The 65,705-nt window shown below is 40.0% G+C and overlaps 2 protein-coding genes across 2 annotated transcripts; one reads left to right on the forward strand and one right to left on the reverse strand.

Annotated features, from left to right (window-relative positions):
* Positions 1–2,393: 2,393 nt before the first annotated feature.
* On the reverse strand, positions 2,394–29,352 carry LOC135492483 (uncharacterized). Its single transcript, XM_064778990.1, has 5 exons — positions 28,837–29,352; positions 15,162–15,308; positions 10,951–11,083; positions 9,725–10,003; positions 2,394–8,532 (listed from the first exon to the last, which is right to left on the reverse strand). The coding sequence occupies exons 1-5, from the start codon at positions 29,331–29,333 to the stop codon at positions 8,317–8,319; spliced, it is 1,272 nt and encodes a 423-aa protein (XP_064635060.1). The 5' UTR covers positions 29,334–29,352; the 3' UTR covers positions 2,394–8,316.
* Positions 29,353–35,798: 6,446 nt separating this feature from the next.
* On the forward strand, positions 35,799–41,807 carry LOC135492633 (uncharacterized). Its single transcript, XM_064779192.1, has one exon. The coding sequence runs from the start codon at positions 35,799–35,801 to the stop codon at positions 41,805–41,807; it is 6,009 nt and encodes a 2,002-aa protein (XP_064635262.1).
* The last annotated feature ends 23,898 nt before the right edge of the window (positions 41,808–65,705 follow it).

Consider the following 65,705-nt stretch of genomic DNA (forward strand, 5'->3'; position numbering starts at 1 on the left):
GAGATCACCTGACTAAGGGGTAAATGTGTACCAAATTTGGTATCAATAGTCATTGCAGTTTAGAAACGTGCCATCGTTACATCCTAACGGCCAATTTACACCATTTGACCTCTGTGACCTTGAAAAGGAGGTCAAATCAAAAACCCGGAGGATATATGATGCACCTTTGCTAGAAGAACCTACCATATTTTTTTCAAAATTTCCCGACTACTATTAAGGGAGATATTGCATATTTTCACTTTTAACGTTTGGCCCCCTGGTGGCCAAACCATGAAACGAATCGGACCGAAACTTGGTCTCCCAGGTGTCATTACATAAGGGTACATGTGTACCAAGTTTCAACTCAATAGCTCTAACAGTTACGAAACGTGCCCTGCTAACGGACGACGGACGACGACGGACGACGACGACGACGACGACGACGACGACGACGACGACGACGACGACGACGACGACGGACGACGGACGCCACGGTATGGGATAAGCTCACCTCTGCTAAGAGGTGAGCTAAAAATCCCTAGCGGCCACATGTGGAACTAATCTAAAGTTGTGTGTGGTGGGAAATTCAAATAGTTTAAAATTGAAAATTGAAATAACTAAATAATGACTTTATTATTAGAATTTTTTTAATGTCTGGGATCTTGTTTTTTTAACCCTCAACATATTTCATGAGTATCAAGCATGTTTTCAAACCTTGATATATGGCCTTTAACCTCGATAAAAAATTGTTGATATATATCAGGTGTCTCAAAAAAGTGAAAAGCTTTTTGAAAAGTAGTACCGGTAGGTCTAATTCATTGAAAATGTACACAAAGCATAACCTTACAGCAAAGAAGGTGATTTAATAACACGCCTGCAAAATAGCTATTCATGATGTCAAACCCAAATTATGCGAGGAGGCGTTTTGTAAAATTCAAAACAATATGCCTTGTTTCAAAATGCAATAATAGAGCTGGGCTATCATGTTCATGCCAACTGCCAGTGCCAAGTATTGGCACGCGTTATGAAACAGCTTCGTTGTATGGGCTGTCCTAATCCCCACAACTGCATGGGAAGAGGTCGACAATAGTCAGGACAAATTTCGTTTTAGTTCCCCTTAACGACGTGCTAAAGGTTAGTGCAAGTCTGTAATTAAAAACAGCTGTCAGGATGTCAAGTTTGTTGAATGGCTTTAGCTCCGGTTCTTCTGCCAATCTTCACAAAGACATCCTTGCAATCTCGCAAAGTAATATGCTTTGTGGGTCCCAAGTTATCCTCCTTGTGGGGTAGATATTGATAAGACTCCTTAGCCCTGGATCGGAGGGCAGTTGATCATCTCATGGAGGTATTATAAAGATAATACCTCCATGATCATCTAGAGAAAACGGATACGTGGTTCTTGCACAGCCAAAGTACTGTCATGTTCTGCAATTGATTGATTGATTGGTTTTCCTCCTGTACATGTATGACCTCTACACGGTCTTTGTTCTCCTCCAAATATGAGGTTTGGTTCCTCCATTTCCAATTTTTCCATGCTTCTAACTCTGTAGTTCGTATTTTAGGGATAAGTCTATAGTTACAACGACATGCTCTACCATCGCCTGGAAATTCGTTTACGATCAGACTCTTGATTGACAGATGCTACAGCTGGTAGCTGGTAGCAGGCTGGCAAGAACATGATGGAAGTCACTTTGCGCTGCTCTGAAATTGCCGTTTGATAATGCTGGTTTGAACTTGAAAGTACTCGCTACTAGTATTCGACCGATCACTTAGATATTTTGCAGAACTGGGCTGGGTTGCTCAAAACCACGTGAACTTTAACAGTGTCGTTAAGTCTTAACGTGAAAATTTTAATGTGATTAGCTGAAAGCGATAAAGGCCTTTAGGTGACTTAACGTAACCAGGGATAACGTGATAAAATAGAAGGTCACTCTGTGTAGATTTTCAGTGAATTTTATTAATCTAGCACTATACTTGTTGAAAGGCAGTTCACTTTTCTGGGATCCCGAGTTAAGAAACCTTTCAATAATGGAGAATCCAAGACAATCATCCGAGCCACTCTATCATTGGCTATAGCCACGTATTACTAGTATTCAGCTTAGAAAGCAATAACCAGATGGGCAGGTGATGGACTTGTTAACTGATTGTTATTACAACCAGGATGTGTGACATGAAACGGACAGCCACCAAACAGCGACCAGGTCATGAGGTTGTCTTGCGTATTCTAATTCACCTAATTTTCCTGAAGACATGGTTGTGAATAAGATCATCACCAAAAACAGGTAGTTTGCAACTCTCCGACTCGTGCAAGCATGGCACAGCCAGAGTCTTATACTAGTATAGTATTCTTTCAGTCATTAACCAAGGCAATTTAAGCCAGCATGGCCAGGGGACAAGGTTTTAGCCAATAAGCTGACAGCCTGTAGAAATGCAGACTCAGCCATAAATAAAAAATAACAAACACTTGGATGGGTACCATAATTAGTTATTAATATTATTTGTCAATATTTACAACGGACTGATAATTTTAGAGCACAAGAGGATATTTTTTTATTCTTCCCACTTACATGCATTCAGAAGACCAATTAGAATTGACATGCCTGATAGGCAGATCCAATGCATAATGCATCAAATTAGGCTAAACAAGAGGCCCAAGGGCCTGGCGCTCAGCTGAGTTAATATCATTAATATCTTCCCGGTGTTTAGTTCATTATGCATGAAAATGGCATGCTCCATGGTATTTGATATCCTTTTGCGTTCACTACGGTACCAATGTTTTTGGTTGACATAATTATGCCACTGTTCATTCCTCAATCCTGACCATAATTCGGGTGAAATCATCGCATGAAAGTATTTACCGAAACATGAAGTTTATGCCATGAATGAGGATACTCATTGTCATAGCCTCGTTTACAAGTACGAAGTATTTTCCCGCGAATATTCAAAACTGCTTGGCTCCTTGCCTGTTAAATAACATGTGACTATACAAAAAAATAGAAAACTTTGATGGAAATTGTAAATCATTTTTTTATCTATCAGGGGAAACAAGCTGATGATGATCAAATAAATCATTCATGAGAAATCGTTTTGTTGCTGAAGCTTGCATGACGAAGTTAATGCTAAACCTTTTCTAGTGCTCTACTGCGCCACCGTAGTTTTCTATTTAGACCAGCGATGACGTCATTTCTGGTGATTCCCTACGTTGTCCAATGAGCGCTTTTTAAAATGTGCCATTTGGTATTGTACAGTATGCAATGTATTTTTTCAGCGCTGCCAGTTGCCGAAGAGAATGCCGTAGCTCCCTCAATTTCCAATCAATTTTTATGGGAGTGACATTATTGTATTGCTTAGAATGTCTACTTTTTACTCATGAAAGAATCGTAGAACTAAAACATAATAGGCGAACAGAATCATGCCGATTCACTGCACATACTGTGGGAATTCTCCACTTCAAAATACATCGGCGATGTCATCGCGAACAGAGCATGCACTTCCGATATCGTTTTCACAGAAATGTCGCCAAATATTCAAGAACTAATTTCTGAATTTAGTCCCTAAAGACCTTACGACTACCACTGAAACGAACTAGTGATAATATCGCCTACCAGACTACTTTTTAAGCAGAAAATTGGGTACTTGAGTGTCATTGAGCTCCAAGATTATTGCACATATCGTAAACAACATGCCGCCATTTTGTCTCCGCTTCGGTATTTCGTACGCCGCTTATAATGCACCTTCTCAATTAAAACCAACATAATAAGGCCTTACATCGTTGATTGAATAGGAACACCACACAAAACACAATAAAGTGGGGGTACAATCGATTACGAAGCTGAAGTGAACAGTGATTTATTCCTGGAGCTACTGCTTTTGTTGTGTAGCTGCCATGTTTTGAGAACTGGCAAATAGGAGACTTCATTGATGGCTGACGTCATCGGGCGGGAATTTGAATCGGCAGAAATAATTAAAAGGCAGGTAGCGCCCTCTCCTGTTAAAATTTTGAACTTTTTCTCAATAAAATAGATTTTCAAGAATTTTATCTTAATATTAGAGCATATTTCGACTAATTCTGCTGCTCCTAGGCCGATATAGGCCAGTTTCCTTCATGCACTCTCGCTCGCAGGAAGTAGGTCGAATGGCGACAAATTTTGTTTTGAAAGTAGAGTTTGACCAGAAGTATCCAGAAATGCAAAATTGAAGTCTCTAGGTCTTACGGTTACAAAATGTGCACCATGGGTTTAACGGACGGATGGATGGATGGATGGATGGATGGATGGACAGACGGACGCCACTGAACAACTTATTTGACAAGCTCGTCTGACTTAGTCAGCTGAGCTAAAAATACATCATTGTGGTCAGATATCATGCAGGGCCGTATTCAACTTTTGGTCCTGGATGGAGCAGCTGGCTCTCTGAGTGGATTGGGGAACACCGCTTTTCGCCCCGAAAATGCTGCAATCTGTATGAGAAACACAATTTTCGAGGTCGTCTTTGGAGAAAGTTGTGCTCTTTAAGAAAGTTGCCTCCCACCAATGCTTTATGCGGCCCTGGATCGAACCATGGTACTAGTGCACAATTGGTGGCACTGGCAAAACAAAAATTTGCAATATTCGCAAATGCCAATACCAGGAACTTCCATTAGATTCCCAGAAGTACAAATGTTTTTATGATGTACAGAACTTAAGCCCATTTTTTTCCTGCTTCTGACCCCTAAACGAAGGGTACGGTAGCAGCTTTCATTGCTTTTTTAGACGTTTACAGAATAACAATATAATGCAATGCAATATAATACAATACAAAACAAAACAAGACAAGACAATGAATAATGTGTTAAGCTCTTAAATTACATAACAGTAAATACATGTAGATTCTTAGGTGCTTACTAACCAGAGCGCTACCTCAGAAAATAGTCTAAGAAGTGCATGCTAGGTGATGATGCTACCAGCTGTGCTACCCTTAGTTGGAAGTTAAACGAAATATATGCTGTAGATTGGCCTATTAAAAGTCTAGTCTCTAAAAATATATTACATGTCAAGACAATCCTAATAATAACCATAGTAAAATTTCATCGCTTGTGTCAGATTCGCACCGGTCAGAAAGATGCATAGATTTGACCTGATAAGAAAGAAGAAATTCCTTAGAGTGAAGAAATTTGTATTTAACATCATGGATACCGCATTGCTGCACAACTTTCACCTTAAAAACCCACACACACATAGTATTACATGACACAACATATAAAGCATGACAAAATTTAAAGAACCTATACATGAATGATAATAGATAGAATATATAGAAAATACTAACTAAGCCCCCAAAACCAACCCCTTCTAATATTTTTAGTTCATTTTTCACAACTTTAAAGCTGACATGCATGCATAAAAAACCCAAGCGGCCGAGTCCGAAAACACAAACGCCAAAACACTTCAGTTGAAACATGATAGACACCCAGTGACAGGTCTCACTTCACTGCACAAACGACAAGTCCATTGACCAGACAGGTCACAGAGGCGATCAGGTGAAAAGAAAAAAGAAAAATATTATTCCTCGAGCGGGTTCGAACTCAAGACTTTCTGCCCTTGACCGCCACTACATACTGTCTTACCTACTGTGCCATGAAGCCGTTGTGGAATGAGGACATATATTTTTAGGCTTTGTTTTCGCGTGAAGGCTTGACAGACGGATGTTGTTTTGCCATCTGTTTTTCAGTTTCAAAATGGCCTTGGAAATTGCCCATTGACAAAGTAAAACAATAAGATTCATAAACGGAACATTATAAGACAAGCTGCTATGATTATAGGAGCATGCACCTGTTTATTTCAAGTTTTTAAGATGCAAAACACTTTCCCTCTTTGCTAATATCAAAACCATGCGTGTTTTGAGGTCCTGTATGATGACAAGGCATTTGACTTATTACAACTGTCGCGTGAGGTCGCTAGGGTAAAATATAGTAATAATGTGAAATGATGCTCATTTCGATGCTCCACATCCAGCGCTCTGTTAGTGAATACGGTAGCGCCACTGCGGCCTGCTGGTAGTCTATCGTATCTGAGGGCGTTTAAAACATGGCGGACGGTCGTTAGTGTTTTCTTACTTGCTCGCTAAGGTTTTTATGCATGCATGTCAGCTTTAAGATTGAAAGTTAAGTGTCTGTCACTGAGAGCATTTCACAGCCCGATAGAATATTTATAAAGAACATGTACATAGTTCTACAAGTCGTCACCATTTGTTCTGGCGATCAACGAATTGACAAGATGACGATAAGAACTATGCCAGAGGTTAATTACTTTATGAAGAGGACTGTATATTTATATGGTACAAGCTATCATAAGATACCTACAATTCACTACAGCTGTAAATGCTTCAGCCTAGAGCCAGCGGCTCCGTACTAGTTTTACACACGATTGCGGTGTCTCTTCTCCGGCATCTACAACAGGCTATCCTCCGTCTCGTGTTTGATTGCAGACTTCGGTCTTCCAGCCCGGAACGTCAGTAGAAGGGCGTAGTAGATTATATATATATATATCAAATTATCTTCCCGCCAAGGGGAATATATCAATACAAGTTTTTTCCGCTAAGGGATATATACTAAAATGCTTCTCACAACTCAAAGCGTGCTACAACACAAACAGTCTGTAACATTGACTCGGGCTGACTGAAGCAACCTGACCGCTAGCTAGGACTATATAAATGACTTCGACTCAACCGGTTCTGCCCAGATGGCAACAGACTAGTCCTAACTAGCCGGCAGGTCGTAACAATAAACTAGCCAGTAAATTAAGAATACTATACCGCCACGGGTATTCTATAAACGGGGAGGGACGTCAACAGCAAGGCCTCGTCCTTCTCGATCTCTGCAGGGCGGATTCGTCCAAATCGTCAACACGGCTTCTGGCGTAAGCGGAGAGACAGTGATGGAATCACACCCACTGGCTTCTAACAATATAACTATCAAACAGTCACCTGAAGTCAACATACACAGATTAAAACCGTGGGTTAACACAACATCTTTTTAGTCCCAAAATACAACTGGGTTTTATATAATGGTTTTCCAGAAATCCGTTCGCACGGTCTATAATTTTTAAAGTCTATATAACAGGTTCGAGTATGTCCAATAACACCAATGGACTAAAATACTAAACGATAACGATTCATTCTAACCGAGAATCAACAACATTACAGCCCATTCATCGAAAATAGGCCTAAAAGAGTGGAGTGGAAAGTTGCTCAGGTCGACCTGATCTACGCGAGCCTATTCGAAGCACCTGGTCCGCAAAGACCAGAATGCACCTTCAAACATTAATACACCCCCCTTTTAGACCCCTTCTCAAACTATAGAAAACCATGTCAATTAAATGCACAGATAGCTATACATTAGCGAGAGGAAGACACAAACTGGTGATACGTTTACAAACACAGCACGATACACACGGTCAGTGCATCGGCCGTATACAAATGTACGTAAAGCGTGAAAGGCTTCACACCGGTAAAATTATGGCATTTTCCATTCTATCGGTAAAGTACGGCGTGAATCAATCATAAAAACGTTACCACCATTTCAACGCTGCTTCAACCATTTCAACCATCTCGCTACGAACTTCTGGGCGTTGTCATCTATAGAATAGTACAGAACCGGCGGCGATCCTCACTCAATCGCGGACGGAGTCGAAGTGCTGTCTTGAACACACATGCCCATGGGTGTTACCTAAGTCTCGCCAACATCTCGCAAAATCTCAGTAAACAATTTTTTGGCGCGGAAATAATAATACAATAACGGGGTCAAACCGGGTCAAGGGAGAAGTCAGCTGATCGCAATAACAAACGATCACTGATCGTCACAACACCATTCACTGACTGTGGTGTTCTTGTTAATACTGGATAGTTTATCAGTAACTGCAATACTTTTACAAACTGATATTCAAAGAGGACAACTAGATTTTTTTGCTACTGGTAAATCCCCAACACAAATTCCTATCTACCCACCTAATCTGATCAAGATGTATTGGATCTGATCTTCATACTGACTTGAATCGAGGGAAAACTTTCAAAAACTTTACAATGGAAAGAGAAAAAGGGCCGTTGTCAGTTCCTAGCTGACTTGACCTCTCAGTTAAGGACCGCACACACTGATCAGTCACAAAGCTGTCCTTCATGATGTTCTATGGAATAATTTCATCATTACAGTGTCAAATGTCCTTTTTGCAAAATGGTTTTCATAGCCAAGGTCAGAGATACACAACTTTTTCCAATAACTTCTAAAAAAATTATAAGCATAGCAAAAAAAGGAAATTCCATTTCATCTGGCCGGTTATGGCGCACCTTCCAAAGACCCTTTATCTATGGCATTCTGGGCCAAAATGTTGCAGCAGAGTCATTTGATAGTAATAATAAGTACCGCAAGATGGATATCAATTCCTTTCGATCATCCTTCTTTAACATGTCATAAGCTCTTGTATAACTTATAGCACCAACATGAGATGGATTGTCTTCGGGTAGCTTCTCCTGCATCTGCTTAAATTTACTCATGTCTATATCCAAACAAGTAAGTCTTATCTGCAAAAAAGAAGGCAACACATAAATTGGGGGCATACACTTTACCAGGCATGCCACGCAGCAGTTCGAGAGCTTTAAAATATGAAAGCAAATCCTCTTTTGCGAGCAATAATGTGCAACTTTATGATTGGCCACTAGTGCAGTTTCTTTTTTAATTATCATATAAGCTTACAACTGCATTTATCAATTAGACCAGCTTAGTTATGATGAAAAACATCATTCAACATTTGCCGCACAAGTACATGCAAAGGCAGGTCTCCTGGAAACTTTCCAAAATGGAAATTTGCTGGGTTACCAAGATTAAGTGAAAATGAACCAGCTAAGGTATCATTTAGGAGGCGAGACAAGAAATGGGTGTAAGGATATTAGTGATATCCAGGCTGGTGCCCCGTTACTTAGTATTAAAAACTATTTCATGGGACCACATCACTGTGCTGTAAGAGACTACGTAGCTCAGTTCCAACTGTGGAAATGCCAGGATGAAGATATCAAAGCTAGCAAGATGTTATGTCTTTGATGGTGAGATTGAGTGGGGACATGTGGCACAAGACAGCTATCCAGGGTGCGAATCTGTAGGGTCTGGCTGGCAATAGTAGCACTAGAGTTTTGGGAGAGAAAGGAAACTTTTCCTTTTTAGTTTAAAGGAGTGGTCAGTTTTTACTTCAGTATTATTTCTTCTTGGTCTATTTTATATATATACTATTTTTCTAAAGCGCTTTTCCAAATTTGTTTCACCTCTCAAATAGTAAACATTTTAATGCAAACGATCCTCAAAAAAAGTAGTCACTGAATTCAAATATATTCAAAACTGAGTACCCTGGTTTTTAAAACTTAACTTTAAAACTAAAGTGTGGGTCCCCCGCAGTATTTTGAAAGAATTAACCCTGTGAAATCAGAATGTACGCACTACGAGGACATTGTTAGTAGCCGAGGCTGGATTTGCACTAAAGACATGAAAAGGGTGGTTGACTACTACTTTCAAAAGTGGGAGATACTTAGGGAGATTGCAGCCGATTCCACAGGGTTATGAGTGTAGTTAGCATTTTGCCGACATACATAAACACACAAAAAAATAGCATGGCATTCTCAGCACATAATCCACAGGATAATTGCCAAACCCTAAATGAAGGGGTTAAGAAGTCCTCTCACAAAAATAGTGTCACTCGGAAAACTGATATTTTCAAATACATACCAGTGTTACCTCAACTGTCAAGCCAAGGATCATACGTCTGTTATTCACCTCCTTCAAACAGGAACGACCAACATCAGCCAAGAGTTCTATCCCTAGCTGTCCACGTAACTTACTGCTGAAGTGAACATCATCACCATCATCATCCTCACCATCTCTAACATCAGCAGCAGCAGCAACAGCAGTATTGCCAACATCAAGCCTTCCCTCAGTTTTAGACATCTTTGATGCGCGCAATATTCTTCCAGAAGGTGAACGTTTTCTTACTGCTGTTTTCTTTACCTGATTGAAGTAAGAAAAGAAACCTACATATTGTATGGCAAAGTGACAAAACTTTCAGAAAATATACTTGCCACATTACTACTACTAGCTCAAATTTGCATTTTAATAAAAGAACTCTCATGAATTGCCAATTTCATGATATTGTTGCAGTAACATTGTTTTATCGTACACCCTCCAGCTCATTTTGATACAACTTGCAAACTAATGGACAAGATTCAGCATATTATCAGACTTTTTGTTTGCTTTCTAAACATTCATTGAACAGGAGAATGATTGCAGAGGTTTTTTTATTTTGATCAGTCATTAAAAGACCCTTACATTCAAATCAAATACTTTTTTTCGGACTTAGTCCGAAATTGTTTGTTTTTTTATGATAAAACCAAGTTCATTAGATCCTCAAACCATATGATAGTTCTAGATGATGGAAATTTTAAGAGAGCACACTTAATACCCGATAGATCAAAACCCTAGGCAAAAATGAATGTGTTCTACATGTGTTGTTGAAATGGCAAACCACTGTGTTGTTTACACCGTGCATCTCATGATAAGAAAATGTTGACATGTCGGAAATAACTTTATAAAATCTAAGGAAAGAATGAAGTGAGTACAGAAAAATCAAGTTGCCTTGTCTGGGATTCAAACCATATCTTTGGATTGCCGGCCCGAGGCTCTACCAATTGAGCTATTGCGGTCTCCTGAATTTCTGAACTGTTTGACACAATTTTTTAGAGCCAACCGTTTTTTTCGATGATATAAAACCTTGTTTTTCCATTAAACCCTGACTTACTATAAAAGATTTTTCCCATCATCACTGATAGATTTTCACTGATTCCATGTCCACAATTATGAGCTTCAACTCTCTGTCTCTCTCAACAATTTGAGGCCCAACAGAGCTATCACTGAAAACTTGTTTCTAATGAGCCATATCTTGTTTTTGGTGTACATACCTCTGCAACAGTGACCACTACAGTAGGGAGTTCAACACTGCCATACAGATGGTCATCATAATCATAACGGAGACCATTCACAGACACCACATCCATTCCTCCCATTTTAAAATTCCGTTTTATTCCAGCAGACCTGAAATTGCATTCAAACATCAGTGATAAGCATCATACACTTTACGACGTTACATACATAATTGATGAAGCCTATGATAAAAATTATAAACCAAAATACACATTTTGTTTACCTACCACTTCTAAAACTAAAGGTAACTTTTGTATAATATAACTCTCATCTGACAGATGTTTCAAAATTAACCAGACATTTTGCATCCAAATTCTCTTGTATTCCAGCTCAGAAACAACAAGTACTAGACAAAGGTATTAAAATTGTTGGTCTGTCTCTTACTACATAGAATCAGATGCACAATGACAGTTTTTCAGGCCATTATCACCAGTGGTCGATCCCGCTCAATGCCAAATGCCTTCAATTTGTACACCTACACATGCTTTATTCTACACCATGCCCATGAAGTCAACGTTGGACAGTTTACTACGACTACAGAATAAAATAATGTAACATTTACAGAAACTTGAGTGACAGACAGGCTATTATGATACTTGAAACCTAAAAGTTTCTTGAAGTTTAATGTGTTAACCGGTCAAGAAACATAAAGAAACCTCCTTCTTGAAACTTTATGAAACAAGGAGAAACATGAAACAATTTACGAACATGCTCGTAAATTTTAGTCGAGTTTTTGCAAGTTTCTACAAGTATCGATTACATTTGGAGTCCGTGGCCAATCATAATGCGTTTAAAAGTCATGTGGTTTTTACTCCATGTTCAAAATGGCTGAAGGTGACAAATCAGATCAGAGTTTGAGTGGATCATTTTTCTAAGAGTACCCTTATGGCCAATCTTGAAAAACATGTCTGTCACTGTATAACATGTATGATACAAAAGACGAGCTGTACAAGTCACGAGTGAGGCAACATTTTGAAAGAGTTCTTTAAAAGTTGTAGCACTCCGACAGAGGACATGGTGCAGAGGAAGCTCCAGAACTCCGAATTATCGGCTTCAAGAGCTAGTACTTAGAAATTATAATATGCCCCTGATTTCTGCCTCCTGGCATGCCTGGGGATCTACTGTCTTACCAACAGCCTCAGCTTTATTTTACTTCTCTTTTCAGTTTTTTTCCCCCCAGTGAATAACTGTTTTCCCCTTACTGTCATGACCGTGCCAAGTTACAGTGACAGTGCCCATGTTTTCTTCAGGTCACTGTGAGTATTTGAAAAACAATACATGTACCGGTACATTGTCTCATCATACTAATTTACTTGTTTAAGAGCCAGTTTTTCTAAGAATGAGACAATTTCTAACAGGGGATGATACATCACCCTCTCAGAATCCAGCCAAATTTTCTGTGGGGGTAGATATATTGTCAAAACTGACAGAAATCACGCTTTTTATCTCTGGAACCCTTTGGGAAAAAAATTGCGACCCTTTTAAGGGAAGGGGTCTTGAGGGCCAAAATTGCGAAAAACTCAAAGTCTGGTTTTTGACCTAAACTCTCTCCATGCACCCTCATTCAGCCTTCATGATTTCATGATATATGAATATATAGGGTAGAGTCTTTCATAAAACGCCAACATTTTCATTGCTGAACGAGGGCGCCACCTAGTGGCGGCACCTCAAATCACTATTTTTCACTTTTTGAGCAATATTGAAGGGCCTCCCAGAGCTTGCTTGCGCCCTGATTAAGCCTGGCTTATCCTTGCATATGCTGACATGTTGGGTCCTATTATTTCTGAATATGCATAAATGGTGACGGCTTAGTTTGGGCGCATTTGTGTAGGGGGCGCTTTTTGCGGCAAAAACACCGTTTTGGCCTATTTTCTACGGGCCAAAACTCAGAGCGCCCTCCATGGATTTCAATGAAAGTGGTTTTATTATGTTGCTCTCTATCTCTACTCTCAATGAAATTAATATCATAAAGGCTTTTTGACTAATGAAACCATTACATCACAATGTATGGAGTAATCAACTAATGCAACACCATTGCCATCTCTGTCAGCAGAGCCATCTGTAGGCCAGTTGAAGAACTATTCTTCTGTCTAGTCAATTACCTTGCACCAAAACTGCAAATGTTTTAGCACATATTGGGTAAATGAAGCAGAAAGCCTCCATACCATTATAATCAAAGAGAGTACAGATACAAAGGAACATGATAAAACTAGTTTTACTGAAGTTCATAGAGGGCGCTCTGAGTTATAATCTGTTGCAAAGAGGCAAAGAGAAAAGCGCCCCGTACACAAATGCGCCCAAACTAAGCCGTCACCATTCATGCATATTCAGAAATAATAGGACCCAACATGTCAGCATATGCAAGGATAAGCCAGGCTTAATCAGGGCGCAAGCTCTGGGAGGCCCTTCAATGTAGCTCAAAAAGTGAAAAATAGCGATTTGAGGTGCCGCCACTAGGTGGCGCCCTCATTCAGCCGTGAAGATTTTGATGTCTTTTGAAAGACTCTACCCCATACATTCAAATATCATAAAATCATGAAGGCCTAACAAGGGCGCACAGAGATAATTGAAGTCAAAAACCAGATTTTTGTGTTTTTGCAATTATGGTCCTCTGGAGCCCTACCCTAAAAACAGCCACAAATTTTTTTCTGGCAGGTTCTCGAGATAAAAAACGTGATTTCTGTTGGTTTTGACAATATATCTAACCCCACAAAAAATTGGGCTGAATTCTGAGAGGGTGATGTATCACACACTGTCTCATTCTTATAATGAAATGGCCAGGGCCATTGTGCTCACCTCATGTGGAGGAAAGATGGATAAAGAGCATGGTATTGTGTCATGTAGCGTTAGGTTTGATGTAGGTCCAAGCAATTACAATTTCCCCAAAATGGCCAATTTACATAACATTCGACCTCTGTGACCTTGAAAAGTAGGTCAAATCAAAGAAGACCCGGGTGACACATTGAATGGTTGTTAGAATTAGATGTACCTATGATATAAAATTGGTGCCAATCGGGCAAGTCGTTACTAGGAATAATGGCATTTTGAAGAATTTAGGATTTGGCCCCCTCCCTGGAGGCCAAACGGCAAATCAGATCGCACCAAACTTCGGTACCTGAGATCACCTGACCAAGGGGTACATGTGTACCTAATTTTTGATCGATAGTCATTGCAGTTAAGAAACGTGCCATAGTTACGGCCTGACGGCGAATTTACGCCATTTGACCTTTGTGACCTTGACAAGAAGGTCAAATTAAAAACCTGTGTGACATATACTGTATGGTGGTTTGATGTACCCATGATATCAAATTGGTGGCAATCGGGCAAGAAGTTAAGGAATAATCACATTTTTAAGGTTTTTGGATTTTGCCCCCTGGTGGTCAAGTGGTGAATCATATTGGACCAAACTTCGGTCCCTGAGATCACCTGACTAATGGGTAAATGTGTACCAAATTTGGTATCAATAGTCATTGCAGTTTAGAAACGTGCCATCGTTACATCCTAACGGCCAATTTACACCATTTGACCTCTGTGACCTTGAAAAGGAGGTCAAATCAAAAACCCGGAGGATATATGATGCACATTTGCTAGAAGTACCTACCATATTTTTTTCAAAATTTCCCGACTACTATTAAGGGAGATATTGCATATTTTCACTTTTAACGTTTGGCCCCCTGGTGGCCAAACCATGAAACGAATCGGACCGAAACTTGGTCTCCAAGGTGTCATTACATAAGGGTAAATGTGTACCAAGTTTCAACTCAATAGCTCTAACAGTTACGAAACGTGCCCTGCTAATGGACGACGGACGACGACGACGACGACGACGACGACGACGACGACGACGACGACGGACGACGGACGCCACGGTATGGGATAAGCTCACCTCTGCTAAGAGGTGAGCTAAAAATTGGCTCTTAAATCTAAATTAGACTTCGTATTAAAATTTATATGTGTTACAAGTTAGTTCATACTCATATACAGCAGCTCTTGTGATTTATAAAGGTACAGGAGAAATGCTGTACAAATCAAATTTGCCACATGAACTAAAGATATTAGTACCGGAATTCAGTGTGCAAAATGCTTAGCCATCATTCGACCAAGGAGTAGGCTGACAGGTTGTGTGCCTCAAACAAGAGCCAAAAACAAAAAACTCAAACAATCCAATGCAGCAGAGCACTATGCTTACTTGAATTGAACAAGGAAAATCCTAGCAAAGTCCTGGAAGAGATCAACAAATGTTCCCTCATTTATTTCAATATCAAGGGATGATGCCTTTCTTAGGATGGACTGCAGTGTCGTCAGGAAGGTGTTGATACGTTCAAAGATCGGGAGCCTGAAAGTAAAATACAGAGGTTATTACACCAGTTGAAACTGGAAATGAGATGGGATTTTCTTCTTTCTAACTTGAAAAATGTGTTGCCTTTGGACTGGTTTCACCATACATGTATTACATGTATTAAATTTGAAGAAAAAAACTGAAAATATCATCTTTCTCTTGCAGATGAACCCTTCTAAATTGGTCACAGGCAAAAAGGGCATAAGGCCAGCTCAGACTAGAGAGCCATCATAGATCTACATCCACATTGTACGAATCACATTTAACCAGGCTGACACTTGGCCTCGGAATGAGCATAATCAACAAATGTGACTTTTTTGGTGGATTATTTACATGTACATATTGTACCCTACAGCATTATCATCAAAACCTTACCCACAGTTCTCAAAAGGTACCACGGCCCATCCGGTACCTGCTAAACTAGTGCAGGGCGTGCTGGGTTTTTTTTCGGTAAATAAAGCCTGGTGTAAGAAATTTGTAGTACATTATGGTCACAACTTCACACCAGGCAAGGTAGTCACTGACACTAACAGATACAAACAAAGGAACGCATCATGGTTGCACACCATTGCCATTGTTTGTTGACCTTTAGCCAGGATTTTGAACCCCGGAGTGAGAGTAAAGTCGCTATGGGAGTTAGACCGGAAATGAAGTTGTATTGCGCATGCTCAAATATACTGCCGTATCTTTACTGAAAAGTTTTTCGGGTACGGCTGCCGTCTCTTTAGTCAGTACGGTGTTTAAAATACTTGGAGTTATTAACACTAACTTGGACACTAGTGTTAACTCAGACATTTGACCTTGTACCCAAGTGAAACCAATAACATTCTTATGCGCTGTTGACATCGTCACGTCTCACTATCTTCTTATGGGGATAGAGATGCGCAGGCATTATATCTTAAATTTGGTAAACAAAGGTATCCAACTTTCTTTAGGTTTTTGTTGTGGCTACAGTGACTCACACTACCTGGTGTGACGTTTCATACCACCTGGTGTGAAGTAACCTTTACCGTCATGATGAAATGAAGTTCCTTGATCTTCCCCAAAAGTCCAGTGTACATTAACATTATGCACCTGTAGGCCCTACTTAGTACTACAATCTGGATAAAGTGGCCTACCGGTACATTTGGAGATAACCCAAAAGTCTTTGCTGTGAATAATTTTAACAATCTGCCAATGAAAAAGCCGCATTGTGGGGTTCGTTGATGCATGATTCGTAGTTGAGCGCAATACAGTCAGAAAGACAAAGATTCATAATAAATATGGTTATTAAAAAATCATGAAAGCAGTACGGGCGAGCCTTCCAAAAAGACTTATGGGTAATCTCAGAATGTACCGCCAGCTCCCCCGGTACTGTACATCCAAATTGTAATATTATGCACGCTACATACAGTTTGCATGCATTGACACACACAGCCTAGCAAGTCAAAGGGTTAGTATGCCATGTATATGTACACTAGCATTGTACCCGTGGCGCAGGCAGGTTCAAATGGGCTATACCTTGAATAGATTGAATTGCAATGAATGCAATATCAAAGGAGCAATATCGAATAGACAAATTAAACCAACCATTTGTCCACAGACTCGGACCCTGTGGCGTGCTGTATGCGTGCATATAAAAGTAAATCAATTGGTCCGAATGAGATGATGAGGCAATGTGAATATACCTCGTTCCTTAGTCAGCAATATGCCCCTTTTTATACGGAGATGAAGGAGAACCCAGATAGGCCTTCACATGTCGGCCTCCAAATGGCTCGGACCAATTGCACTATCACTACTAAAACTTTAAAATGCGTGCTCCTCCTACATGTAGCATGATCTCGGGCAAGGCACTTAGTCGACAGGCAAGCTAGAAGTTCAGCACCGTGAGCAGCTCCTTGATAAGGCCATGCCAAGTTCAGAGTGCCTCTTCAGATACATCAAGTTTTGAAAGCTGTGGTGAGCACATTAACATACCATTGTAACCTTTAATTTGAAAATCCCTTCATAATCAAGGGCTAGCTCTGGCTAATACAGTACCAATATACGATAGACCATCAATTTGACCCCAGCTCCTTACTGCGGGAAAACCCAAGTCCAGCAACCAAAAGTATCAAAATACATTTTTGTTTACATTTGAACTGCACACATGCGTTTGTTTACAATTTCTTTCCCGCGAAATCTCGAAGATCAGGTGACCTACAATCGTGGATTGAAAATAACATTAACCTTGGTTCAGCAGGTCAACACGTGTACAGGCTGTTCCAATCATCCCCCTACAGCCAGCCGTTCAACAGGTAGTGTTAGTCACCCCACAGGGAGTGCAGGTGATTCATTAATCCCCTGCATAACTGAACAGCAATGGCTTGGCTTCTGTGAGTGATAAGGAGAATTGACCGTGTCCGATTAAAAATCCCTCATTACTGCTCCGCTGAAGTAAATTTCCGAAAATAAACATGACGTTGCATCAGGATAACATATCACCTGCAAACGTGCAAAATTTCGAGACGAAACACGACCCCCAAATGGCACTTTAGCGAGCCGCCTTATAGTATTATGATATAGATATGGTCATGGGCAAACTTTCTGTTGCCGTGCAACGTTTTACACTGTCACGTAATGAATTTGCCCACTAAAGACAGAAAAACGTAACACAATAGTCATCTATTCTGATTATTTATATCGTATCATATTCCTTATGAATGAAGTGCTGAAAATACCATCTATGAACGTCTGTGAGACAAGACCACAATTGATTTTTTAAGCCTTTTAGCAGTTAAATTGTCAATGTTTGACCGCGACGCATCAAAGAACGTGTGGTGTTGTGAATCTGAAATTTAGATTATGTTATTCCGGACAGTCGGGCAAGTAAATGGTGAAAAATAAAATGGTGATTGACCACGGAAATTTTTTGATAATCGACAAATTAGACAGACTTTGATATTTCCACTCTTTTCAGCCAACTGGCAGAAAAAACTCAAAACACGCCCCCTATTACCCAATTAGCAAAATTCGAAATTAATTTTTTCATCAAATAATTTCTTTATATCTGTAGACTTGCCACAACAAATATTTTTTCAATACCTCCCCAAATATGTACTTGAGTGTTAAAAACATGCACTCGTCTAATTGATAGGCCTCGACATTTCAGGGGTTAACAATAACATTTTGAGAATTTTTTCAAACTAATGTAAATGACATCCCACAACTCTCCAACAAAGGAAAGTCATATCTGGACATTTTTGGAGAAATGAGAGACATTTCAAAGAGTGGTACAACTGTGCCAAAGCGACGAAAGAGGACAAAATCGACAAAAAGCCATGATTTTGCAGCCAACAGCACCAAATTCAAAGACCTGAACTGGCCAGAATAAGCAAGCTATGGAGCTGAAAATTTAGGATGTGATTTAGGAATATCTTTGCTGCTTAGGGCACAACTTTCAGAATCAAGGCCTAAGTAGTTTCAAAGAAATTACAAAATGAATGGCAACACAACAAGACTTGTAAAAATGAAACCGAACTTAGACCGGGGTTAGGTTGACTCTTATTTGGGTCAAATTAAGTTTTTTTCTCATTATTTTAGCTTGTTTTGACCTTAAATCATCAGCAATACAATATTCTAAATGAATTAGAGTGATTTGAGCACATTCAAATTTTTCACTATATTGACCCAAAATGTAGTGTAAATGAAGGTACATTTCAGGGGTTAACATTTTAAGAATTTTTTTAAACTAATGTAGATGACATCCCACAACTCTCCAACAAAGGAAAGTCATTTCTGGACATTTTCGGAGAAATGAGACTGAGAGACATTTCAAAGAGTGGTACAACTGTGCCAAAGCGACGAAAGAGGACAAAATCGACAAAAAGTCATGATTTTGCAGCCAACAGCACCAAATTCAAAGACCTGAACTGGCCAGAATAAGCAAGCTATGGAGCTGAAAATTTAGGATGTGATTTAGGAATATCTTTGCTGCTTAGGGCACAACTTTCAGAATCAAGGCCTAAGTAGTTTCAAAGAAATTACAAAATGAATGGCAACACAACAAGACTTGTAAAAATGAAACCGAACTTAGACCGGGGTTAGGTTGACTCTTATTTGGGTCAAATTAAGTTTTTTTCTCATTATTTTAGCTTGTTTTGACCTTAAATCATCAGCAATACAATATTCTAAATGAATTAGAGTGATTTGAGCACATTCAAATTTTTCACTAAATTGACCCAAAATGCAGTGTAAATGAAGGTACATTTCAGGGGTTGACATTTTGAGAATTTTTTCAAACTAATGTAGATGACATCCCACAACTCTCCAACAAAGGAAAGTCATATCTGGACATTTTTGGAGAAATGAGAGACATTTCAAAGAGTGGTACAACTGTGCCAAAGCGACGAAAGAGGACAAAATCGACAAAAAGTCATGATTTTGCAGCCAACAGCACCAAATTCAAAGACCTGCCCTGGCCAGAATAAGCAAGCTATGGAGCTGAAAATTTAGGATGTGATTTAGGAATATCTTTGCTGCTTAGGGCACAACTTTCAGAATCAAGGCCTAAGTAGTTTCAAAGAAATTACAAAATGAATGGCAACACAACAAGACTTGTAAAAATGAAACCGAACTTAGACCGAGGTTAGGTTGACTCTTATTTGGGTCAAATTAAGTTTTTTTCTCATTATTTTAGCTTGTTTTGACCTTAAATCATCAGCAATACAATATTCTAAATGAATTAAGAGTGATTTGAGCACATTCAAATTTTTCACTATATTGACCCAAAATGTAGTGTAAATGAAGGTACATTTCAGGGGTTAACATTTTGAGAATTTTTTCAAACTAATGTAGATGACATCCCACAACTCTCCAACAAAGGAAAGTCATATCTGGACATTTTTGGAGAAATGAGAGACATTTCAAAGAGTGGTACAACTGTGCCAAAGCGACGAAAGAGGACAAAATCGACAAAAGTCATGATTTTGCAGCCAACAGCACTAAATTCAAAGACCTGCCCTGGCCAGAATAAGCAAGCTATGGAGCTGAAAATTTAGGATGTGATTTAGGAATATCTTTGCTGCTTAGGGCACAACTTTCAGAATCAAGGCCTAAGTAGTTTCAAAGAAATTACAAAATGAATGGCAACACAACAAGACTTGTAAAAATGAAACCGAACTTAGACCGGGGTTAGGTTGACTCTATTTGGGTCAAATTAAGTTTTTTTCTCATCATTTTAGCTTGTTTTGACCTTAAATCATCAGCAATACAATATTCTAAATGAATTAGAGTGATTTGAGCACATTCAAATTTTTCACTAAATTGACCCAAAATGTAGTGTAAATGAAGGTACATTTCAGGGGTTAACATTTTGAGAATTTTTTCAAACTAATGTAGATGACATCCCACAACTCTCCAACAAAGGAAAGTCATATCTGGACATTTTTGGAGAAATGAGAGACATTTCAAAGACCAGTACAACTGTGCCAAAGCGACGAAAGAGGACAAAATCGACAAAAAGTCATGATTTTGCAGCCAACAGCGCCAAATTCAAAGACCTGCCCTGGCCAGAATAAGCAAGCTATGGAGCTGAAAATTTAGGATGTGATTTAGGAATATCTTTGCTGCTTAGGGCACAACTTTCAGAATCAAGGCCTATGTAGTTTCAAAGAAATTACAAAATGAATGGCAACACAACAAGACTTGTAATGAAACGGCCAGGGGCCATTGTGCTCACCGTATACATCTTTTAGTAGGCAGGATCATGCTTAGTTTAGAGGTGAATATGGTGAACACAATCAGGCATGAAGACTTTTTTTAGATGTGTATTGATTTTTAGATGTGTATTGATGTCAAGTAATAAGACAGGGCAGTATATATAAGTTTATGATCCAACCAATAATTGTCTATGACATCAACAAGATCAATATCGTGTGATTGCTAAGAGTCCCTGCAATAAAAAATTCATCGAAAAAAAGTCATTAATAAGCAAGATATTGCACGTCCTACTTTTTCAGTTTTGACCCCCTGGTGGCCAAATCAAGAATCAGATGAGGCCAAAATTCAGTGTCAGAGATTATCTGATGTAGGGGGTTACATGTACCAACTTTCAAGTTCATAGCTTCAGCAGTTAAGAAACGTGCCATAGTTACACTCTAATGGCCAATTTACGCCATTTGACCTCTGTGACCTAGAAAAGGAGGTCAAATCCAAAAATCGTAGGACATGTGGTGTATCCTTGCTAGAAGTCCCTGCCATAAAAATTTTATCGAAAACAATTCACTCAAATAAGCAAGATATTGCACTTCTTCCTTTTTCCATTATGGCCCCCTGGTGGCCGAATAAAGAATCAGATCAGGCCAAAATTCGGCATCAAAGGTTATCTGATGTAGGGGGTTATATGCACCAAGTTTCAAGTTCATAGCTTTACTGGTTAAGAAACGTGCCATAGTTTACACTCCAACGGCCAATTTACGCCATATGACCTCTGTGACCTTGAAAAGTAGGTCAAATTGAAAACCCGTAAGACATGTGATGTATTCTTCCTAAGAGTACCTACCATAAAAATTTTATCGAAAACAAGTCACTTAATATAAGCGAGATATCACACTTTTTAGATATCCACTTTTGGCCCCCTGGTGGCAAAGTTGAGAATCAGGTCAAACTGAAATTCAGCACCAGAGGCTATGTGATATAGGGGGTTATATGTACCAAGTTTCAAGTTCATATCTTTAGTGGTTAAGAAACGTGCCATAGTTTACACTCTAACGGCCAATTTAAGCCATATGACCTCTGTGAACTTGAAAAGTAGGTCAAATTAAAAACCCGTATGATATAAGATGTATATTTGCTATGAGTACCTACAACACAAGTTTCATCGAAAACAAGTCACTAATAAGCGAGATATCACACTTTTTAGATATCGACATTTGGCCCCCTGGTGGCCAAGTTGAGAATCAGATCGGACCGAAATTCAGTGTCAGAGGTCACCTGACCTAGGGGGTGCTGTGTACAAAGTTTTAAGTTCATAGCCCTAGCGGTTAAGAAACGTGCCACTGTTTTTTAAATAGGATACGACGACGGACGACGGACGACGACGACGGACGACGGACACTGCGGTATTACATAAGACTCCCCTACGGTGAGCCAAAAATCAAGAAAATGTAAGATACAAGTCAGAAAAGACAAAAGGGAAAAGATAAAAAATAATAAAATAAAAAAATATTTTTGGCCGTCCCTGACCGGGGTTTGAACTCACGACCTTTGGATTGCCACAACACGAAAAACACAAAACATGCAATTTCGGCCATATCTGTGTCTGCGTTGTGACCTCTGTGACCTCGACAAGTAGGTCAAATTAAAAACCCATATGATATATGATGTATCCTTGCTATGAGTACCTACCACAAAAGTTTTATCGAAAACAAGTCATCAATAAGCGAATTATCACACTTTTTAGATATCCACATTCGGCCCCCTGGTGGCCAAGTTGAGAATCAGATCAGACCGAAATTCAGCACCAGAGGTTATCTGGTATAGGGGGTTATATGTACTAAGTTTCAAGTTCATAGCTGTGGAGGTTGAAAAACGTGCCATAGTTACACTGAAACAGCCAATTTACGCCATTTGACCTCTGTGACCTTGAAAAGTAGGTCAAATTAAAAACCCGTATGATATATGATGTATCCTTGCTATGAGTACCTACCACAAAAATTTCATTCCAAACAAGTCATTAATAAGCGAGATATCACACTTTTTAGATATCTACATTCAGCCCCCTGGTGGCCAAATTAAGAATCAGATCGGACCGAAATTTAGTGTCACAGGTCATCTGACCAAGGGAGTCCTGTGTACAAAGTTACAAGTTCATAGGCTTAGCGGTTAAGAAACGTGCCACTGTTTTTGAAACAGGATACGACGACGACGACGGACGACGACGACGACAGACGACGACGGACGACGGACACTGCGGTATTGTAAAGACTCCCCTACGGTGAGCCAAAAATGAAACCGAACTTAGACCGGGGTTAGGTTGACTCTTATTTGGGTCAAATTAAGTTTTTTTCTAATTATTTTAGCTTGTTTTGACCTTAAATCATCAGCAATACAATATTCTAAATGAATTAGAGTGATTTGAGCACATTCAAATTTTTCAATAATGTAGATGACATCCCACAACTCTCCAACAAAGGAAAGTCATATCTGGACATTTTTGGAGAAATGAGAGACATTTCAAAGAGTGGTACAACTGTGCCAAAGCGACGAAAGAGGACAAAATCGACAAAAAGTCATGATTTTGCAGCCAACAGCACCAAATTCAAAGACCTGAACTGGCCAGAATAAGCAAGCTATGGAGCTGAAAATTTAGGATGTGATTTAGGAATATCTTTGCTGCTTAGGGCACAACTTTCAGAATCCAGAAGTATTAAGGTAGCAGGAAGGGTTGGGCGTTTGTGGTTTCTGAGTCTGAGGGGGTTGGTGTCTGTTGACTGTGCTTTAAGAGAGACTAGGCATGGCGCCAGTCTCTCTTAAAGCACAGTCAACAGGCATTTGGTCTCAGTATTTGGGTTTTGATTGCCATGACTGTACCCCTGTAAAAGTCCGAGGAGGAGAAGTTTGGAATGATGAAAGCATTGAAGAAGAAGAAATGTTATTATTGAGGAAAGCAAAATTTATTATGAGACTAGAAGGCAGTGTCCTGACTTGATTATTTTGAAAATGGCGGTCTGAACACATTAAAAGGTGGAACATGGCATTTTATCGACTTTGAAGTGTTCCGCAGTTAAAGGGAGACTATAGGCAGCAGCTAGGTAGGCAAGATAAAGTCATACAAATTTGCCAATAGGGGTCAGTCATATCTCTAGGCATGGCGCCAGTCTCTCTTAAAGCACAGTCAACAGGCGTTTGGTCTTAGTATTTGGGTAAGTACAGAATCAAGGCAGCTCAGAGAGCAATGATTGAACGATGCTGTGGACAAGTCCAAGGATACTGCATCAGTCACGACCAACTTCTCATCAGAAAGCGTCACCACCAGCATATTCAATGTTCAATTCCAACCAGTACCAGTCCAATGCACGCCTGTCATGGTCAGCAGTGGTCAGCTTAGCGCGATATGGAACATTCTTTCGAAACTCAAGCGAGGGAAGTCTGCTCATTAGCCTATCTCGCGCACTGCTCCTTCTTGTCAAACATCGTAGTGAAATCGTGGTACAGTGGGGCGTCCTCGAGGATTGCAGCTGGTCGGACAGACGTGAGGTGGAATGTGGGCGGCTGCACTTCTTCGTTGATGTGCGATGGCAGATAGCACAGTTGTTGCGTTGCATGACAGCTGAAAGTGAATGTGATATCATAGAACTGAGGCGTTTGCCATGAGACTATAGGTGAAGTAGAAGGAAGGAGTGAAATGGGCCATCTTCCAGTGACTAATATACAGAGTAAGGGCACTGGGTGTTGTTAGATTCAGCATTGAATGTATTCCTCGTACAAGCGTGAATAGTGTGGACATACAGTGAGAGGTGAGAGACCCCTATTGACTACTTCTTGTAACTTTATCTTGGATAGTGCCCCTTTATCAAGACTGAAACCCACTGTGCGGGGCTAAGAAATTACCTTTATAATCCTAGTTGGATAACCACTGTGTAGATGATTTGAAGAGTGCTCTGTGGATGTGTGCCTGTAATGTCAATGAAAGTATGATGAGGTGATGACGATAGTGGAATGACGAAATATTGGAAAGAGATCTATTCCTAGAAGAACGTATGTCCTGTTTTGACTAGGTGGCGCATTTTAGAATCAGCAGTGAGCACTGTGTGTAACATGGTGGAGGCAGCGGAGATAATAACTGTGTCGAAAGTATTGTTATAGGGCCTTCCCTAGGCCCATGGGGTTAAATTTACAATCCACGATTGAAAAGACGTAGTTTGATCGCATTCAACTATAAATACATTGAACAGTTGTGTTCCTTTAGTCAACCGATGACCTTTTGTTGGGCCATGATCGGGGATTGTAAACTGTAAATGTATTATGGACTGGGAGACGGGGGAAACACAAGTGAAACTGAAATAGACCAAAACAAGTGATTTTGGGGCTTTGGTTTAGACGCATGCCCCACATGCGCCATGCAGGATTATACGGTTCATGTGAACTTGTTGACATCTACATGATCTAGTGCTGTTATTGGTCATGGTACATGGTAGGCCTAATCATCATGGCTATATGTTTCAGGAAAAGCTCGGAGTAAAATGAACTGCCGATGAATAATGATGTTGTTCATGTTTACCATGTTTGCTAGTACATATCCATAGGGTATGCACTGGCCAGTGCACTTTCTGCACGTCGTCATGGTCATGTACGTGATACCTTGCATATTTTGTTTTTTGAATGCGCATGCTTTTTGGGCAAAATCACTTGTACCAACACTAATGAATAATGTCTTCTTATCCCTATGACTCCATACACAGTGAGGGCATTGTCCCATTCCCATCAAATGGTAACTTATTGTACCGTATTAGGGTGGAAGTTGGGGAGCAGATACCTACCGTTGCACGCCTGTCATAATCAGTAGTGATGAGCTTCGCGCGATATGGAACATTCTTCAGAAACTCAAGCGAGGGAAGTCTGCTCATTAGCATATCTCGCGCACTGCTCCTTCTTGTCAAACATCGTAGTGAAATCGTAATGGAAAACGTCTGGCTTTGCGCCAGACGTTGAGACTAATAAGTGAAGAACTAACAGGTAAAGAACTTCTACTTGCGCGAGACTGCTCTGATAAAATTATCATTGCAGAGACTACGGTGACGTACACATATATTTTTTACAATCAAAAATGCCCTCAAAAGACGAAATGGAATGATTATTTTATTGATATTTCCTACTATATACCTTCCAATTATCACTTTATACAAATAGATCGGCGTTAGGTCGCATGCTTTTCTTTCCTGGTGACACTATAAAGCAAAATAGTTGCAACCCCGTAAATGCGCTATAAGTCCATAAATAAGTGACGGTGACCCGTTATAAATGTTTCGCCAGCTTCGCTTTTTTGCCGCTACGCGGCGCGTTGGGCCCTTGCGTCAAGGCCTAAGTAGTTTCAAAGAAATTACAAAATGAATGGCAACACAACAAGACTTGTAAAAATGAAACCGAACTTAGACCGGGGTTAGGTTGACTCTTATTGGGTCAAATTAAGTTTTTTTCTCATTATTTTAGCTTGTTTTGACCTTAAATCATCAGCAATACAATATTCTAAATGAATTAGAGTGATTTGAGCACATTCAAATTTTTCACGAAATTGACCCAAAATGTAGTGTAAATGGAGACAAGACCACAATTGATTTTTTAAGCCTTTTAGCAGTTAAATTGTCAATGTTTGACCGCGACGCATCAAAGAACGCGTGGTGTTGTGAATCTGAAATTTAGATTATGTTATTCCGGACAGTCAGGCAAGTAAATGGTGAAAAATAAAATGGTGATTGACCACGGAAATTTTTTGATAATCGACAAATTAGACAGACTTTGATATTTCCACTCTTTTCAGCCAACTGGCAGAAAAAACTCAAAAACACGCCCCCTATTACCCAATTAGCAAAATTCGAAATTAATTTTTTCATCAAATAATTTCTTTATTATCTGTAGACTTGCCACAACAAATATTTTTTCAATACCTCCCCAAATATGTACTTGAGTGTTAAAAACATGCACTCGTCTAATTGACAGGCCTCGACCTATGAATATTCATTAGTGGTCTTGTCTCCTGTTGATGCTGTGCCATGGGCGCCGCCATGTTAGAAGTACCCGGATGTTCGAAACTCGGCGAATTGAAGGTGACTGACAATCGGGCATGGCGATTTAGCGGATCCTGCGGATTCTGCGGAATCTGGGCGGAATCAGCATAAAAACAGCTCGAGGATATCGATATTATGATAAATTATCCTTATAATAAATATTTGTAATATTCCATAACTGTTAAATTGTCTAAACCGCCAAGATTATCAAGCATTTCGGAAAAACCCCAACATGCATGAAAAAAATGTCTGCATTCTATTATCGGACAATTTCCACATTGGTCTCGTTAGGGAGTTTTTCCCAAATGTACGCGATGATGACGTGCCCCATTAACAGGACGTAACATCTATTTTAAAATGCGTTTCCAAAGTGAATGCATGAGGACAACCCATTTGTGTCGTATATCACTGGAAAAGCCCGATGCCCCTGATTCTGCAGGATGATAAATCGGGTATTTTATTTCTTTAAATAAATCATAAGCGTCACATTTGCTCCTAGCTCTGTTCACCATCCCAAATGGCAATATTGCCAATTGGGCCGGACAATCACGAAAAACCCCAAATTATATTATACATTTTTTCCTGAATAATTCTTACAGTGACCATTCTCCCATGAAAGACAGTTGCTTACGCTACACAAAAATCAAAAAAAAATCGAGGGTCAACCATTGAACTTTTGAGATATGTTGAATTTTGCATAAATCAGCGAAAAACGCACCAACTGGCACTGGACGGCATTTCAAGATGGGGCCGACGCACATCCCAAGTTCAGTGTACACATACGTCGGCAACAACAGTATAAATGCGTAGTTTCTTGTTAGCCGCCTGTTGAGTAGCGCTCTAGGTTTCAGAAACTCAAAAAAAACATGTCTTTGCCAAAACAACTGCTGAATCAACACTGACATACTGTAAGGACCGAGAAATCAATGATTTTAGGAACTACGGGGGCGCGCAAAAAAAAAAAAAAACTCCCTAATGAGAACATTGACCGTGATCTATAACCCAGGCCGAGTTGGTAATAGGCCGAGTCACACGTCATTTTCGCTCCTTCGTTAATTTGTTAATATCGTGCAGAATACAATAGGGATGATGGACACTTTTTCTAGGGGACATTTTAAACTTCTACACTGGCCTGGTTGACACGTCTCTCTTTATTTTACAACATCGCAAAATTGTGCACGAGCAACAATACATACGATTGCCTTGATGATCCATCATATATTCAAGTCACATGATGACTGATGATGTCCAGGACTCCCAGATGACAAATCAGTTTAAACAGAGAATTTCCCACTCTCATGATAATAAATAAAAGATTTTTCTAAAACGTCCACCGGAGTCAATCATCCCACTCTTGATGACCAAACAGCCAGCAAGATCATGCGATGACAGGTGACAAGCCCGAGATCCTGGCAACGATCCTTAAAACACCCAAGTCCCAGGAGGCGAAACGACTAATTTTAGGGTAGAGCGACTCTCAGACACTCTCTTGATTTTAGCTTGATTACATTACATCACGGCAGCGGCCACCTTCAGTGCCACCACGTGGGGCCTAATGGTATTAGGCTAAGTTTGGGGGCGAAAATGATGGGGGCGAAAACGTCAGGGAGCGAAACGACCGGATACCAATCCGCTGCATACCAGATTCCGCAGAATCCGCAGGATCCGCTAAATCGCCATGCCCCTGACAATCTCGCATCAGTTATGTATGCCCTATTTTGTATGGCTTTGTATAGGCCTTTGAATGGTTATCAGAACATTGATTGGCTTAGGTTACTTACCATTCTACTCTAGAAGTATCTAATTGCGCGAGGCACCTTTTATTCTGCAAGTTCGTCTTCACACTATCAATCCTTGAAAAAATATATCCACCAATCGTGCGACTTTCCTTGTCCAAATTCCTCTTCAGTGAAAGTTCAACGATGTTAATAAGATCAAACGAATCGATATCAAAATCCAAAATCTCGTCGAAGACAGTCTGTGTCATAGTTATGTGCCGACTATCCGTATCGAATACAAGGGGAATGCTGATATTCCTTGAAATGTGCGGTTGGATCATCTCGAAGATTTTCCGTGGTGCCGATACTTTCAAATCGTATTTGATACCGAATTTATTCAGGTCGTCTCCTGTCCATTGACTTCCATGGCTAAGTTCTTTTCTCAGAGGTGAGCTCTGGAAGGTAGGGCATGGTATTGAGCCTTGAGAACTTTGATTTGGCGAAGAATTACCGTCTTCATCGCCAGCAGCCACAGACGCAGTGATCAATATCGACGCCATGTTTCATTGTGATGGGTAGTTGTAAAACAAGAAACACAGAAACGAAACAGAAACACAGAAACGCAGAAACGAAACGCAGAAACGAAAATCAAACGGGTTTTCATAACTCACACAACGTAGTGAGTGTAATGGTTACGTGTATGTATAAAGTGTAAACAAAATTCATATATCCATCATGTCCATCGAATCTGAAAAAATTTGTGCAGACCCATGACAGTTCCGGTTCCGGTACAGTTTGTTGCATTCCATACGGGCCGCGCTGGCCGATCCTGCTTTCACGACGCACCGCAACCACAGTTACCATGATTCCCGTTGTTGACGCAATTATTTCATGACGTCATGAGCCATTGACCAATCACGCAAGTAGATTTATTCACACCGGCGCCACTGTCTTGAAGTGTATCTGAAAATCGTCTGCTGGAACATACAGGACAACAACGTCGGCGGAGACAGTTGTGACATTTCATTGCAGACGAAGTAAACGTCCTCTTCTTCTCGATTTACGTACTTTACTTCAAAAAGTCAGTTTTAACACTACTGCACAAATATAGAGTGGTCTTAAAGTTACATTTGGATAGAGATTTGACGGACTGATTTGGAAATTCATTCCAACCATGCAACTGTTTCAGAAATGAGAAAAAGCTCCTGGGTGTCATGACATGCATGGTGTGTCTTGCCTCTGCATTTTTGTACTCAGACATGTCAAAGGGTTTTCAACTTTCATATCATTGAAGAAATAATTCATTCCAATCTACAAGTATATCAATCACATCATTTATTTAAAAATCGTCTGCTAGGACATACAGGACAACGTCGGTGGAGACAGTTGTGACATTTCAATTTTCATTGCATAGAGATTTGACGGACTGATTTGGAAATTCATTCCAACCATGCAACTGTTTCAGAAATGAGAAAAAGCTCCTGGGTGTCATGACATGCATTCAATTATTATTTCACCACAAAGAGCTGCTACTATTTGGGACAACTGTTTCAGAAATGAGAAAAAGCTCCTGGGTGTCATGACATGCATTCAATTATTATTTCACCACAAAGAGCTGCTACTATTTGGGACTATTTCTTTATGGGGTCTTATTGTTCAGCGTCTGCAAGGAATTCTATTTTTAGAGTCCAATGGGGGGGGGGGGGGGGTTGGGGGGGGCTTCCCCCCAATGTACTGACAAAAACCTGTCACTTTCAGAGAACGGGGGAGGGGGTTTGGGGCCCCCAATGTACTGGCTATATATGTCAGAAGGACAGTTGTGTGAGTTCAAGAGAGATTGCGCTTTACATATTAAAAGTTGGAATCAAGCGGCACGGTGATACTTTCCTTGCCCAATCCGTTGTTATTGTCGTTTAAAAGTAAAATCTGAGGTTGGTGGGTTGCGGCCAGCCGGAATGCAATAGAGTTGTTGAGGGGATACATGGAGCAACTTGGGGGGGGGGGGGGGGGGGGGGGAGGGGGCGGCACGATATGGGTGAAGTCTTTTGAGGTGGTGGTGTAGTACTTTGGTAGGTTCGATTCGATTCCTACAGCATGTTATTTTAAATGAAGGTGCAGTGCAACATCTTGCCTTGTAGTGTTCAATTTACATGAAGTACCAGGATCATCCTACAAATCCCGTCTGATGCAGCACTAAATGCAAGGTACGGTACCAGTACATGGGTGAATCATTTCGACGTTATGTGAGACGTGAGAGACCAATTTTGGCGACTAGAATAGAGTAAAGTGGGGGGGGGGGGGGGGGCGGGCACTAGACTTGGACTTGGAGTAACTCAATCTTGCCTGCCCAGCTGCTGCCTTTAAATAGTCCCTTTAAATATCTGTTTATGTTAATGAGGTTGCAGTGGGGAAGTTCCGCCTAGTGTCGTGCACAGGCCATGGAATGTACAAAAGAACAGGACTCGCTATTCGAAGGACTATTTTCTATTTACGCCGTGTAGTACATACATGTAGTGTATTGGCACGATCAAGGCCGGATGCTGCCAATCTGCGCACACGTTGATGAGGCTAAAAGGGGTATTGGGAAATGAGCATTCCTCCTTCCATTCCGACTGAATACCAGTTTTAGTTACACCCGCGTTCGCGGCCACAACCATGGCAACAAGATGGAGTCTGCAGACCAGAATTCGCCACAAGACTGGTTTCTGCGTTTCGTTTCTGTGTTTCTGTGTTTCTGTTTCGTTTCTGTGTTTCTTGTTTTACAACTACCCCATTGTGATTCGGTATCGTAAACAGTTCTTCCTGAGAATGGGCGCGATGATGACGTAGGGAACCGTATCAAAATACCTACAAAATACCTTGAAGCTTTTACGAGGGGAGAGGTCGACAACTTCAGGGTCAACTTTACAAAAAACGCCTTCTAAAAAGTTACCGGTACCATTACATTGTTCTTCAAAATAGAAAAAAATAGAGAGAAAAACACAACCAAGGTATTTTTGAGACGGTCCCTAGGCTATGCGCGCTTGGGTTAGGCATAAATCAGGTCAAGTGCATCATATTTTTAATGGACGGGGCAATTGGCTGGAATTTCGTGTTGGTTCAAGGGCTTGCGGTGTAAACGGAAAGCTAGTCCCTTGAATCAATTTTGTGTTGAGCCTAAACGTAGGGTAGGCGTACTAAAAAGTAGTAGCCTATATTCTTCATGATTTTTCGCAGTAGTGAACGGTAGTGAGTGATAGGCTATAGTTGGATTAGTGTTTGCGCCCGCGCCCTTGGATGCTTGTTAAATTGGCTCTGTTTATGCAGCGGTCTGTTAAAATGTTACACTTTACCAATTTAAAACTGATAGATTGCTGTTAGGCCTTTTGTAATTTTTTTGTAAGATTTTCCAGCATGTATTATATACATGTATAATACCTCCATGGTCCCTGCAAGTGCATCCTCGAAAATCCAGAGTCGGTCGTATCCTCCTTCTCTCGCACATAAGCTCGGTCGTTAGTGCCGAGTGTTGACCTGAGTTCAGGATGCTGCAAGTGCAACCTTGGTTATAGTGTCCTAATAATGAATATTGACTATAAAGGGGGTGGGCCGTCCCAGACACATTTGAAGTGATCTGATCACAACGCGATTTTTTTACACCGTTCACGATACCATGAGCTGAAAGGGTCTCAATTTCTGAGAAAATGAGAATTTTCTGTTGACCATCATGCATTTGAGGATTCCGCACAGGATGACTTGATTTGAAGAAAAAAACTAGTTGATAAGTTGATAGGGATTCCAACAAAGTCAACAGATGATTTGACACTTTCAGCATGCATGTTGCTTAAACCAAATGGACACAAGTTATTAACTTGAAGGAACAAGGCAGGAGCTAGGCAAGATATAGCTACACGAAGTCGCTAATGGGGTATGTCATGCACCTCTTGTATACGATATGCCCCTATATGATAGTGGTGAGTTGGACATGACTCGGCGCCCTCACACGAGTAGGCTATAGTCACCAGAAGATTGCCAAATTAGCACCTTTGTTCCTGCCTATAGTCCCCCTTTAAAATACGTTCACCCCCCCCCCCCCCCCCCCCCCACTGCCTGCACAACTTCGGAGCGAACAATCGATGATCGGCACTGGACGGACCGAACTTAGTTATGACTACATTTCTTTGTTAATTTATTGGATAATAGGGAAGAAATAACTCACTGCAGGCTTTCGCGAAATACACTTTTCTGGTTCTTGTCATTCATTAGCATCGTATCATGTCTGTGGAAATCATGAGATTAGTGATATGTTCGCTATTGTTCAAATTGTATGAAAATATACGAGTTTACAAACTAAAGCAAGACTATTGTTAACTTGCATCTGGTCCGAGATTAAAAATGTCTTGAATTACTGTACGTCTTGTCTTGACTAAAATAATGACCCTCTTGCTAAGCAAGACTCACTCAGTCTGATCGGATGAGACCGGTGTTATAAATCACGATGAGTCTCTTGCTGAGTCACAGTTCGTCGGGGATGGGACAAGTCCGAGATGACTCTCCTGCTATAGTCCGAGATGTCACTCGTGTTAGATCACATCCAAAGAGTGCGTACGTGTGTCGTATCGGACGAGCTGTGATATAACGCCCGGTTTAAGATGACCCTCCCGCTATGTCGCATCCATTACGAGATGTTACTCATGTTAAATCACATCCAAACTACTAGTAGGGTGAGTCTCTTGCTTAGTCACATCCGTCCACTCCAAGATGACACAACCAGTCCGTGATGGACTAAGTCACATCGAGATGAGACAATGTTAAGTCGATCACATCTATAGTCTGACATCTCCGTGTAGCTCTTGTCTATCTCTGCTGGCATGCCAACGTTCATACCAGAGGGCTCAAGTTAGATTGCGGGAAATGTGGTGACAACTAGACACTAGCAATAATCGTCATTCAAGATGATGAACAAATTTGAAAAGAACTTCTGACCAGTTTTGCCAGCAGGGCGTGTTGATGACACCATACAAGATGACGAGGACCGATTTTGTCAAAAATGAATGAATGAGAATACCAAATGATTGCGAATGACTATTTTAAACTTTGATACGACGTCTATCCTGACCGGTTGTTTTTGTTTCGCATATCATTATGGGATGGATGGTGGCCACAGATTGCATCAAAAGTGGAGACGACTGGATAAGTTTTGTGAGCATATGTCATTACTGAGTCCTATAGATTACAATAGATTGCGTCAAATTTGGAGATGACAAGAGAAATTCTGCTAAAGTAGTAGTAGTAGGAAGAGATTATGTGAAATGTACTGTCAGGACGACCAGACCTGTTGCACATCCTGCAAGATGATAAAAGCGGATGTGTCGCTTGAGGCGAACCTGGTGGGAGGTGCCGTGAATTCAAGACAGAGACAGCCTGGTTGTGACTGCCTATTCATCAAGTCGTCATTGCGACAAGCCTGTGCTCACAACAATCACGACTGCCACATTGTGACTGCATATTCATACACATGTAGTTGTCAAATCGACAAGGCTGTGAATTCATGACAATCACCCGACGGCCCGCGGCGTGCATCTCATTGTCAAAGCGACAAGGCTGGGTAGTTCAAGAGGGTCGGCCTCACAGCCAGGTTGTGACAATGTATAAATCAAAGACAATTTGTGACTCAGTATTCATTGAACTTTCCTTTTGGTCAAGTCCTGAAGGGATCCACAAACTTTTCATACGCGAGCAAGTTGGACTTACATGTATGTAACGCCCAAAATCATCATATAGGTTTTGGTAGTTTTGTATTTGCATTTTATTTGATGTCTAGGTATTCATAGATCACACTTTAATAATTTACTTTCTCAGTCATGTAGGTCTGTATGATGTCTCATGTACTTTATGCTTGTTTAAAGTTAGTTAGGTGTGGGTGCCTGTCACCGTTAATTAGTATACAACTCAGAACTTTCTAGGAATTGAGGTCCGGCATCCTCCGAGGACTGTCCATAGTTTATGTGACACTTCTTTGCTATCTTCGGTAGTCTTTGATGTAACTCTTTCCCAGCATCTCAAGAATTTACAACTTCCTGCAGCTTGCAGTTAGTTTCCTCTCTGAAGAGTGATATGTCCTGGTACGCCTTTCATAAATCGGTTTGACCATGGGTCACTTTCAGGATGTTAGAACTTTGTTACTTTAGAAGATTCAGTGAGACCTAGGTTGTGAAGGTGGCAAGACGTGCCTCTTCTTTTGCTTTGGACAAACGGTCCAAATAGGCAAGGTGGCAAAGTGCCCCTTCTGTTTCTTTCTGGACAAATGGTCCAGCCTGTGAAGGCCTAAAGTAGGCTAGGTGGCAAATGTGCCCCATATTCTTTCGTTCTGGACGGATGGTCCAGCAGTTTATTTTGATTTGATAGAGCCAGCCTTGTAAGTAGAGTTATAATTCTCGATTTGTCGTTTTCTGTTTTAACGAGATAATTTAGGTTTCTTATAGAATCAATATGTTTAGGATTTTTACTTTCAATATTGCAGATTGAACCACTTCATGAACACTTCATGAACACTTCATGAATACTACACTTCACGTCGTTACGTTTCAAGCAACTTCATTGTCACTTCGTTCCTGTATGAATACTTCACGTTGTTTCGATCACTTAAGTGTGAACTGTATGCAATATACAAGTTTGTGGAGTAATTAAAAGTGTGTATCAATACTGGACCTATACATTTATTTCGTTTATTCTCGTTGTGAGAATGGAAAGGCCTCACTCACCCCATGTGGACTAAAGGAGAGTCCACATTCAGTTCAATAAGGATCTGACTCAGTTCAAGGAGCTGATTCAGTTGAAGGACAGTTCAAAGGGAGCTGCATTCTGAAGAATACGCTTCAAAGATACGTATTGGATCGCGGACTACGGATTAAGGGATTCGTGGACTTGATGGTGACAGAAGAAGAAGGATTTCAACCGACAGGAATTGACCGGACTGAAAGTTTAAACGGAACTCTACTGGTGACATTCAAAGGACTGACGTTGTTATCCACTAAATGTTTAAAATGGCAGATTCAGAAATGAAACTGTTGAAGAAGCAACGTAGTGTTGCTAAGGGACTTGTGACGAGGACTCTTAAGGGTGTTGAAAGCATTAGGTTGGATGTAGAACACTTACCTCAGGTGATGGAAATCAGTGAGAAAGTAGGCAAGTATTTTGATCAGTTCTTGGCATGTCATAATAGGTATCATTCTGCTTTAGTAGACCTTGATGAAATAAGGAAATCCAACGAGTATTGTGACAGGGTTATTTGCCTCATGCGCGCATTCAGGGCTGACATTTCTGCTTGGGTTGATTATGCTGAACAAATGGCAATTGATGCAACTCGGTCAGAATCTGTGGTCAGTGTCCAACCTCAGGATTCAGTTTCAAATGTAGGGTCTGGTAGGTCTGCCAAGAGCATGAAAAGTGGTTCTAGTAAGACTAGAAGTTCCACCAGCAGCAGGTTATCGTACGCCCTTATGGAAGCTGCCACCTCCAGAGCCATGTATGAAGCAGAGGCTGTTCTGCTACAGGAACGCCAGGCCCTTGCCAAGAAGGAGCTTGAATTGACCCAGGAGAAAGAGGCCCTAGAGCTGAAGACAAAGGTCGCAAAAGCACGAGCCAAGGAGAAGGCCTACCAGGACCACTCCCTCGTCAAACCTGTAGATGTACAGGATGTTCGTGTCCGTGATGAGTCATGGAAGTCAAGCCTCAATCCGGACATACCTCCCTTCAGGCCTAGAATGCCAAGTCTGATGTGCCATAGTACGCCAACGCAAGAATCACCTGTCACACGAGAGGTAAAGTTTACCGATGGTCCTGTATTTAGACAACCCACATCAAGCCGCCCAGCTGGCAGTGATGGAGCGTGCCATCAACATCAAGACGGATGCCAATTATCAGAAGTATCGAATATCACAACAACAGAGTCTGACACGCATCACAATAGTAGGCCTAATGACACTTACCAGGTCAAGGAAGCATGCTCACCAGGAAGTCAAGATGTGAGTTTGGCTTTGTCAACTTTACCGGATGCATTGTTGCGAGTTCTCGACCAAGGGCAGAAGCAACAACAACTGCTTCTGGACACCTTACAGCTCCCCAAGGTTGACTTGATGACGTTCGATGGTGATCCATCGAAGTATTGGATGTTCATCAGAGCATTTGAACACTCTGTGGACAAACACACCCTAGATGACAGTGTCAAACTTAGCAGGCTATTGAGGTTCTGTACTGGCAAGGCCAGGCGAGTGATAGAAAGCTGTGCAGTGAAAGAGCCTGCTGCAGGCTATAAGTTAGCCAGGAGCCTATTGAAGGATAGGTTTGGTAACGATTTCGTAGTGTCCCAAACTTGGGTGGACAAGATAACAAATAGGAAACCCATTAGGGCCTCTGATCCGGAAGCTTTAAGGGATTTGGCCGATGACCTGCGGAATTGTGTTGAAACATTGACATCTATGGGTAGGCTAGATAGGCTTAATGAGAACAGCCTAGTTCAAATAATCGAAAGATTGCCGCTGTACTTACAAAATAAGTGGAAGGGGGCAGCCTACAAAATAAGGCAGGAAGCAAGATCACCTTCCATTCAAGATATGTTGTGGTTTGTCTCGAAGGCAGCAGACGAGGCAAATGATCCAGTTTTCGGGAAATGTGGTCTGAAAGATGCCAAAGATGACACCAAGAAGCCAAAGGACTTTAGGACAAGATCATCAGGAAAATTTGGACCTGCATCCTTTGGTACCCAAGTAGATGACGACAAGAAAGGTAATAGAAGTTGCCCAATGTGCCATGAGGCCCATCTGCTGTACTTGTGCAGTAAGTTCAAGGCCATGAAACCCCAAGAGAGGATGTCAGTTGTTCGCCAGGAAAGAGTATGTCTGAACTGCCTAACTCCAGGTCATTTTGTGGCTCGATGCACGAGGACGATGACGTGTGGGGTCAGTGGTTGTACCTTGAAGCACAACAGACTTCTCCACATAGATAAGCCACCAAAGCCCAAGCCTCCTGAGATTGGTGCCAAGAAAGTTGAAGATGCGGTGAAGAAACCAGAGGGAACATCTTCATCAAGTCATGTCACTGGGGCCGGTAGGACACACGTGATGTTGCCAGTTGTTCCAGTAAGAGTCAGGGGACACGATGGTGGTAAGTTTGTAGAAACGTACGCTTTATTGGACAGTGGATCAACCACCACTTTCTGTTCTGAGAGCATTGTTAGAGAGTTAGCTTTAACAGGAACAATGTCTACTATGGAGCTGACCACCCTGGAAAATGATCGTAAACCGGTAACTACCTTTGAGTACAAACTAGAAGTAACGGACCCTCACGAGAAGGAGACGATTGCACTGCCAAAGGTGTTCACCAGGCCAACTCTGAATATAAATCAAGGTGTGGTCGTACCCAAAGATCTAGAAGATTGGGGACACCTTCAAGACCTGGATTTGCCAGTTGTAGATAGTCACCGGATCGAGCTGTTGATTGGCCAAGATGTACCCGAAGCGCTGATACCACTCGAGGTGAAGAGAGGTGAGATCGGAGCACCATATGCCATCAGGACTGCTTTGGGATGGACCCTTAACGGACCAATTGACTCACATAACCAGTGTCACATGGTTAATGTCACAACCACCGTCAGTGACCTAGGACTGCAGAAGCAGGTAGAAAAGCTATGGAAGTTGGAAAACGTAGGGGGAGATGACCAAGGCATGTCAGTAAATGATCGCAAGGTGATCTCTCTGTGGGATAAGTCCATCCAGCACAAAGACGGCCACTATGTTCTGCCCATCCCATTCAAGGCTACAGATCCAAGTCTGCCAGACAACCTCATCATGGCGAAGCGGCGATTGGAACATCTTGGGAGGAGGCTGCAAAAGGACCTGGACCTTCACCGGAAGTACACGGCAGAAATAGATCTTCTACTAGAAAAGGGGTATGCAGAAGAGGTCCCACGAGACGAAATTAGTCGGAGAGATGGCGGTGTATGGTATCTGCCACATCATCCGGTACTGAACCCTAAGAAGCCAGAAAAGACCAGGATAGTGTTCGATTGCGCTGCAAGATTTCGAGAAACGTCACTGAATGATCGAGTGCTCCAAGGTCCCGATCTTACAAATAAGTTGGTGGGTGTCCTGATAAAGTTCAGACAGGAACATGTTGCCTTCATGGCGGACATAGAGGCAATGTTCCACCAAGTTGAAGTCGTCAAGAATGATCGCGACACACTACGCTTCCTGTGGTTTGAAGATGGAGATATATCAAAGGACCCAAAGGTCTACAGAATGACACGGCACCTTTTTGGAGGTGTTTGGAGCCCCAGCTGTGCCAATTATGCTCTGAAAAGGACAGCAAGAGACAACGAAGCCCACTTCAGTCTTGAAGCAAAGGAGACGGTGGAGCAGTGCCATTACGTGGATGACTGCTTGAAATCGGTCCCTGCTGAAGCAGGAGGGATTAAATTGGCACACGAGGTATGTAAGCTGCTGGCCAAGGGTGGTTTTCGTCTGACGAAATGGATCAGCAACAGCAGGGAGCTACTCAAGACATTGCCTGCAGCAGAATTGGGGAAAGGGGTCAGGAACCTTGACCTAGACAAAGATGGACTGCCGACAGAGAGGGCGCTTGGGATGTTATGGGATGTGAGTGAAGACACCTTCCGACCCAGCATTAGCATACAAGACCGTCCACCCACCAAACGAGGGGTCCTCAGCATTCTGAGCTCCGTCTACGACCCGCTTGGTTTGGTAAGCCCTTACGTCCTTTTGGCAAAGATCATATTCCAGGACCTTTGCCGGAGCAGTATTGGATGGGACGACAACATGCCGGATAGCCACCTAGAGCAATGGAGAAGATGGTGTGATGATCTTCGGAAGTTAGAGAGGTTCAAAGTCCCTCGCTGCTTGAAGTCGGAAGGTTTGGGACCCTTGGTGCACAACACACTACATCACTTTTCAGATGCTTCCGAGAGAGGTCTAGGCGCTGTCACATATCTCAGAACAGAAGCTGCTGATGGTGAAGTTCACTGTGCCTTGGTGATGGCTAAGGCGAAACTGGCTCCAATAAAGGCAACCACGATCCCAAGGCTGGAGCTAGCTGCGGCAGTAGAATCGGTGAAACTGGACAAGGTGATCCGGAAGGAATTAGAAATTCCCATTCATGCTTCAGTCTTCTGGACTGACAGCATGATAGTCCTACATTACATCGCGAACGAAGAGAAGCGCTTCCAGACCTTTGTTGCAAATAGGGTTGCAAAAATACATGAAAGTTCATCCCCTTCTCAATGGAGACACGTGGATACAGATACAAATCCTGGAGATGACGTATCACGAGGCCTGGCAGCGGATGAACTGATTACAAACAAGAGGTGGTTGTATGGGCCAAGCTTCCTATGGCTCCCGGAGTGTGACTGGCCGCAGACACCAGCTATAAACATACAAGAAGACGACAGCTTCAAGTTGGAGGAGAAGGTCCAAACAAAGGTTTATGCAACGGATAAACTAGAGGGAGCATCAGCCAAAGGTGATGTAATCAAGCGCCTCATAGAAAGACACTCCAGTTGGAGCAAGCTCAAGAAGTCGGTAGCATGGATCTTGCGAGCTAAGACGATGCTACGAAACAAGGCTAGGAATCGCCAACACAATGGTGTTGGTGTCGTGCCCATTGAGTCAGGTAGTATAAAGATACCAGAGCTGAGGAGGGCAGAGATTGAGATAGTCAAGTTTGCACAAAGGGGTATGAATCAAGACACTAAAGCCAGGTCAAATCCAATACGTAAACTCAAACCGATGAAGGATGAAAACGGAGTAGTGTGTGTGGGCGGCCGTCTCAACAATGCCATGCTTTCCTACAGGGCGAAGCACCAGATGATCCTTCCCAAGAGACTCCACGTGGTAGAACTAATCATCAGTCATTATCACAAGATCACGGGACACTCAGGGATTGAGCGAGTTCTTACTGAGATTCGACAAAGGTTCTGGATCGTCAAGGGGCGGGCTGCAGTCAGAAGGGTAAATCTGAGGTGCACACATTGCCGGAAGTGCAATGCAAAGCCAATGAAGCAGCAAATGGCAGATCTACCGTCAGATAGGGTGAACCCACCAAAGGCGCCATTTACATATGTGGGACTGGATTACTTCGGACCATTCCAAGTGAAGATGGGAAGAGGAAGGAAGAGAGCCAAAAGATATGGCTGCATCTTTACATGTCTGACATCTAGAGCTATTCATTTAGAAGTCGCGGGATCCCTAGACACGGATTCGTTCATCAACGCACTGCAGCGCTTCATTAGCAGAAGAGGCCGACCTGAAAGGATTCGGTCGGACAATGGTACGAACTTTGTCGGGGGCCGAAAAGAGTTGAAGCAAGCCTTGGCAGAGTGGAACCTGCAGCATATTGAGAGCTACATGCAGCAGCAAGACATTGATTGGACATTTAACCCCCCAGCGGCATCTCACATGGGAGGAAGTTGGGAAAGGATGATACGGTCAGTAAGGAAGGTGATGTCAGGGATATTGAAGGAGCAGGTACCTTCCGAGGACGGACTCACAACGCTGATGTGTGAAGTTGAGGCCATTATAAATGGACGCCCCATCACCAGACTGTCTGATGATCCAGAAGACCTGGAACCATTGACCCCGAATCATCTGTTGCTTCTGCGCAGAGGACCAACATTACCACCAGGGCTCTTCGTGAAGGACGACCTTTACAGCAAACGACGATGGCGGCACGTACAATACCTTGCCAATCTCTTTTGGAAAAGATGGACCAAGGAGTACCTTCCATCTTTACAAGAACGCCAGAAATGGCTGCAAGACGAAAGAAATGTCAAGATAGATGACATAGTCCTCATTGTTGACAACAACATGCCTAGAAATGCCTGGTCACTAGGTCGCGTGATTGAGGTATATCCAGGAAAAGATAACCGTGTCAGAGCAGTCAAGGTTAGAACCCAACATACACAACTGGTTAGACCTGTCAACAAACTGTGTTTGATTGAACCTGTAGAGGACACTGATGAAGTTGAAAATCGGATCAAGTAGTCATGTCACCCTGCCGCGCTTCTGCAATGATGCAAATGACTGGTCACATGCATGTTGTAAGGCTGATTGATACCTATTATGCACATGTCAATTAGGCCTATGGTTTATACAGTATGCAGATTTCAATTTAGGCTTAGGTTTAGATCATACATTAATTAGGTGATTGATTTTGTTCTATGAATGTTTATTATGGGTAAATGCTGAGTCTGGAACGCATTTATGGGGCCGGAATGTAACGCCCAAAATCATCATATAGGTTTTGGTAGTTTTGTATTTGCATTTTATTTGATGTCTAGGTATTCATAGATCACACTTTAATAATTTACTTTCTCAGTCATGTAGGTCTGTATGATGTCTCATGTACTTTATGCTTGTTTAAAGTTAGTTAGGTGTGGGTGCCTGTCACCGTTAATTAGTATACAACTCAGAACTTTCTAGGAATTGAGGTCCGGCATCCTCCGAGGACTGTCCATAGTTTATGTGACACTTCTTTGCTATCTTCGGTAGTCTTTGATGTAACTCTTTCCCAGCATCTCAAGAATTTACAACTTCCTGCAGCTTGCAGTTAGTTTCCTCTCTGAAGAGTGATATGTCCTGGTACGCCTTTCATAAATCGGTTTGACCATGGGTCACTTTCAGGATGTTAGAACTTTGTTACTTTAGAAGATTCAGTGAGACCTAGGTTGTGAAGGTGGCAAGACGTGCCTCTTCTTTTGCTTTGGACAAACGGTCCAAATAGGCAAGGTGGCAAAGTGCCCCTTCTGTTTCTTTCTGGACAAATGGTCCAGCCTGTGAAGGCCTAAAGTAGGCTAGGTGGCAAATGTGCCCCATATTCTTTCGTTCTGGACGGATGGTCCAGCAGTTTATTTTGATTTGATAGAGCCAGCCTTGTAAGTAGAGTTATAATTCTCGATTTGTCGTTTTCTGTTTTAACGAGATAATTTAGGTTTCTTATAGAATCAATATGTTTAGGATTTTTACTTTCAATATTGCAGATTGAACCACTTCATGAACACTTCATGAACACTTCATGAATACTACACTTCACGTCGTTACGTTTCAAGCAACTTCATTGTCACTTCGTTCCTGTATGAATACTTCACGTTGTTTCGATCACTTAAGTGTGAACTGTATGCAATATACAAGTTTGTGGAGTAATTAAAAGTGTGTATCAATACTGGACCTATACATTTATTTCGTTTATTCTCGTTGTGAGAATGGAAAGGCCTCACTCACCCCATGTGGACTAAAGGAGAGTCCACAATGTATTTAGATTTAGTTTTGATGAGACTATTCAAAATGAGACTAAGAGTATGACTGGTGGTGCGTTTGTCGACAGTATTACATGTATATCAAGTTTAAGGGCATAGCAGCTGCTGACGTAGTTCTCCTCTGGCGTATTGCAGTGAGCCATAAACGACGTTTCTTAAATTGCCCTGGCTTCTGATAAAAAGATATTTAGAGGCCAAGCCAGGGTAATCTGGTCAAGGACAGGATGTCGTTATTCTGTGCAGTGAATGCTGTTCAACCAGTCAAGGACGAAAGTAGGTTCGCCCGATTGCGCGCCATCTTCGCTCGATTCTTTGGCTTTGTAAAATGAGTATGTTGAATTAAGAGATAACTTACAAACCTATGAATTAGCACGAAATATCAACACGATCATGACGATATGAGTTTATGTAATGTTGGAGCGATTGCTAATAAAGCACGTATGTAAAACTGGCTACCCCAGCTGGTCCCATTTCATACAATATGTGCCTCTGACGCGTTCCGGGAAAATCGAGATTCATTCTATAATTTGAAAATAGGGTAATCGCTCTTGTCCCCTGCAATATTTGATGTTTTAGACAGCTATGCAATCCGAACTGAACTTCTGTCTAATATTCATTGAATTTATTCCAATCATTACCCAGCCAAGCCACAACTGTTACCGCATGGGCTCTTTCCGACTGCTGCCCAAGGACCTGTAAATGCCTATTCTTAGACGTACGCGTGCCGAGAGTTTTATCATTAAAGGGGCAGCAGAGTAGATATATATAGGGCGGGAGGGGATGGTAGTATGTGAATGTAATTTCACTGAAATGAGCACCTGACTTTGTCGAAGATTCCATTGATCTGTCATCCGTAGTAGTCCTCGATCTACATAAAGCCGGTGTAGAAGTTTAAAATGTCCGAGGATAAAATGTCCGAGAACAAAGGATTCTATTATGCGCTGAGCTATTGACGGTCATGGTCTCTATAGAACCATAATGTCATAATCTGTCAGAATACAATAGGCCCGGACACTTTTTCCAGGGGGGACACTTTCTACTTTTACACCGGGTCGGAGGCCTATCAAATTTGTCGAGTGGTTTCCACTTTTGCCGGAGATGAAAATGTCCCTTTTTTGGAATATGGAATAATTCCCAAGCGCACAAGTTTGCATAAGTTACTGGTATGGCTCGGAGGTATAATAAATCGATTATATCAGAGACTATAGAAAATGATGTTTTTATCAGAGAGACTTTGATTGTGAAGTTCGCCACTCTGTTATCTCGTGGTTGGCTGCTACATGCCGCAACTAGGAGCATCACATTTATGGCTAGAGTGGAATTTCGCTTAGCCTGTTTTGGGTATGACAGACCAATGGTAACATTCCGATTTTTGGCCATTCAAAGCTGAATTCCTTTAATACATTGATTGTCGTTGATTTGCTACCAACGGACAAGAGGGTGGAATGACCGGTGTTGACGAGATGTCGATCCAGTGTGCGTTTTAATTTTGAGTGACGTGTATTTAAAGTATCATTTTCAACAGAGAATAGAAAGCAGTGCGCCTTGTTTAGGTAGCAGGGCAGAGACCTGTATTCATCCACGACCGGAAGTGTGGCACATAGAGCTTATCAAAATGTCAAGTTGTGGTAAATACATGGCTGGGATGGACCAAAGTGGAATTAATTCTCAATCTGTGGTTGATTCTTAATCTACAGAGTCAGGCCATCACAGAAATATGCTTTTTGATAATATATTTAAGAAAATGTGGTCTCACTGGTCAGTTTAGAACTTGTACTTTGACAGGGCCATATCAATGCACCAGTGACGTTTTGATGGATATGGTGTACGGAAATCTTTTTTTCTCAGGCAATCGGTATTGGAATTTTTTAAAACTTTATTATGCTATTGGCAAAGGGTTCTTCTTGACACATATAAAATTTTGTGCAGATTGATTGGTCCAATGAGTACTTTTTTTACCAAAACCTATGCACAACAATGTACACGTAATGTACACATGTTTTAATAGAGGACTCTGGCCAGCAGACTATTTCTTTTTTTTTATTGATTCACCACGTATCAGCATAGCGATAAATTCATAGGTGGTTAATTTCCTGACTGTCGCTATGAAGTCAACGCTTATTGAATTGAGGTCAAGTGTTGGGAGAATGTTATGATCTTGTTGCATGTCAAGTGTTCATTGCTTGTCTCTATTTCATCTCCTTTGAATTTGGTAGTTAGAAAATTGAAAAAGATGGCTCGAGTCAAGTGTTCTTTTTCGACTTTAATAATCTCCCCTCTTCATACCTTCAATGAAATCGCTTATTGATCTTCATGATAAAAATGCAAAACTCTGGAATAGCCTTACACATGAAAGTTGAATGGGTATTTGTAGCCCGTGCCAGTGGTAATGATTGAGATCAAATTGCATCAAACAATGCAGGGGTTGCTAATAAGCGGGGGCTACAATTACCCCATATCTAAAGGGTAAGACTGAACCTTTCAAAAGTTGTTTCCTTCTACAAAGTTCAGGTTTAACGATAACTCAGTTGACAAATCAAAATAAACCAACAAAAAGGCGAGGGGGGGGGGCAGGGGTAATCGTGCCATTCAACTCTCACATCAAATGCTTGGAAGATGTTGATCTTATATCTCGAAGGAACGGTCGCTCAAGTATGGCGTTTTTGGTGGCCTTCAAGGGTCCATACCTATGTGTCCCAGTACCCATGTTTCCCGGTACCTATGTGTCCCGGTACCTATGTTTCCCAGTACCCATGTCTCCCGGTCACGTCCCGGGCAGTAAAAATGCGATTTTAGGATTAGGCCGATAGTCATGATAAAGTCATGATAGTCGGCCTCATAAGTAAATTTGACTGGCCTTTTTGATTACTTGAATAAAAACAATGGTTTTTCCTCAATCTAATTTTGGACCCAACACAATTTCAAGGTAGGTCTATGAGAGATTTGGAAGTCAAGTGAATTTGGTTTTGTTCCTTGAGGCCCTTTGATGTTTTTGGGTCAGGGCGGGGGCCGTTTTTTTTTCTTATGGACACTAACTTATGACGCCGACTATCACAACTATATCTTTTTGATACCCCTTCGTCCTTACAAATAGCAAAGAGCCGAAGCATATCGAAAACCACTGGTGCCGAGGATGTCATGACAATAGGCCTATTAAATCCTAAAATCGCGTTTCTTGTACTGACCGGTACACATCGGTACCGGGACACATAGGTACCGGGACATATAGGTACCGGGACACATAGGTACCGGGACATATAGGTACCGGGAAACATAGGTATGACCCCGCGTTGAAAGGTTGGACAGATACTTATATTGCCGACTTATGTTGCCGACTATAACGCAACGTGTTTGGTTTGTGGCATCGATAAGGTTTCTAGAAACGCATGGGGGGGGGGGGGGGGGTTGGTGTGTGTGTCTTGATTCACCTCATTGTGTGGTTGATGTGCGGTTATAGGTATCATAACATTTTGTTCTTTAAGGAAGTCAAAGTATTGGTACGAAAATAAGCTCATGGCTTCCGATTTCGGTGGTAGGGATCGAGGGTGAATGGTCATAATGACGGTGATATGACCACAATGCAGTTGCCAATTTCCTGACGCGTACTTCCTTCAACATCCATTGTGTTTCTGAATTTTCTGGGCGCATTCCTATCATGGCTGTGTAGGCCTAACACATACACTCAACGAAAACTTATAGCCTTGGCCTAAATATGAAGGCGTTGGAAAGATACATGCTTCATATCAGCTTCCACGATGTATAGTGGGTGCTGAATCGGTGTGGCCGGACCCTGGGACGAAATCTGACAATGTACCGGCAGTCAGAATTTCCAAACCCGCCAGTGCAGTGCCTTCGTCATTCTCCGATGTTGCCAAGCAACTGGCAGCAGCTCCAAACCCGAGCACGCGTGGCAGGAGAGGGGGTCGGGGTGGTGTGCATCGTGGGCCATTGAGGCCTGCCGCAGTTTCGAGGTTAACAAAAGAGCATGGCAGCAACATCTCGCTGGATCGGATGAGTGATGGTAGTAGGAAATCCGATGACAGCTTTAGATACTCCTCACATCAGCAACGCAAGGAGAGAAAAACGGAGAATCGGCGCAGGAGGATCGTACAAGGGAAAGCAAAGGTTAGTGATGGAACTGTCTTCAAAGGTGCCCCTGAACCAAGTCGGGACATTTTCATATACCGAGTAGATGGAGATACCCAAACAAATGACCTGAAAACTTTCATTACTGACAGGGGTTTCAGTGTCCGAAACCTACAGCAAGTGTCGCATCCAGATGCGAGTTACAAATCATTTCGACTAACTGTTCCCGTCTCCAACTTCAAAGATTTATTTGACAACGAACTCTGGCCTGAAGGTGTTCGCGTTCGGAAATATATCCCCCCTAACAAAGCAACACCCTCCGCCAGCCTACCTCTCTGGCTGGGCACCACCTCCACAGCTGGAACCTCTCTGACCAGGCACCACACGTGACTGGTAGTATCACTTCCAACCGTTTGAAGAAATGGCGGTGCTGTTGGTTGATATGTTGGCGTGCAGTAGTAGCTCAGCTCATGCTCCGCATGCGGGTGTAAAAGAAATGCTGGTCCCCATGAATCTAAGTCCAGTCTAGAATTCCTTAGAATATATGTATTGTGGTGGTAGGAATCTAGGTAATTCTAAGCTATTTTAACAAAAACCCTTACAGGCCTTTTTGTCTCAAAATAGCTTAGAAACCCCTAAGAACCAGACACCACAATACATATATTCTATCATTCTTCAGTGAAGCGTTGCAGTGAAATGGTAAGGGAATACTAGAGCTCAATGGGTTAATGTAATCATGACTTACTGTATTCCAACAGAAAGTACACGTCAATAGCTTTTTTCCGTGCATTTTACCTGATATATGATGTTGGCACTGTTCACTGCATGTACATAATTTTACTAGTAAATAAATAGAAAATGGCAACAGGATATTTATTAAATACCGAAAGGGCACATAAGATTCCACTTGGTTTGAAAGCTGAGAGGCAGCATCATATCATTACTCATAACCCATCATCTGCTAACCCCAAAGAAACTTTGTATGTTAGAATACCGGCATTGCGAGAGAATACATTCTTTGTACCTAAATCTCTTTATCTGTCTGCTGATGTAACCATTTCTGGTGATTCTAAAAATAGTGTTGTAAATAATCTTGGTAGAATCCTGATTTCAAAGATGGTGGTTAAGTGGGGAACAGAGCAGATATTTGACCTTGACGAATACAGTCATTATTCTACATTTAAAGATCTGTGGTTTACAGAAGAAGAAAGAAATGATAGAGTTTTTCAGGGTATTCAGTCAAAAAATCTTAGAGAATTAAGATCAGGAGTCGCTGAAGCTGATGTCACTGGAGAAACAGCTAATGAAAAGACTTTAAAGAAAGTGTTTGACAAGAAGTACAAAATACCATTAGATTTTGAACTATTCCATCATCATGCTCCATTTTACAAGTTTCCAATTCAAGAAGATGTGATTATTGAAATAACTTTAGCACCAAAGGAGGAAATCATAGTCACCACAACAACAGCTAGCATGGGCTACAAACTAGAGAATATTTGTTTTGAATATGATACCGTAGCCAACAAAATGATTGCTAGTCAATTGAGTAACAAGTACAACTCTGGATTCTCAATATTTTATGATTGGGTAGACCATTTTAAGACAGTCAATGTTACTGCTAATGAAACACTAATTAATGAGAACATCAACTTTCCAAGAATGTCTATTAAAGGATTATTATTACTATTTGTGTCTGACTATGTAGATGGAGCTAGAGATTCAGAGAAGTTTGAAAACCCTAACATAAGTAAAGTGCAGATCACAATAGAGGGTGTTGCCAATCAGGTGTTCCCAGAAGGAATGAGAATGATGGATCAATGGGAGGAGATCAAGAAACATTTTATGTCTGAAGATTTGAAGAAAACTCATGACTGTAACATGACCATGGAGAAATACTATGGTGATTCTAATCACTATGGTTTATGGTTGGACCTGAGAACTTCTGAAGATAATCGTCTACACGGATCAGGAAAGAAGCTCCAGAACACAAAAGATGGTATTCAATTATCTATTACAAAGAAATCTGGAAAGGGACCATACAAAATGCACATATTCGTGGTTTCTGACGCCCAGGTAAACATCCAGAATTCTCAGATTGCTTCACTCCAGCACTGAGGTGCTGCAAGAACAAAAGTTCGCTCCAACACTGAATACTAGATAAATGAGTTTTACTAGTGATTTTCTAAGTAATTAAATGGATACACCAGGAAAGAAAGATATCATAAATACACTGTATCAAAGTTTACTGTTGGCATCAACAACAATTGGTTACTCTATGTTACTGAAAAGGTTCTTGAGAATCAATATTGGTCCCCCAAGTCAGGCCGACCTAGAGGAAATTCTTAAACTGGGAGGAACTGTAGCTATTAGTAATGGAACATTAGAGTACCTTTACGATCAAGGAATCCTACCCAGAAATATTATGAAGTAAGAATAATTTACTTATTTGATAAAAGGTAAATTTGAAAACGAAAATTTGCTTAAGTAAATGATTACTGTAATGAACATAGATTCAAGTGACTATCCAGATCAGAGTTCAAGTGATTTAACAGTCAATCTCAAGACTGAAATTCAGGATGCATGTAGCATCACTTTAACTTTTGCAGTAATACCTTGTACATTCTACAACATAAGTGCAGCCAGGGAGAATAACCGAATCAAAGTTAAGGGGTTTGATGTGGCAGAGATTACGCTACCAGATGGTCTCTATGACCTACAGAGCTTTTCAAAAGTATTTGCGGATAAGTTGAAAGAAAATAGTATGAGTAGAGGTGCTGTCAGATTTGACCTTGAAGAACCAACAGGTAAGGCCATCTTACACTTCCTAAAGAGAAAAAATGAGGCGCATTATCAGATCTATTTTATTGGTAAAAGTAATGAATTATTTGGCATGAAATCAGAATGGCCTTACCCTTTAGACAATAAAAGTAAGGATGATGTTGTAAGCGAGAAACCCATCAATTTTAGACCAATTAACCATTTTGTTTTTCACTGTGACATAATCGAATCTAATAGTGTATTAAGTAATGGTGAAGCATCTGATGTGCTAACCACAAGACCAATAAAGGAAGCTAATTTTGGGGATTTAATAGCATACACATTTGAGAAACCAATAGCAATTCCCTGTAAACCAAGATTCAATAAGCTGAATATTCGCTTAACTGATGAAAAAGGTGAAATCATCGATCTTAATGGTCATAATGTACAGTACCAATTGGTATTAACTCGAGCTATGCTCTCAGGGACACATCATTGAAATTAAAATTCATTGGAATTAAATGGCTGGCATTGGCATGTTATTTGGATCTGCAATAATCAATGGATTAGCATTCACTGGATCCGGTTACCTTTTTAAAAAACTAGACAAGAATGGCTATGAGACTGAAGTGAAAAGACATGATTTGGCTCAGGAGCAATTACAAAAAGCTTCAACCGAATGGGAGGAGCATAGGAAAAGTACCATTGACTTCGTTAATCTTGAATTAAAGAGAGAAAGAGACGCTTCTATTGATTTTAACAATACTGATTCAGCACTTACTGTTTACAATCATTTACATCCAGAAAGAACTATTGTACTACCTCAGCGACCACAATTAAGTGATTACTACCAACCTAGTGATGAAATGAAGAAATACGAGTACCTATGGATTATCCTAGGACTTAGTGGTTTAGGGTTAATAATTTATTATTTTACTAGGGTTAGAAAGACTAAGACCACTGATCGGACACAGTCCTGATGATCGGACACAGTCCTGATGATCAGAAGCGGGACTAAGATTTTTGATGGGAAAGAGTAAATCCAAATGGATGTTGTAGTCTAATGATCAGTTTTGATCCTTTTTTCATCTTAAGTTCTTCTATGTAGTACTGTCTTTTCTCCTTAGGAATAACACTGTTTTCTTCTAAGGCATCTTTCATGGCTGATTCATCCTTATTAAAAAATAATACTAAAATTCTTATGTTCTCTCTGTAGTCCTTAACAACTGAATTGTACTTCTGAACTAGTAACCAAACAGTGAGATTGTAGTGCCTGCCGGAAAAGGCAAGATTACATAACTCGGACACCTTCTTTTTTGTGTCTCTCAAATTAGCACAGTCATCAATGAGGAATAATGTGTTAGAACCAGCAAAGGTCAGAGTAGCAAACTGAAGCACAAGGTCCAAATTACTGGCCACAGCTTCGGGATTAACTATGTAGACGTTCTTGTCTTGGTAAATCCATTTCCTTTCATATGTCTTATTGTTGAAATATGTTGGACAGAAAATGACTATGTTCTGGAACTTGTGCCGATACTCCTTTTCTAAGAGGTCAAGGGCAAAATATGTCTTACCACAATTGGTAACACCAGAAATTAACATATTGTGTGGCTCGTAAATAAATACTTCACTCATTTAAATGAATGTAAAGGATGACACACAGCAGTATCTAAGGGATTTGTACTACAACCCTGAGAGTCCCGTGGCTTACAGTTCTTTGAGTAAGATGTGGAAACAGGTCAAGGAAGATGGTAAACTTATTAAAAAAAAAGAAGTGAAAGAATTTCTAGAAACACTACCAACTCACCAACTACACAAACCGGCCATTAAGAAATTCACCTTCAGGAAGACAATGGTATCGTACATCGATCAACAGTGGCAAGCTGATCTGGTTGACATGCAAAAATTTGAGAAACAGAATAAGGGTTTCAGATTCATTTTAACAGTCATAGATCTATTTAGTCGTTTTTCTTGGGCTCTAGCAGTTAAGAGTAAGAGGGGAGAAGAAATCAGAGATGCATTTAAAGTGATATTTGAGGAAGCAAAACCAACGAAAATCCAGTTTGATGACGGTAAAGAATTTTACAACAAACACTTCAAGGAACTTTTAACAGAAAATGACATAGACTGGTTCTCCACAAAATCTGATAAGAAGGCAGCAGTAGTAGAGAGATTCAATAGAACCCTTAAAGAAAAAATGTGGCGTTATTTCACCGCTAAGGAGACTGACAAGTGGATTGACGTTCTGTATGACCTGGTCAGCGGCTACAATAACACATTTCACTCATCAATAGGTATGAAACCTGTAGACGCCAGAAAGATGGAAAACGAAGGAACAGTGTGGTACAATCTTTACGGTCTTCACCTCAAAGAGACATTTGGTGATCCAAAGTACAAAGTAGGTGACAGTGTAAGAATTTCAAAGTACAAGTCCATTTTCGGTAAAGGTTACATGCCCAACTACACTGAGGAGGTGTTCCAAATCAAACAGATCATATTTACTCACCCTATCGTCTACCAGCTTGAGGATTACCACAAAGAAGAAATTCAAGGATATTTCTATGAAGAGGAATTGAGCTATGTTCCTAATCCTGACCAGCTAGAGTACAAGATCGAGAAAATCCTAAGGTACAAGACCAGTAAAGGCAAGAAATACGGATTAGTGAAGTGGAAGGGTTACAGTGATAAGTTCAATGAATGGTTACCAGTTTCTGATATCAAATCATTGAAATGAAATAAAGTCTCTAAAGTGACTTAAGTCACAAGAACAAGTTCGAAAAACGTAATTTAAAAAAAAAATGTCCTACTAAATAAAGAAAGAAATGGATGGAGCAATATTTGATAATCAAAATGGTATGATGAATCAAAATGATATGATGAATCAGAATAATATGATGAATCAGAATAATATGATGAATCATGATAATATGATGAATCAGAATATTCAGAAGTTTTTGTATTATTTGCATCAAAATAATATGTTAAATCAAAATATGATAAATCAGATTATGTTAAATCAAAATATGATAAATCAGTTTATCTTAAATCAAAACATGGAAAATCAAAATATGATAAATCAGAATAATATGATAAATCAGAATAATATGATGAATCAAAATATGGAAAATCAAAATATGATAAATCAGAATAATATGATGAATCAAAACATGGAAAATCAACCTACAATTTATTGTGTTAAGTGCTGTGAAAAGAAACCTGAAATTAATTTTGAAAAGAACAGGCGTAATAAACTACTTGATTACTGTAAAGAATGTGGTTCAAGTAAAATCAAGGGATGTAATAAATGTTATGAAAATAAATTACTAAGTGATGGTGAATTTGGTAAAGACGGAAATAGAGGTAACTGCAGATCATGTTTTAATTCATATTACAAAAAGGATTACCTTGACCAAAATGGTAATAGAGACAGACACAAAATTATAGTTGGTCTAAACCGCATTTCTAAGGGAGAGTGTACCGGTAATTCATCATTCAATCTAGGATGTACAGACAGTTTCTTCTCACAGTGGTTAAAGTACCAGAGGAGTCTATCTCCAATAGGACAAAGTCCCGAGAACAGAGTTCGAATAGTAGAAGAAGAGTTGGATCATGTCTTACCAATCAAGGAATTCAAAGATAAACCTGAACTGTGCTTTGCTTGGTTTAACATTAGACCAATGTCTAAAACACAAAACAGACAGAAGAGTGCTAAAGTAGACTACACACTATTTAAGGATCAATTGGATAGGTCAATGGATTTCATGGTAAAAATGAGAAGTGAAAACTGGTTTGTCTTTCGAGACCAGGATGTAATACCAAATTGGAAAATAGTGATATCACAGCATTTCGGGGATTATCTTCGTGATGAAAATATGATTCTGCTTGATAGATTATCGAATTTAAATAATAACATGAGAATGAACCAGAACATTAACATATGTAGTCAGACAGAAATCATAAACGAGATGATTAAGTTGAATAATAGACTTGAAAGAAATTTACTCTTTGCAGTGAATTGATTTTATTTTACTTAATTAAATGAATAGAACTTGGGGTTACACAAAACGACCACGTAATTGGAAAGAAAGATTAGAACGATTTCATAGAGAATTAGAGGCAGAAGTAGAGTCAAAGTTGGAGCCTGGTCCCGAAAAACCTTTAAAACCTGCTGTGCCTGTTGGGTCAGAAAAACCTTTAAAATTTAATGTACTTCAAAAACCTGTAGTGTCTGTAGGATCAACACTAAACACTAGAAATGACAGAACAACTGATTCTAGTTATTCCCACTAATTAAATGGATGGAGACAATAAGGTTTATCCAGATTTAAGTAATTTAAACTCTGAAAGTCATTTGAACTATGAACGGTCTGAAAAGCATACAGAAAGTAACCCTCAGGCTTTCAGACTACAACAAATATGTGAGGTTAAGAGTTTCTTAGAAAGCGAGATTGAATTTAGAAGAAAGATATTTTCAAAGTACAAAAAAGCATTTAGCGTAATTACTGGCATTAGCCATTTCCTTAATTTTGCCAGCGTTGCAGCCGGATCTGTTGGTGTTTCCGCTCTAGCTGGTGTCATCACGGCACCGATAGGCTTAGCTTTGGGTGGCGTAACAATAGGTAGTGCCATTATTTCATCAGCCTTAGGCTGGGAGAAAAAGAATATTCTTAAGAAAATTGAAAAGCATGAGAATATCAGAATGTTGGCAATTTCAAAACTGAACACAATCAATGATTTGGTTAGTAAAGCCTTAACCGATTCTCACATATCTACAGATGAGTTTACTTTGATTCTCAAGGAGAAGGAGAAATACATTTCGATGAAAAATGCCATTAGGAAAAAACAAAGGGAGGCAAGTTCAGCTGTTGATGTAGAGTCTTTAAAGAAGACTTTTTTAGAAGAAGGAAAAAAACTAGCACAGACAGAGATGCTAGAAAAACTAAAAGTTCAGTAAATCAAACAGGACCCGGACTACGTCCAGAGAACAAAGTTCGACTCGAGCTATGCTCTCAAGACGAAGTCGGACCCGGACTACGTCCTAATCCTAATGTGGTGTATCACTATCACTATTATCATGACTTCGGTGTTAGGGATGAATTTCACCAAGTAACACTACCATCAGCACCACCCTATTCATTAGTTTAATCGAGCTCTGCTCTCAAGACGAAGTCCTAATCGAACTTTGTTCTCTGGACGTAGTCCGACTCAAGCGAAGTTTGAATCGCTGTAATCTATGTAGCCTTCATAATACATTCCAAATGGTAAGGTGCTTATTCCATCTTCAAGTATGAACCTCTTGTCATCAAAAGGACTGAGGCTTTTTTTGTCAACTTCTTCCAAATAGATTTGGTGTTTATCTGATCTTAAGTGTCTTATCTTGTGGTAAAATGACCTACTCTTTTCAAGACAATCAACATAGTCATCAAATGAGATATTTCTCCTTACTACATTCTTGGCAATACCCTTCAATTTCTTAGAATCGTAATCTTTTGTCGAGCCTTGCTCTCCAGACATAGTCTTGGTCCTGTAAGCGTACATCTTACTTCTCAGGGCAATGAATTCAGTCATCTCTACTCCTCCTAGCTCATCCTTAAAGTAGCCTGGTACCTTCTTCTTACTGGTATCATAGAGTGGATGATCTTTTGGATAATTACTGAAGTCAAAATAGTGTCTCAACTCCTTTAAGTCTTTAGTTAAGTCATCAGTATTAATGTTAAGTACAAAGGAATCTGTATCTAGATACAGCAGTTCAATATTTTTCTCACCAAAGTACGGTTGAAGAACTTCATAATAGAATTCATACATTAATAATTTAGACAATTCAAGTACTGAAGCTCCTATGTAGATTGGTTTGTTGTATTTCATTGATGTTTTCCTCATGCTAATAGCAGCATTATGTTCGTCAAATACGCATATCGATGAAAACCTGGGATTGGCCATTACATTCCTGGCTCTCTCCCCGTCCGATACAAATTCAATTTCAACCCTGTTCCTTACATTCTCACAAGTTTTTCCATAGAACGCATTGTTCATCAGTTTAAAATAGTCTTTCTCAAAATCAGTCTTAGAGTCCATACGTCTTTTAGTGTTAAAATCAATGTATGGTGCTAACCACTTTGATTGTTTAAAGCTTATCACTGAATGAACCCTCTTAAGTACCATTCCGTGCTTGAGGTAAAATTGTAGCATTCTGTAATGCACTATGTAATTAGTTTTATCCTTTTGTGTTAGTATTAGTTTCTCTACATTTGATCTTTTATCATCACCCAGTAACTCTCTCTGGTAAGGACTTAATTCATCATCTTCAATAAAGAGAGATTCGGGACAGAATGGAAAGTTCCTTGACTTAAATTTAATATTTCCTGGATACTCCAAATCAACCTCTAAGAAGTAGCCTACTTCACTATCACTTGGAATTGCCATAATCTGCTCTTTACTGATAACATTCATGTTAAGTCGAGCTTTGCTCTCGGGACTTTGTCCTAGTCGAACCTTGTCCTGAGAGCATAGCTCGAGTGGATCAATATCTATCATTTCAAAACTACCATAGGGTTGAGGTTCCATCATGGACCAGCCGTAGAGATTATTTGCGTCTATGTAGAGTAGTTTGTGGTGTTCATCTGCCTTTACATGTCTTGTTCCCATAACACCCGAAATTCCACCTCGTATTGCTTTCTCAAAAGTAAGTAAGATGTTGGTATCAGTCAGTAGTACTAGGTTTATTCCTGTGTACTTCAAACCAGCTTGCCAGGTTAGGCCTGGTGCCGAGTAACAGTGACAGGGATCTATCTGAAAGTAGTTCAAATTGACATCCCTGAATTTCTCAAATAAATCAGCTAAAAGGATCACATCAGTTTTGAGGTAGAGGTCAATGAACTCACCGTGATTCCTGATCTTGAAATGATCCCATATTACCTTAGCCTCATCATAGGCAGAATCAGGTGCCATTTCATTTTTCAATTCGTCAAAAAACATAGACTTTTCTAGGTAAGTAACATTGTAGCTTTCATGTGATGTGTAAAAAGAGTAAGGTACTGAACCCTTCTTCCTCAATAGCTTAAAGTCAGTGGTATTTGGGAACAGCTGTCTGGTAATTTTAAAATCATCATCCAACATTGATTTGGTTATGTTGTCTAAACTGGACTGCAGGAATCTGTACGAGTCCAAAAACCTGAAACAACCGAACTGAAATGAGATATATTCCTCTGATGTTTTGGCAAGTATTTTCAGTTTCTTGTACTTCGGTAGCTTATTCATTAATTCTTTAATAAATAAGTGAGAATCGTAATTACTGAGATTGTGAAAAAACACTGGAACAAACATAGCTTTCTTTTCATTCAAATTACACGAGTTGTGAGCAGCACCTCGATATCTACCACAGTAGTGATCATGATCCTTGACCTTGTCATAACCCAAAGGTTGATTACAATAGTAACAATGTGTTTCTAATTGATATTTATGCCAGTCTTCATCTGTCATTGTTAGAGGAAAGTTACAGTTCAATAAATTAGAGAATTGTTCTTCCATCCTGATTAACCAATTACAGAACACATCTACAACATCAGCACCCCTGTGAGACACATACTGGCTACTGTAAAGGTGTGTGTAGTCTGAGTGAACATAAACACCAACAGCTGATGCATTTTGTTTAAAAAGTTTCTTTGAACTCGGTTCTTTCATCATAGGTGGCTCTACTGATACTACTGGTATGTTGCCTTCGGCAGAAGAACAAGGTTCGCTTATCGCTTCGAAATCAGCATAGATCACAAACGGAACTCTATTTTTGAATGAGTGTTTTTCAAATTTAATTTGTGACCATTTACTGTTAGGTGGAGGCAAAGTAATCTTACAGTAATCGTGTTCTCCACATTTCTTTTTATGTTTATCTAGTGTTGACTTCCTGTAAAAGTAATTCATGCATCTCCTGCAAAGATACACTCTATGAGCTAGTGTCCTGAAGAAAAGATTGATGTCTCTTATGTACATGAAATGGTCCTTGAAATACAACAGATCGATGACATCATCATCATCATAATTCTTGGACAGGTAGAGAGGTTCTAGTTTTGCCTCACATGTGCTCTTAGCCGATTCGTTCTCTAACTTGAACACATTAATTTTGAGATTATTATCACTCTCTATCTTAGGGATATCCTTTTGAATACATACAGGAAATGATTTGATTTTGATATCGGTAGTGATATTGAATGTACTCTCGAGCTCTGCTCTCAGGACAAAGTCCGTCTCTGGATTTTCTTTCAGATATTTAGCAGCCAATAAAGACCAGAGAAAACATTTATTGTCATTTGATTCCACATTTATTACTGCTTTTGTTTTAAATGGTAATTTAGTGTAATGACCACCTTTACACCTCTTGTAAGAACAGATGGTCATGTTACAAGACTCTATTTTATTTAAAGTAAGTCCAGAACCTTGAAAGTACCTTTCCTCAATCTGTGTCTTAATGTAGTTTAACTGGTTGGTTATGGCATAAATTGCCTGGTTCCTTGAAATTATGCTTTCCATTGGAGACTGTATGGGGTGTGTTACACTTTCACCCTGACGATCAAACTGAGCAAATACTGATATGCTAATTTTGTGATGGTAATCATTGAGTTGAAATAATACCTCCTCTAATTTATCTCTGTATTCATACACTTGTTTAGCTTCTCTGTCAATCTTCAAACTAATGGTGACTACAGGCTTGCCAAATTGTTTTACTATTTCTATTCCACTCACTTTCTTTATGCCATCTAGCTCATTTTCCTCAAATGCAAGTTTCTTATCCATAGTTTTAGGGATCAGTGATGGGGCTCGGGGTTGAGCAATAGGGACATAATCCGGATTTAATTTACTTAAGTGACCTTTGGTTCTCCTGTGAATAGCCATATTATTGTAGGATATGTACTTGTCACATGTAGTGCAAAGTATTTTCTGATTCTTATCAGTCATTCTATTTATTAGATTAAAATTTATTAAATTCAATAAATATCTTGAATTAAATAGAAATGGACTTCATAATCAATGAACAAGAATGTAATGAAGCCAAATTTGAGTACTACTTAACAGACCAATTAGACATAAAATCCATTACTTTGAAATCGATAACCTTTTACAATTCATGGTGGACAGGTGATTTTCTACCAGAGGGAGTAAGGATTTTCTCATTTCTAGTCGAAATAACCAGAATTACAAAACATGAGCCCTTAGATAAACAATTATGGTGTAGGACATTATTTGCTCCTGGACTTGAAACAGATACACTTGAAAAGGAAGTCATGAAAATTTGCGAACGGCATTTGGAAAATGATTCTACCACAACTAAAGACACCATTACTCAATACACATTTCCATACTCTCGACATTTTAGTTTAAGTGAGTTTTGTGAGGTATGGCAAAAATACATAAAAGAAATTGGAGTAAGCCATGTGAAAATTTACTGTGATAACAATAATTACATAACCCTTGAACTTACAGAGGATAAAGAGTACCCTCTGAAAGTAGACAAGTTAGATAAAAATGAAAAAATCAAGATTGAGAGAAACACAGAAGGTTTTCAAATAAGCAAAACCATAAGAGAGGTGATAGAAAAACAGCTCACAGTGGTGAATGAGTGGTTTGGCTTTAAGCAAACTAAATTCACCAAGAAAGGAAAATACTACTCCACAAGACCACTCAACTTTTACAGGAAATATCTATTCCTGCAAGCTAATTTGGTTGACAAAGCTAATACCCTCTACAACAATAAACCATCTAACATTTTCTGCATCATACCTGTAGAAGATGGTGACCAAATAAAAATGCAGCGATACGAACCGAATTGTAAGAAAACGATAAATAAGTGTACTAATCACATAAAATTCGAAATCACTGATGAGAATGGTAAGCTAGTTAATTTCAGAGGAACAGAGGTTTCTTTAGAGTTAAGAATCGAGCTTTGCTCTCAAGACGAAGTCTGACTGAGACAAGGTCCAGAGAACAAAGCTTGACTCGAGCAGAGCTCTCAAGACGAAGTCGGACCACCTGATGAGATCATTCCATTAAAGGAATAGTACATTTCTTCTCTTTAACTACAGGTTTAACAAGAGGGTTAAGTCGGACTTCGTCCTGAGAGCATAGCTCGATTGATCCCTTCATGACTGCTTCATTCGGACTTTGTCCTGAGAGCATAGCTCGATTAGGACTACGTCCAGAGAACAAAGTTTGATTCAAGCCTAATCGCTGCTCTTTACTTACTTTTTTAGGAAGTTTCTTAAACATAATGAATGTTGCTAAAATAACGGCACCTAAACCTAGTACATAGACATAAGTATTACTACTAGATTCACGCAGTGATACATCAGTATTTTGAGATTGTGGTTCTTCTTCCTCTAATTCTTCTTCCTCCTTTTCCACAACTCTGTTGTTTGGTGAGGAGTCCTGTACTTTAAATGTCGTCTTATCCTTTTTTATCCTCTTAAATTCCTTAGATCTTCTACCCAGTTCTCTAGACCATGCTAATTGTTTCTCTGATCGAGGTTTCTTAGACACTGAAACTTTAGTAGTATCAGTTACAGTTTCAAGTTCCATTTATCTTGGCCGAATTTAATTCGAACTATGTTCTCATAACCAGGTTAATTTAGTCTTCTTTATCATCACTACCTGTGATATCTAGACTTTCATCTATTGATTTGTCACATTCAGAGACAGTCATATTTGGTTTATTCATATTTGATGCAGTCATACTCGATGCAGTCATAGATGATTCCTCATGACAATGACCTAAAGTAATAAGTGTTGTTGAGGCAAGTGCAGTTAATGGTCCCATTCTCAAACTCAACCATCCAAGCCATTTATCCAACTCGTTAGTTATCAAATAATCATTTCTAAGATCATGATAAAGATTATCTTCATCATCTATTGGTAATAACCACCTTGATAATTTAGTGTAAGCTTTAATTACTGTCTTACCCAAAGAATCATTAAGTCTGGCAGCCATCTTTGTTTCATACATTCTATGGTGTTTTAAGATTTCTTTTTCAGTCATATTATCTAAGTCATTAAAAGTTATTTGTTTATTAAGGAAATCCTTGCTTTTACCAGTTGCAACTAGAATCTCTAAGTCTTGTTTGGCTTTAAGGCCACTATCAGTCAAATAGTTCAAATTTTGTTGATTGCTGGTTGATCCTAGTTGGCAACTAGAATTGACTATTCCTTGACTGGGATTAACTATTCCTTGACTAGGATTAACAAAATTTGAACTATTCAACTGCTTGTTTGAAACTTGTTGATTTGTAGAGCAGTTCTGTTGAAAGTTAGTTCTGTTTTGTTGGTAACTACCAGTGTTCTGTTGGTTAGAAGCCCCAACTCGAGCTAAGCTCTCAGGACTCATTACACCAATCTGTTTCATCTGTTGTTCAATCACTGCAGATGTCTGACTATTCATTTGCTGATTATTCATTTAAAATTATGGAAAAATGACTGTTAAGTGCAAAATGCTGTTTTCACAACTTTATTGCATCTTAACACTAGATCGAGCTGTGCTCTCAGGACGAAGTCTGGCTGGTGTAAACTTAATATTACTGATGCAGTTAATGTCTCGACCTGCACTGGCACTCAGTAAAACGTCAAACTGCTTGTCAATATCCTGGTCATATTCCTTCTCAACCTTGTAATTCTGGAAGAAAATACTTTGAGTGAAATCATACCATAATATCTCCAAATCATTTACTCGCTCCTTGTTGGTTAAAAAAGGTGTAAATATTACATAATCGATTTTCAGCGTTTTAAAGGCTTGGTGTAAAAATACCTTGTAGTTAATGGTGACCTTGACACCACAGTAATGCAGAAATCTAAGGAAAGCATAGTACACTAGTCTAAGGTCAGTGATATTCTCATCGGTTAATTGCGGTTTACCAATTGCCCTGTTAATAAATTCAATGGCAAGAAACCAATCATATTCCTCACAGTGAAATTTAAAAAGCATGGCTTCACCATGTAACCCTTGGTTACAAAACTTAGAGGGGAGAGTGTTAATACCCATTTTTAGGGCTGACTGAAGAGTACTTTCATATCTCTGCTTACTAAGACATTTTCTGTGACTTGAAAAGTAGCACTGTAAATACCCTTCCACAAAGTCCTTTAAATACTTAACTGCCGATTCGGACAGCCGACTCCATCCAAGTTTCCTTAGAATACTGTCAAAGTAACGTGTCTTGTTGTCAATATTGATCTCAAGAGTTTTAAAATCATCGTCGTAAGTAGTCGAATTGCAATTGGTGCAGAATTGATACTTCACAGTTTTAGCTGCGTACCTTGCTGAATTCAAGTTTTTTTGATACTCAAAAAGTGTCCACCTTTTACAATTACGGCAGAATTGAGCATTAGTGTTGGTACTGACGTCATATTCTTTCATTCTTGGCAGGACTACTTTGATTGTCTCAGTCGAGCTTTGCTCTCGGGACTTTGTCCTTGTCAGACTTCGTCCAGAGAGCTCTGCTCGATCCATGACCCTAGGACGAATGTATCCTTTAAGATTCTCATTGTTCCACTCGAGCTCTGCTCTCAGGACGAAGTCCGACTCGAGCTGTGCTCTCAAGACGAAGTCTGACTCACTAGAATAATAGTCTTTTAATGAGATGTATTTATTCATATTTACATAATAATTATTTTTTAAACATTGTTTTGATAGAAGGTAACCTAAGACCTTTTACGTGATTTTACTGTTTTACGTGATTTTAAGGCTTTAACACCCCCAATTAAACCATAAATTATGGAGCTCACAATAGCAATAACTGCTATGATCAGATGTTCAGCTAGAAAGCCAACAACTGCACCAATTGTTTTCAGGAGAAATGATACGATAGAACCGATGATTCCCGGTAAAGCCGCAGCTGATTTCTTGGCTAGTTCTTTTAGCCATTCAGCAAACTTCTTGAGACCTTCTTTTACTTTATCTGGTATTGATGGTTTTGGTCCTGGTTCTGGTGTAGGTCCTGGAGTTGGGTCTGGTCCTGGAGTTGGGTCTGGTCCTGGAGTTGGGTCTGGTCCTGGAGTTGGTTTTACAGATTTAGTGGCACCACTTAAAGCACTACTGATACTAAGACCTAGAGTTGTAAATGTCATTACAACAGCTGTTATTATGGCGCTAATGGTTACACCATACGTCTTAAAAAGTAACTTTATTCTGTCCTTCAGAGGAATAGTTGAATCTGGTTTCTTTAGAACATCAACAATTAAACGTTTAATTCTTCTAGTTTGTGACTCCCTGTCATTGTCTAACCTCCATACCTTTGACTGTTCCTCATGCAATTTGTCATTTAGTTCATCTATTTGCTTTTTCAACTCCACCGTGTCTTCAGAATCTTCTTCTACAGACTTTACATAGTCTCTTGTTAAATTATGAAGTTGATTTTCTAGTTCTTGTATTTGCATGTCCTTATCCCTCTTTACTGCAGCTAGTTTATCACCAGCCTGTTTTAACCCTCTAAGTTCTCTCAAGGCATATTCAGTAAAACCCAGTGTTTTAAGTTCATCATCATTAGAATCTATCAGTTTATCTATTGGTTTGTTTGAACTGTTTACCTCATTAATTACTGCCTGTGTTTCAGGGGTTACTAATGTAGGTTCCCTTACTGGTGGGTCAGGTGCAATCATACCTCTAATCATGTCAACAAATCTAGTACCAAACTTAGTCTTTAATGTGCCTTCAGCATAGAAGCTTCCATTATCCTTAGTTAAAGGAATTAACTTTATCTTTTCTCCATTTTTATCAGAATATTCAAATAAATTTTTGTTTCCTCGTTTATCTTTTATCAAATCAAATTCAGAATTTCTCGGATTGTAATAAAGTTTGTTTCCATTGTAACTAATGTGTGGTGAAAGATTACTCAATTTTTTCTTGTCATAATTCCAGATTGATCCTCCCAATGCTTTATCAAGTTTATCCTCTATTGTATCGTAACTTAACTCCTTTTCCATCAATTCAGGGACAATACCTCTTACTCTTTCTGGTGTACTGAATGAAGTTTCAGTAGTAAGATTTTCACCTCCTGTGTTGTATGTTGTGCCGTCATCTTGAAAAGTTCTATTGATTTCACCTGTATTAGGATCTATCTCATCCATTTGGATATCTCCACCTCCTGTGTTGTATGTTGTGCCGTCATCTTGAAAAGTTCTATTGATTTCACCTGTGTTGTATCTTGCGTGAATATATTGATTAATTAAATCATTCTTTCTCATTTCTTGAATTTGTTCAAGAATTTCATCAGGTGATAATGATGATGATGATGATGATTGTGAATCGTAATCATCCATTTCATAATTTTCACCTCCTTCAGCCATAATTACTTATTTATCTAACCATAAAAACAATCAATGTACCAACAACTGAGTAAAGCATGAATTTAATTGTTTCATGAGTATCATCCTCCTTCTCAACTTTGGTGTCAAGTTTAGTAGTAGTAGGAGTATTCTTTGAGGTTTCAGTTGTTTTTGGTGTAACAACATTACTCTTTGGTTTATGACTGGTCTCGAGCTTTGCTCTCGGGACGAAGTCCGTCTTGACAGTACCAACGCTACTCTTAACTCTTATTTTCTTAGAACTATTTCCTTCCATCAGTGGTGGTGGTAAGGTCTTTTTGTGGTTAATGTCATTCTTACCGGGTTTAGCATTTTTTGGCGCTATTAAAATGTTATTATTGTAGTTATCCAGCTTACCAATAACGAGTACCATATTTGATCCTATGACATACAATCCTGGTGATATTACATAATCTAGTCTTGTATGAGTGTCACTCACTGCTTTTTGATATCTTTGAATTGAAGTGGGAATATCAGGATGTTGATTAATCGAATCCTTTAATAGTTTGTTAAATTCCTTCTGTGCATCCAATTCTGTACCCGGTACTCCAATTATTGGTGTTCTGGTCAACGCCTGAGCACCCAGAATACAGTAAACATATGTTCTTATTGTATCATTCAACCTCTCTATTCCAGGATTAGAGAAACCATTTGATTTAAATATCATGAATTGTTGATAGGTTTGACATTCATTTTGTGTAATTACATCAAATACATTCTTGTGTCTCCTGACATGATCCTTGATGAAAATATCTGGATATTTGAAATTAGCCATTCCAGCATCCCAGTCTTTACTGAACATCGGTGGCATTCTATTTTCATGAACTTGCATGAGGAAGAAATTGATTTTAGAATCATTGATGTAATATCCGGGATCAGTTATGTTCGGGTTGTAATCCGGTACACTCCATGACCTCCAACCACCGTTATTTTCAAACACCGAGAAATCGTACTCGTCTTTTAAACCAAATTCACTCAATAACCCTCCTAGTTTCCTACGGTTAATGTTATTGTTTGTCTCATTAAAATCACTTTCACCTGGAATTGGTATCTCTAGATTCTTCATGATCTTCAATATTTGATAGTAAACATGAAACCTGTAAATTGACCTTAACAATGGGTCACTGTGATTCAAGTGATCGTCTATTGAAATACCACAACCTGTTGTAGCAAACCAAACAGCCATGTTAAATTGGTTCTGGTAAAACGATAATGGATTCTTTTCCAGTAGAAGACAGTTTTTCTTATTTTTCAGGCTCAAAAACCCAGGTGTTATCTTAGTTTCTTGTAGTCTGAAGAAGTTATTAGTATTAACAGTTACTTCTAAATTAAAGAAGTCATAGGTGAATTTACTTTTATGTTGATTTGCTATTGGATAATACATTTAATTTACTTGAATTTTTTTCCTTGAATTTTGGTTAATAACATTTGCCTTTAAACCATAGTG

Source organism: Lineus longissimus, chromosome 8 (genome assembly GCF_910592395.1).
Source record: "Lineus longissimus chromosome 8, tnLinLong1.2, whole genome shotgun sequence".
Taxonomy (NCBI): Eukaryota; Metazoa; Nemertea; class Pilidiophora; order Heteronemertea; family Lineidae; genus Lineus; species Lineus longissimus.

Bases quoted from the DNA above. Each gene is read 5' to 3' on its own strand.
- LOC135492633 (XM_064779192.1), top strand. From the start codon at position 35,799: ATGGCAGATTCAGAAATGAAACTGTTGAAGAAGCAACGTAGTGTTGCT.
- LOC135492483 (XM_064778990.1), bottom strand. From the start codon at position 29,333: ATGGCGTCGATATTGATCACTGCGTCTGTGGCTGCTGGCGATGAAGAC. The intron at 11,084-15,161 runs GTAAGCATAGTG...ATGCAATTTCAG, and splicing joins ATTTTCCTTGTTCAATTCAA to GTCTGCTGGAATAAAACGGA. The intron at 10,004-10,950 runs GTATGTACACCA...TACTTCAATCAG, and splicing joins TAGTGGTCACTGTTGCAGAG to GTAAAGAAAACAGCAGTAAG.